Source organism: Trifolium pratense, linkage group LG3 (genome assembly GCF_020283565.1).
Source record: "Trifolium pratense cultivar HEN17-A07 linkage group LG3, ARS_RC_1.1, whole genome shotgun sequence".
Classification (NCBI taxonomy): domain Eukaryota; kingdom Viridiplantae; phylum Streptophyta; class Magnoliopsida; order Fabales; family Fabaceae; genus Trifolium; species Trifolium pratense.
This window is the reverse complement of record NC_060061.1, coordinates 41854298-41926386: the sequence shown is the minus strand read 5'-3', so window position 1 is coordinate 41926386 and position 72089 is coordinate 41854298. Positions and strand designations below refer to the sequence as shown.

At 28.6% G+C, this 72089-nt stretch overlaps 3 protein-coding genes and 1 long non-coding RNA gene across 7 annotated transcripts; 2 read left to right on the top strand and 2 right to left on the bottom strand.

The window, feature by feature from the left end:
* The first annotated feature begins 20616 nt into the window (after positions 1-20616).
* Positions 20617-25212, top strand: LOC123916441 (GDP-mannose transporter GONST2-like). 3 transcript variants are annotated; one of them, XM_045967903.1, is made up of 10 exons: positions 20617-20855; positions 21952-22160; positions 22438-22609; positions 22995-23134; positions 23307-23436; positions 23590-23688; positions 23846-24000; positions 24084-24200; positions 24598-24695; positions 24794-25212. In XM_045967903.1, the coding sequence occupies exons 2-10, from the start codon at positions 21961-21963 to the stop codon at positions 24835-24837; spliced, it is 1155 nt and encodes a 384-aa protein (XP_045823859.1). In that variant the 5' UTR covers positions 20617-20855; positions 21952-21960; the 3' UTR covers positions 24838-25212. The 3 variants fall into 3 exon arrangements, with proteins under 3 accessions (XP_045823859.1, XP_045823858.1, XP_045823857.1); XM_045967902.1 differs by having other exon boundaries at positions 22396-22609; positions 24794-25211; XM_045967901.1 differs by having other exon boundaries at positions 20617-20987; positions 22396-22609; positions 24794-25210.
* Positions 25213-35191: 9979 nt separating this feature from the next.
* On the bottom strand, positions 35192-37515 carry LOC123915127 (transcription factor MYB64-like). The gene is made up of 3 exons (XM_045966276.1): positions 37097-37515; positions 36663-36789; positions 35192-35920 (listed from the first exon to the last, which is right to left on the bottom strand). The coding sequence occupies exons 1-3, from the start codon at positions 37513-37515 to the stop codon at positions 35192-35194; spliced, it is 1275 nt and encodes a 424-aa protein (XP_045822232.1).
* An 8005-nt stretch (positions 37516-45520) lies between these two features.
* Positions 45521-46522, top strand: LOC123916705. Of its 2 annotated transcripts, XR_006812240.1 has the most exons (3): positions 45527-45681; positions 45782-45930; positions 46006-46522. It is a non-coding gene; the product is annotated as an uncharacterized LOC123916705 (long non-coding RNA). The 2 variants fall into 2 exon arrangements; XR_006812239.1 differs by having other exon boundaries at positions 45521-45681; positions 45782-46522.
* A 6768-nt stretch (positions 46523-53290) lies between these two features.
* On the bottom strand, positions 53291-56779 carry LOC123913559. The gene is made up of 3 exons (XM_045964340.1): positions 56570-56779; positions 54830-56358; positions 53291-53794 (listed from the first exon to the last, which is right to left on the bottom strand). The coding sequence occupies exons 2-3, from the start codon at positions 56197-56199 to the stop codon at positions 53548-53550; spliced, it is 1617 nt and encodes a 538-aa protein (XP_045820296.1). The 5' UTR covers positions 56200-56358; positions 56570-56779; the 3' UTR covers positions 53291-53547.
* Positions 56780-72089: the final 15310 nt, after the last annotated feature.

Below are 72089 nucleotides of genomic sequence, written 5' to 3'. Positions count from 1 at the left end.
TGCATACAACTCGGTGACGATTAGGGATTGGAATAGGTTAGGCCGAGCTTGATTTTATTAACTAATTTAAACACTCCTGCGAAATTCGCACGGGTCCATTGACTTTTATTCGATATTTAAGTTTGTCATTATTATAATGTTGAAATTTTATTTATAATAAAATATTTAAAAAATTGTGATATAATATTGTTAAAATATAAGTGAAACCATTTTGTTTTTTTTTGTAAAACTTATTAAATGAATAAATTTGATTATATTTATCAATGACAAATATTTATCCAATTTTTATGTATAAGTTACAAATAATAATAATCCCGTGTATATTTCTTAATAAAAAAAATTAGAAATTTGATTAAGAACATTTAATAGTAATTACCTTTATTAAAGTAAAACAAAACTTTATTATTATTATTATTATTTTTTTATTATTATTAGTAAATTTGTAACAATATTGTTTATGCTATTTTTATGAAAAATATTGTTTATGATTCTATTTTTATATTACTATTTTTATGTGTATTTATCTTATTTTTTCTATAAATTTTTGTAATAAACTTTATAAAAAAATATTAGTATTAATGTAGTATATAATTTTATAAAATATTTGTTTATTTTATATGACAAATCCGTTAAATATTTGCACCTCTATCAACATGATATAATAAAATTTAAAATCTCACGAGGTTTTAAAAATAGCAACATTAAATATTAATGTAGGATTTGTAAAAATTATTATTTTTATTTTTATATGGAAAAATATGTTAAATATTTGCACCGCATTACTCTCATCTAAAAACATGTGGGAATAAGTTAACAGCCTATTCCCACTATATATTGATTGTATCATGACTATCCATACTAGTTGTGAAATAATGAAGCAACACAAAGTAAGAAATAAGGAAATTAAGATATGTTTTCCGTAAAAAAAAAAAAAAGGAAAAGAAAATTAAGATATTTTTAAAATAAATTTTGTTGTGTTCACATGGATATATAGTTTTAAATTATAACCATATATTTTACTCAATATAAATTTGTGAGTTACCTCACACTCTATTGCACTACTCTATATATTTTATTTGTCGAAACAAACTAGTCTTTACCTTTTAGTAACTTTTGTTTAAGAATCATCCATGGATTTTTACGCTTGCTTCGAATGTCCTCGTACCTTCGAAACTTTACGTGGTTTGCAAGTCCATCAAGGTAGTCAGCATAAAACAAAATGTGACAAATGTGGAAAAATATTCTCATCCCCTCAAGTTTGTGATCGTCATAAAAGGGTTGATCATCATCCACCACCACATCCACCATCTGTTGCAGACAATAACGTGGCTAATCGTAACTGATTTTGAGGGATTGTCTTTGAAGATATATTGAAGAACGGTCCAAGCAAGCTTTAGTTATATTTTGAAATAATTATTTAATCATTTTTATTTATTAGTTTAGGGTTTTAACTTATTTTTAGGATATTTATATTATTTATAAGATTTAGTTTGTCCACTATATGTTATTCTTAGCCAATATTAGACTAATATTAATGGTGGATGTATGAATAAATCAAATAAATTATTCATAAATTTTGTTTTACGTCCTAGTAATTTAAATTTTTATGCTTTGTTATTTTGAATGACTTGAGAGCTAAAGTGGTTGATTAAAAAGTTTCATAAACTTCAATTTAGAGTTTCTCTGTTTGCACACGTGATAAAAATAGTAACAAGAAACAAACTATTGCTTCTCAAAAAATTGAGAATGGCAGCAACATATAATCAACCAATCAACCAACCAAATTAACGAACAAAACACACAAGTTAAAGACACTAGCTAAAACATAAAGCTTTACAAATTAAACATCTATATAAATATTTCTAATTTTATTTGATGATCCACACCGGTAATAAGAATAATATAAAACATCAAAGACAACGACTAGTAGAAGAAATATTCATGCATACAACTCGGTGACGATTAGGGATTGGAATAGGTTAGGCCGAGCTTGATTTTATTAACTAATTTAAACACTCCTGCGAAATTCGCACGGGTCCATTGACTTTTATTCGATATTTAAGTTTGTCATTATTATAATGTTGAAATTTTATTTATAATAAAATATTTAAAAATTTGTGATATAATATTGTTAAAATATAAGTGAAACCATTATGTTTTTTTTTGTAAAACTTATTAAATGAATAAATTTGATTATATTTATCAATGACAAATATTTATCCAATTTTTATGTATAAGTTACAAATAATAATAATCCCGTGTATATTTCTTAATAAAAAAAATTAGAAATTTGATTAAGAACATTTAATAGTAATTACCTTTTATTAAAGTAAAACAAAACTTTATTATTATTATTATTATTATTATTTTTTTTTTTTTATTATTATTAGTAAATTTGGTAACAATATTGTTTATGCTATTTTTATGAAAAATATTGTTTATGATTCTATTTTTATATTACTATTTTTATGTGTATTTATCTTATTTTTTCTATAAATTTTTGTAATAAACTTTATAAAAAAATATTAGTATTAATGTAGTATATAATTTTATAAAATATTTGTTTATTTTATATGACAAATCCGTTAAATATTTGCACCTCTATCAACATGATATAATAAAATTTAAAATCTCACGAGGTTTTAAAAATAGCAACATTAAATATTAATGTAGGATTTGTAAAAATTATTATTTTTATTTTTATATGGAAAAATATGTTAAATATTTGCACCGCATTACTCTCATCTAAAAACATGTGGGAATAAGTTAACAGCCTATTCCCACTATATATTGATTGTATCATGACTATCCATACTAGTTGTGAAATAATGAAGCAACACAAAGTAAGAAATAAGGAAATTAAGATATGTTTTCCGTAAAAAAAAAAAAAGGAAAAGAAAATTAAGATATTTTTAAAATAAATTTTGTTGTGTTCACATGGATATATAGTTTTAAATTATAACCATATATTTTACTCAATATAAATTTGTGAGTTACCTCACACTCTATTGCACTACTCTATATATTTTATTTGTCGAAACAAACTAGTCTTTACCTTTTAGTAACTTTTGTTTAAGAATCATCCATGGATTTTTACGCTTGCTTCGAATGTCCTCGTACCTTCGAAACTTTACGTGGTTTGCAAGTCCATCAAGGTAGTCAGCATAAAACAAAATGTGACAAATGTGGAAAAATATTCTCATCCCCTCAAGTTTGTGATCGTCATAAAAGGGTTGATCATCATCCACCACCACATCCACCATCTGTTGCAGACAATAACGTGGCTAATCGTAACTGATTTTGAGGGATTGTCTTTGAAGATATATTGAAGAACGGTCCAAGCAAGCTTTAGTTATATTTTGAAATAATTATTTAATCATTTTTATTTATTAGTTTAGGGTTTTAACTTATTTTTAGGATATTTATATTATTTATAAGATTTAGTTTGTCCACTATATGTTATTCTTAGCCAATATTAGACTAATATTAATGGTGGATGTATGAATAAATCAAATAAATTATTCATAAATTTTGTTTTACGTCCTAGTAATTTAAATTTTTATGCTTTGTTATTTTGAATGACTTGAGAGCTAAAGTGGTTGATTAAAAAGTTTCATAAACTTCAATTTAGAGTTTCTCTGTTTGCACACGTGATAAAAATAGTAACAAGAAACAAACTATTGCTTCTCAAAAAATTGAGAATGGCAGCAACATATAATCAACCAATCAACCAACCAAATTAACGAACAAAACACACAAGTTAAAGACACTAGCTAAAACATAAAGCTTTACAAATTAAACATCTATATAAATATTTCTAATTTTATTTGATGATCCACACCGGTAATAAGAATAATATAAAACATCAAAGACAACGACTAGTAGAAGAAATATTCATGCATACAACTCGGTGACGATTAGGGATTGGAATAGGTTAGGCCGAGCTTGATTTTATTAACTAATTTAAACACTCCTGCGAAATTCGCACGGGTCCATTGACTTTTATTCGATATTTAAGTTTGTCATTATTATAATGTTGAAATTTTATTTATAATAAAATATTTAAAAATTTGTGATATAATATTGTTAAAATATAAGTGAAACCATTATGTTTTTTTTTGTAAAACTTATTAAATGAATAAATTTGATTATATTTATCAATGACAAATATTTATCCAATTTTTATGTATAAGTTACAAATAATAATAATCCCGTGTATATTTCTTAATAAAAAAAATTAGAAATTTGATTAAGAACATTTAATAGTAATTACCTTTTATTAAAGTAAAACAAAACTTTATTATTATTATTATTATTATTATTATTATTTTTTTATTATTATTAGTAAATTTGGTAACAATATTGTTTATGCTATTTTTATGAAAAATATTGTTTATGATTCTATTTTTATATTACTATTTTTATGTGTATTTATCTTATTTTTTCTATAAATTTTTGTAATAAACTTTATAAAAAAATATTAGTATTAATGTAGTATATAATTTTATAAAATATTTGTTTATTTTATATGACAAATCCGTTAAATATTTGCACCTCTATCAACATGATATAATAAAATTTAAAATCTCACGAGGTTTTAAAAATAGCAACATTAAATATTAATGTAGGATTTGTAAAAATTATTATTTTTATTTTTATATGGAAAAATATGTTAAATATTTGCACCGCATTACTCTCATCTAAAAACATGTGGGAATAAGTTAACAGCCTATTCCCACTATATATTGATTGTATCATGACTATCCATACTAGTTGTGAAATAATGAAGCAACACAAAGTAAGAAATAAGGAAATTAAGATATGTTTTCCGTAAAAAAAAAAAGGAAAAGAAAATTAAGATATTTTTAAAATAAATTTTGTTGTGTTCACATGGATATATAGTTTTAAATTATAACCATATATTTTACTCAATATAAATTTGTGAGTTACCTCACACTCTATTGCACTACTCTATATATTTTATTTGTCGAAACAAACTAGTCTTTACCTTTTAGTAACTTTTGTTTAAGAATCATCCATGGATTTTTACGCTTGCTTCGAATGTCCTCGTACCTTCGAAACTTTACGCGGTTTGCAAGTCCATCAAGGTAGTCAACATAAAACAAAATGTGACAAATGTGGAAAAATATTCTCATCCCCTCAAGTTTGTGATCGTCATAAAAGGGTTGATCATCATCCACCACCACATCCACCATCTGTTGCAGACAATAACGTGGCTAATCGTAACTGATTTTGAGGGATTGTCTTTGAAGATATATTGAAGAACGGTCCAAGCAAGCTTTAGTTATATTTTGAAATAATTATTTAATCATTTTTATTTATTAGTTTAGGGTTTTAACTTATTTTTAGGATATTTATATTATTTATAAGATTTAGTTTGTCCACTATATGTTATTCTTAGCCAATATTAGACTAATATTAATGGTGGATGTATGAATAAATCAAATAAATTATTCATAAATTTTGTTTTACGTCCTAGTAATTTAAATTTTTATGCTTTGTTATTTTGAATGACTTGAGAGCTAAAGTGGTTGATTAAAAAGTTTCATAAACTTCAATTTAGAGTTTCTCTGTTTGCACACGTGATAAAAATAGTAACAAGAAACAAACTATTGCTTCTCAAAAAATTGAGAATGGCAGCAACATATAATCAACCAATCAACCAACCAAATTAACGAACAAAACACACAAGTTAAAGACACTAGCTAAAACATAAAGCTTTACAAATTAAACATCTATATAAATATTTCTAATTTTATTTGATGATCCACACCGGTAATAAGAATAATATAAAACATCAAAGACAACGACTAGTAGAAGAAATATTCATGCATACAACTCGGTGACGATTAGGGATTGGAATAGGTTAGGCCGAGCTTGATTTTATTAACTAATTTAAACACTCCTGCGAAATTCGCACGGGTCCATTGACTTTTATTCGATATTTAAGTTTGTCATTATTATAATGTTGAAATTTTAATTATAATAAAATATTTAAAAATTTGTGATATGATATTGTTAAAATATAAGTGAAACCATTATGTTTTTTTTTGTAAAACTTATTAAATGAATAAATTTGATTATATTTATCAATGACAAATATTTATCCAATTTTTATGTATAAGTTACAAATAATAATAATCCCGTGTATATTTCTTAATAAAAAAAATTAGAAATTTGATTAAGAACATTTAATAGTAATTACCTTTTATTAAAGTAAAACAAAACTTTATTATTATTATTATTATTATTATTATTATTATTTTTTTTTATTATTATTAGTAAATTTGGTAACAATATTGTTTATGCTATTTTTATGAAAAATATTGTTTATGATTCTATTTTTATATTACTATTTTTATGTGTATTTATCTTATTTTTTTCTATAAATTTTTGTAATAAACTTTATAAAAAAATATTAGTATTAATGTAGTATATAATTTTATAAAATATTTGTTTATTTTATATGACAAATCCGTTAAATATTTGCACCTCTATCAACATGATATAATAAAATTTAAAATCTCACGAGGTTTTAAAAATAGCAACATTAAATATTAATGTAGGATTTGTAAAAATTATTATTTTTATTTTTATATGGAAAAATATGTTAAATATTTGCACCGCATTACTCTCATCTAAAAACATGTGGGAATAAGTTAACAGCCTATTCCCACTATATATTGATTGTATCATGACTATCCATACTAGTTGTGAAATAATGAAGCAACACAAAGTAAGAAATAAGGAAATTAAGATATGTTTTCCGTAAAAAAAAAAAAAGGAAAAGAAAATTAAGATATTTTTAAAATAAATTTTGTTGTGTTCACATGGATATATAGTTTTAAATTATAACCATATATTTTACTCAATATAAATTTGTGAGTTACCTCACACTCTATTGCACTACTCTATATATTTTATTTGTCGAAACAAACTAGTCTTTACCTTTTAGTAACTTTTGTTTAAGAATCATCCATGGATTTTTACGCTTGCTTCGAATGTCCTCGTACCTTCGAAACTTTACGCGGTTTGCAAGTCCATCAAGGTAGTCAACATAAAACAAAATGTGACAAATGTGGAAAAATATTCTCATCCCCTCAAGTTTGTGATCGTCATAAAAGGGTTGATCATCATCCACCACCACATCCACCATCTGTTGCAGACAATAACGTGGCTAATCGTAACTGATTTTGAGGGATTGTCTTTGAAGATATATTGAAGAACGGTCCAAGCAAGCTTTAGTTATATTTTGAAATAATTATTTAATCATTTTTATTTATTAGTTTAGGGTTTTAACTTATTTTTAGGATATTTATATTATTTATAAGATTTAGTTTGTCCACTATATGTTATTCTTAGCCAATATTAGACTAATATTAATGGTGGATGTATGAATAAATCAAATAAATTATTCATAAATTTTGTTTTACGTCCTAGTAATTTAAATTTTTATGCTTTGTTATTTTGAATGACTTGAGAGCTAAAGTGGTTGATTAAAAAGTTTCATAAACTTCAATTTAGAGTTTCTCTGTTTGCACACGTGATAAAAATAGTAACAAGAAACAAACTATTGCTTCTCAAAAAATTGAGAATGGCAGCAACATATAATCAACCAATCAACCAACCAAATTAACGAACAAAACACACAAGTTAAAGACACTAGCTAAAACATAAAGCTTTACAAATTAAACATCTATATAAATATTTCTAATTTTATTTGATGATCCACACCGGTAATAAGAATAATATAAAACATCAAAGACAACGACTAGTAGAAGAAATATTCATGCATACAACTCGGTGACGATTAGGGATTGGAATAGGTTAGGCCGAGCTTGATTTTATTAACTAATTTAAACACTCCTGCGAAATTCGCACGGGTCCATTGGCTTTTATTCGATATTTAAGTTTGTCATTATTATAATGTTGAAATTTTATTTATAATAAAATATTTAAAAATTTGTGATATAATATTGTTAAAATATAAGTGAAACCATTATGTTTTTTTTTGTAAAACTTATTAAATGAATAAATTTGATTATATTTATCAATGACAAATATTTATCCAATTTTTATGTATAAGTTACAAATAATAATAATCCCGTGTATATTTCTTAATAAAAAAAATTAGAAATTTGATTAAGAACATTTAATAGTAATTACCTTTTATTAAAGTAAAACAAAACTTTATTATTATTATTATTATTATTATTATTTTTTTTTTTATTATTATTAGTAAATTTGGTAACAATATTGTTTATGCTATTTTTATGAAAAATATTGTTTATGATTCTATTTTTATATTACTATTTTTATGTGTATTTATCTTATTTTTTTCTATAAATTTTTGTAATAAACTTTATAAAAAAATATTAGTATTAATGTAGTATATAATTTTATAAAATATTTGTTTATTTTATATGACAAATCCGTTAAATATTTGCACCTCTATCAACATGATATAATAAAATTTAAAATCTCACGAGGTTTTAAAAATAGCAACATTAAATATTAATGTAGGATTTGTAAAAATTATTATTTTTATTTTTATATGGAAAAATATGTTAAATATTTGCACCGCATTACTCTCATCTAAAAACATGTGGGAATAAGTTAACAGCCTATTCCCACTATATATTGATTGTATCATGACTATCCATACTAGTTGTGAAATAATGAAGCAACACAAAGTAAGAAATAAGGAAATTAAGATATGTTTTCCGTAAAAAAAAAAAAGGAAAAGAAAATTAAGATATTTTTAAAATAAATTTTGTTGTGTTCACATGGATATATAGTTTTAAATTATAACCATATATTTTACTCAATATAAATTTGTGAGTTACCTCACACTCTATTGCACTACTCTATATATTTTATTTGTCGAAACAAACTAGTCTTTACCTTTTAGTAACTTTTGTTTAAGAATCATCCATGGATTTTTACGCTTGCTTCGAATGTCCTCGTACCTTCGAAACTTTACGCGGTTTGCAAGTCCATCAAGGTAGTCAACATAAAACAAAATGTGACAAATGTGGAAAAATATTCTCATCCCCTCAAGTTTGTGATCGTCATAAAAGGGTTGATCATCATCCACCACCACATCCACCATCTGTTGCAGACAATAACGTGGCTAATCGTAACTGATTTTGAGGGATTGTCTTTGAAGATATATTGAAGAACGGTCCAAGCAAGCTTTAGTTATATTTTGAAATAATTATTTAATCATTTTTATTTATTAGTTTAGGGTTTTAACTTATTTTTAGGATATTTATATTATTTATAAGATTTAGTTTGTCCACTATATGTTATTCTTAGCCAATATTAGACTAATATTAATGGTGGATGTATGAATAAATCAAATAAATTATTCATAAATTTTGTTTTACGTCCTAGTAATTTAAATTTTTATGCTTTGTTATTTTGAATGACTTGAGAGCTAAAGTGGTTGATTAAAAAGTTTCATAAACTTCAATTTAGAGTTTCTCTGTTTGCACACGTGATAAAAATAGTAACAAGAAACAAACTATTGCTTCTCAAAAAATTGAGAATGGCAGCAACATATAATCAACCAATCAACCAACCAAATTAACGAACAAAACACACAAGTTAAAGACACTAGCTAAAACATAAAGCTTTACAAATTAAACATCTATATAAATATTTCTAATTTTATTTGATGATCCACACCGGTAATAAGAATAATATAAAACATCAAAGACAACGACTAGTAGAAGAAATATTCATGCATACAACTCGGTGACGATTAGGGATTGGAATAGGTTAGGCCGAGCTTGATTTTATTAACTAATTTAAACACTCCTGCGAAATTCGCACGGGTCCATTGACTTTTATTCGATATTTAAGTTTGTCATTATTATAATGTTGAAATTTTATTTATAATAAAATATTTAAAAATTTGTGATATAATATTGTTAAAATATAAGTGAAACCATTATGTTTTTTTTTGTAAAACTTATTAAATGAATAAATTTGATTATATTTATCAATGACAAATATTTATCCAATTTTTATGTATAAGTTACAAATAATAATAATCCCGTGTATATTTCTTAATAAAAAAAATTAGAAATTTGATTAAGAACATTTAATAGTAATTACCTTTTATTAAAGTAAAACAAAACTTTATTATTATTATTATTATTATTATTATTATTTTTTATTATTATTATTAGTAAATTTGGTAACAATATTGTTTATGCTATTTTTATGAAAAATATTGTTTATGATTCTATTTTTATATTACTATTTTTATGTGTATTTATCTTATTTTTTTCTATAAATTTTTGTAATAAACTTTATAAAAAAATATTAGTATTAATGTAGTATATAATTTTATAAAATATTTGTTTATTTTATATGACAAATCCGTTAAATATTTGCACCTCTATCAACATGATATAATAAAATTTAAAATCTCACGAGGTTTTAAAAATAGCAACATTAAATATTAATGTAGGATTTGTAAAAATTATTATTTTTATTTTTATATGGAAAAATATGTTAAATATTTGCACCGCATTACTCTCATCTAAAAACATGTGGGAATAAGTTAACAGCCTATTCCCACTATATATTGATTGTATCATGACTATCCATACTAGTTGTGAAATAATGAAGCAACACAAAGTAAGAAATAAGGAAATTAAGATATGCTTTCCGTAAAAAAAAAAAAGGAAAAGAAAATTAAGATATTTTTAAAATAAATTTTGTTGTGTTCACATGGATATATAGTTTTAAATTATAACCATATATTTTACTCAATATAAATTTGTGAGTTACCTCACACTCTATTGCACTACTCTATATATTTTATTTGTCGAAACAAACTAGTCTTTACCTTTTAGTAACTTTTGTTTAAGAATCATCCATGGATTTTTACGCTTGCTTCGAATGTCCTCGTACCTTCGAAACTTTACGCGGTTTGCAAGTCCATCAAGGTAGTCAACATAAAACAAAATGTGACAAATGTGGAAAAATATTCTCATCCCCTCAAGTTTGTGATCGTCATAAAAGGGTTGATCATCATCCACCACCACATCCACCATCTGTTGCAGACAATAACGTGGCTAATCGTAACTGATTTTGAGGGATTGTCTTTGAAGATATATTGAAGAACGGTCCAAGCAAGCTTTAGTTATATTTTGAAATAATTATATAATCATTTTTATTTATTAGTTTAGGGTTTTAACTTATTTTTAGGATATTTATATTATTTATAAGATTTAGTTTGTCCACTATATGTTATTCTTAGCCAATATTAGACTAATATTAATGGTGGATGTATGAATAAATCAAATAAATTATTCATAAATTTTGTTTTACGTCCTAGTAATTTAAATTTTTATGCTTTGTTATTTTGAATGACTTGAGAGCTAAAGTGGTTGATTAAAAAGTTTCATAAACTTCAATTTAGAGTTTCTCTGTTTGCACACGTGATAAAAATAGTAAAAAGAAACAAACTATTGCTTCTCAAAAAATTGAGAATGGCAGCAACATATAATCAACCAATCAACCAACCAAATTAACGAACAAAACACACAAGTTAAAGACACTAGCTAAAACATAAAGCTTTACAAATTAAACATCTATATAAATATTTCTAATTTTATTTGATGATCCACACCGGTAATAAGAATAATATAAAACATCAAAGACAACGACTAGTAGAAGAAATATTCATGCATACAACTCGGTGACGATTAGGGATTGGAATAGGTTAGGCCGAGCTTGATTTTATTAACTAATTTAAACACTCCTGCGAAATTCGCACGGGTCCATTGACTTTTATTCGATATTTAAGTTTGTCATTATTATAATGTTGAAATTTTAATTATAATAAAATATTTAAAAATTTGTGATATAATATTGTTAAAATATAAGTGAAACCATTATGTTTTTTTTTGTAAAACTTATTAAATGAATAAATTTGATTATATTTATCAATGACAAATATTTATCCAATTTTTATGTATAAGTTACAAATAATAATAATCCCGTGTATATTTCTTAATAAAAAAAATTAGAAATTTGATTAAGAACATTTAATAGTAATTACCTTTTATTAAAGTAAAACAAAACTTTATTATTATTATTATTATTATTATTATTATTATTTTTTTATTATTATTAGTAAATTTGGTAACAATATTGTTTATGCTATTTTTATGAAAAATATTGTTTATGATTCTATTTTTATATTACTATTTTTATGTGTATTAATCTTATTTTTTTCTATAAATTTTTGTAAGAAACTTTATAAAAAAATATTAGTATTAATGTAGTATATAATTTTATAAAATATTTGTTTATTTTATATGACAAATCCGTTAAATATTTGCACCTCTATCAACATGATATAATAAAATTTAAAATCTCACGAGGTTTTAAAAATAGCAACATTAAATATTAATGTAGGATTTGTAAAAATTATTATTTTTATTTTTATATGGAAAAATATGTTAAATATTTGCACCGCATTACTCTCATCTAAAAACATGTGGGAATAAGTTAACAGCCTATTCCCACTATATATTGATTGTATCATGACTATCCATACTAGTTGTGAAATAATGAAGCAACACAAAGTAAGAAATAAGGAAATTAAGATATGTTTTCCGTAAAAAAAAAAAAGGAAAAGAAAATTAAGATATTTTTAAAATAAATTTTGTTGTGTTCACATGGATATATAGTTTTAAATTATAACCATATATTTTACTCAATATAAATTTGTGAGTTACCTCACACTCTATTGCACTACTCTATATATTTTATTTGTCGAAACAAACTAGTCTTTACCTTTTAGTAACTTTTGTTTAAGAATCATCCATGGATTTTTACGCTTGCTTCGAATGTCCTCGTACCTTCGAAACTTTACGCGGTTTGCAAGTCCATCAAGGTAGTCAACATAAAACAAAATGTGACAAATGTGGAAAAATATTCTCATCCCCTCAAGTTTGTGATCGTCATAAAAGGGTTGATCATCATCCACCACCACATCCACCATCTGTTGCAGACAATAACGTGGCTAATCGTAACTAATTTTGAGGGATTGTCTTTGAAGATATATTGAAGAACGGTCCAACCAAGCTTTAGTTATATTTTGAAATAATTATTTAATCATTTTTATTTATTAGTTTAGGGTTTTAACTTATTTTTAAGATATTTACATTATTTATAAGATTTAGTTTGTCCACTATATGTTATTCTTAGCCAATATTAGACTAATATTAATGGTGGATGTATGAATAAATCAAATAAATTATTCATAAATTTTGTTTTACGTCCTAGTAATTTAAATTTTTATGCTTTGTTATTTTGAATGACTTGAGAGCTAAAGTGGTTGATTAAAAAGTTTCATAAACTTCAATTTAGAGTTTCTCTGTTTGCACACGTGATAAAAATAGTAACAAGAAACAAACTATTGCTTCTCAAAAAATTGAGAATGGCAGCAACATATAATCAAACAATCAACCAACCAAATTAACGAACAAAACACACAAGTTAAAGACACTAGCTAAAACATATAGCTTTACAAATTAAACATCTATATAAATATTTCTAATTTTATTTGATGATCCACACCGGTAACAAGAATAATATAAAACGTCAAAGACAACGACTAGTAGAAGAAATATTCATGCAGACAACTCGGTGACGGTTAGGGATTGGAATAGGTTAGGCCGAACTAGATTTTATTAACTAGTTTAAAGACTCCTGCGAAATTCGCACGGGTCCATTGACTTTTATTCAATATTTAAGTTTGTCATTATTATAATGTTTAAATTTAATTTATATTAAAATATTTAAAAATTTGTGATATAATATTGGTAAAATATAAGTGAAACCATTATGTTTTTTTTGTAAAACTTATTAAATGAATAAATTTGATTATATTTATCAATGACAAATATTTATCCAATTTTTATGTATAAGTTACAAATAATAATAATTCCGTGTACATTTCTTAATAAAAAAATTAAAAATTTGATTAAGAACATTTAATAGTAATTACCTTTATTAAAGTAAAACAAAACTTTATTATTATTATTATTATTTTATTATTATTACTAGTAAATTTGGTAACAATATTGTTTATGCTATTTTTATGAAAAATATTGTTTATGATTCTATTTTTATATTACTATTTTTATGTGTATTTATCTTATTTTTTCTATAAATTTTTGTAATAAACTTTATATAAAAATATTAGTATTAATGTAGTATATAATTTTATAAAATATTTGTTTATTTTATATGACAAATCCGTTAAATATTTTCACCTCTATCAACATGATATAATAAAATTTAAAATCTCACGAGGTTTTAAAAATAGCAACATTAAATATTAATGTATGATTTGTAAAAATTATTATTTTTATTTTATATGGAAAAATATGTTAAATATTTGCACCGCATTACTCTCATCTAAAAACATGTGGGAATAAGTTAACAACCTATTCTCACTATATATTGATTGTATCATGACTATCCATACTAGTTGTGAAATAATGAAGCAACACAAAGTAAGAAATAAGGAAATTAAGATATGTTATACGTAAAAAAAAAAAAAAAGGAAAAGAAAATTAAGATATTTTTAAAATAAATTTTGTTGTGTTCACATGGATATATAGTTTTAAATTATAACCATATATTTTACTGAATATAAATTTGTGAGTTACCTCACACTCTATTGCACTACTCTGTATATTTTATTTGTCGAATAAACTAGTCTTTATCTTTTAGTAACTTTTCTTTACGCTTGCTTTGATTGTGGTGAAACCTTCAAAACTTTACTTCGTTTGTGTAACAGCCCCCGTGCCCCATCATGGCGATCCCGGTGCTTTACCTCACGATCTTCTCTATCCCCCTCACTAGTAGAGTTTTTGCCTTCCGTGGGAATCGAACCACGTACCCTGGGGTTCAAATACGTGTTCAATCCATTCCCACTACCAATTGGGCTACGTAGCTCAATTGGTAGTGAGAATGGATTGAACATGTACTTGAACCCCAGGGTACATGGTTCGATTCCCACGGAAGGCAAAAACTCCACTAGAGAGGGGGGTGGAGAAGATCGTGAGGTAAAGCACCGGGATCGCCAAGATTGGGCCCAGGGGCTGTTACAGTTTGCAGATCCATGAATGTTGTCGGCATAAAATACGATATGATGAATGTGGAGAAATATTCTCATCTCCTGAAGTTTATGGCCCTAAATAAATGGTCTTTTTCTGTAGTGTCTACCGCAGACAACAACGTGGCTAATCGTCACTGATTTTGAGGAATTATCTATGAAGATATATTGGAGAACTGCCCAAGCAAACATTAGTTATACTAATTTTGAAATAATTATTTAATCATTTTTATTTATTAGTTTAGGGTTTAACTTAATTTTAGAGATTTATATTATTTCTAAGATTTAGTTTCTCCACTATATGTTACTCTTAGCCAACATTAAACTAATATTAATGCTTTATTATTTTGAATGACTTGAAAGCTAAAGTGATTGATTAAATAAGTTTCATAAATTAATTTGTTATAATATATATATATATATATATATATATATATATATATATAGTCAGGATTCGTTGACACCAACTAGTTTGACACCAAATGTTACACCTCTCAATAACATTTTAACCGATATAAATTTTATAAAATCCACCTTTGGATTGAAAGTTTACATCATATAGATCATTTGTGTAAAATTTCAGACAAATCCAAAATCATTTGATATGCTATTGAGACACATAAAGATTAACGGCATTTAAAAAAATACAAAAACCGTTAATTTTGATGTATCTCAATAACATATCAAATGATTTTGGATTTATTTGAAATTTTACACAAATGATCTATATGATGTAAACTTTCAATCCAACGGTGGATTTTATAAAATTTATATCGGTTAAAACATTATTGAGAGGTGTAACATTTGGTGTCAAACTAGTTGGTGTCAACGGATCCTGACTCATATATATATATATATATATATATATAAGTCTGGCCAGTTAACCAACTTAAAAATATGGAGCAAGTTAGCAAGCCAATTTCTACTTACTTTTCACCAAAATAGCAATTATACTTGTTTTAGCTTTTTTGTTCATTCATTTTAATTTGATTGTTTATTTGTTTATTCCACGCACTAAAGGATTTATTGGTATTGTTTTTTCGGATTCACAACAATAATTTAAATTAGTTTTGAATAAAGTATAATTTCATTTATTTCATTTATTTTGTTAGAACAAAAACATGACAAACCATTTTATTATTTTCTTCATCTTTTTCAACTTTTTCCCTCCGGATTTCCCGGGATAAAATCCGGTGAAAAATATATACATGTTTTTTTTATATTAAATATAGTTTCATGCAATATTTTAAAGTTTCATGCCGATTTGTTAGTAAGAAAATTCATAAGAAACGGTATATATTTTGTATTAAAATTAGTAAAAGACCCGGACATTTGTATGGATCGTGTAAAATAATGATAACTGTTGAAATTTAGGGAATTTATGTGAAAGAATAGGAGAAAATAATAAGGAACAATAAAATATTATTGATGATGATGACAATAACCCTAATTACAATATTTACATTGATAAAATAGTATGATTACCTTGATATTTATAATCAAGTGAATAAACTTAAATCTAAACTAAATCCTTTATTATAGGGCTAAGAATAAACAAACTAAATCGAGATATTTTCTCAACAAATAATATTATAATATTTTTTATTCTAACAATAACGTTAAATTTCAAACCAAAATTAAAGAAATGGATTTGAATGACATCAAGAACAAAAATTAAATCTCATGTGAAATGGAACACTACGCACATTACTTTTTATTGATTCTTAAAACAATTTCAAATTGGTACCATGAATCTACTATATAAGAAAAGAAAGTACCTATGAAATTCCTAATTTACCCCTTTTTCATTTTTTGACACATAATCAATTCAGGGTTATTTTGTGTCTTTATTAAAAAACGTTAGTAGAAAAATGCTAAAAAATTTCTTAGTAGGAATCGAACCCTTAACCTTTTACTTACAATTCTTATTAGATTTACCACTAAGCCATATGAATTAATTTGTTATATTTTTGGAACCAACATATAATCAACATGAGTTAAGTTAAAAGAAGAAAGGGGAAGTGTTTAATAAAAATTGCCAGTTACCTCAAGAGGATTATTCTCTACAGTTGCGCGTGAATGATACATTTAGTTTTTTAAAAAAAAAACAGTAAAAATTAAATACAAAGTTGAAAATAGTTGAAAAATAAATGACATTTTTTAGAAGTTTTTTTTTTTAAAGATTTTTTGTTTTTGATATAAGGACTAATATTTTTTTTAACAAACCAAAATGAGATATATTAACATAGAAAACCTCCCCAACACAAGACGTACCGAGGTAGACTACAAAAGTTTACAAAGAGTCAGAGAAACAAAACCATAAACAAATCACACAAGAAAGATATGACTTTCATTCTTATGAGATTTTTCTATGCGGAAGAAAATTATTGGAGAAAAAAAAGGACTAAAATATTATGTTGCCTATTTTTTTTAAATAATTTTACGGGTTATATTCAAATTAATATGGGAACCTAATTTTTTTGGATATATCTACGGGTCTTATATTTTTACTCATATATTAGTAAAGTTGTTTATTTTTTTTTTATAATTTTACAAGTTATAGTCATATATTAATATGGGGACATAATCTTTCGTATGAATTCTACGGGACCTATATTTTTCTTTTTTTTTTAGACTAACAACAAACAATATTCATTTATTCAAGTAAGTAGAGTACGTGTGAATCTGCACTGAATCTGAATCGGAGCAAATTTGCAATCTGAACAAAACAAACATTGTACTACAACGGAATTAAACTGGACACCGTACCAAGACGCGAACTGAAGACTAAAAAACTCTGCACTAAGACGGGATTAAAACAACATCAGACAGGAACAACAAAAGAAAACTCAAATGAAACATAAGAATGTGTGAAAAATCACTGATTTAAATAAAAAAAAATATAAAACAATCAAAAAGGGGTGATTTTAGATCAAAATTGATCCAAAATCACCCTCATTGAAAGATGAACAAGAATAAAAAGCAAAAAGTAGGGTTTCTATGTTGTTGTTGTGGGGCGGCTATGAAAAAGCAAAAAGTTGCATATGTTTTTCCTCTTATTAATAAGATTTCATGTTCTTTAATAATTTATGTAGGACTATATATATTTATACTCATCAATTAATAAGATAACCTTTTTTTTTAATTTGTACGAGACTTATAATTTTAATCATATATTAATAAAGTTGTTTATTTTTTTATAATTTTACGGGTTATACTAGATCAAATATTAATACAAGGACCTAATTATTTTGTTCATTTTTACGAGCCATGTTTTTTTTTTATTAATATATTAATAAGGTTGCTCATTCTTGACATATATTTATACTCATGCATTAACAGAAGGATATAATCTTTTGTGTGATTTCTGCGGTGCCTGTGTTTTTTTTTTTGAACAAACTAAAATGAATTTTATTATTAATAATGAGTCCTGATTGACACAAGGTGTGCCAAACAAAAAACAACAGTTTATATCATACACGTACGCAGGGCCTATGTTTTTACTCTTATTAATAAAATTTACAGTTTTTAACTATTTTTTGTGAACTTAAATTTATACTCATATATTAATATACGATAACCTGATCTTCTATGTGGTTTATGCGGGACCTATGTTTTTTACTCATATTAATACGATTAATACGTTTGTCTGTTCTTTTATAACATATACGGAACCTATGAAATACTCATATATTAATATGGAAACTTTTTTTTGTGATTTATACGGGGCTTATACTTTTATTTATATATTAATTAAGTTGCCTATTTTGTTTTACAATTTTACGGGTTATACTCATATTTAATACGGTGACCTAATTATTTTGATGATTTTTGTGAGACCTATATTTTCACTAACATATTAACAAGGTTACCTATTTTTAATAATTTTAAAAGGATATATTTATACTCATATATTTAATACAGAGACCTAATTTTTTGGTGATTTTTACAAGGCCTGTGTTTTTACTAATATATTAATAAGGTAACCTATTTTTCCATAATTTCTACATTATCATTTATATTCAAATATTAATACGGAGACATAAGGTTTTTTTGTGATAGTTTTACCATTGTTCTTTTTATATTTTTTTACCAAATATTATATCTATCTATTTTTTTTAATCTTTTAATTTACTTCCCAATAAATTACTATTTTATGTTATCAAGTGAAGTTTTCAATTTTTTACTATTTTTTTTAGACCTATATTTATAATTATATATTAATACGAGATCCTAATCTTTTGTGTGATTTCTGGGGACCTATGTGTTTTTTTTTTTGGTACATGGGGACCTATGTGTTTTACTCATATTAATAAGTTTGCCCATTCTTTTATAATATCTGCGGGACCTATATTTAAACTCATATATTAATATGGAAACTTTTTTGTTTGTGTGGTTTCTACGGGACTTATACTTTTAATTATATATTAATTAAGTTGTTTGAAACAAAAATAAAATAAAAATTAAGTTGGCTATTTTTTTTACAATTTTTCTGGTTATACTCATATTTAATACGATGACCTAATTATTTTGATGACTGTGGCGAGACCTATCCTATATTTTCACTAACATTTTAATATGATTGCCTATTTTTTAATAATTTTTAGGGACTATATTTATACTCATATATTAATACACGGACATAAGTTTTTTTTGTGATTTTTCAACACCTATGTTTTTACTAATATATTAATAAGATAGCCTATTTTTTTTCTTCATAATTTCTACATTATCTATATTTATATTTCTAAATTAATACGGAGACCTAAAGTTTTTTTGTGATGGTTTTACCATTGTTCTTTTTCTATTTTTTTTACCAAATATTATATCCTTTCATCTTACCAAGTGAGGAGCGGCAACGCCGCGACTCCCGTGCGGACGCACGGGTGTCCTGCTAGTGTTATATGAAGATAAAAAAAAAATTGGACAAAATTACACATAACAATTTTACCAAAATACATCATAAACATCAAATATAAAATCGTGCATATGCGCGTGTCTTTTATGATCATTCGTATGGATTAGTTTAAAATCCATTTGATCAATAGAGCTTTGAGCAAATGTACAAGACTACAAGTCACTTTAACTTCACACTTTTACATATATATCATATATCGTAAGGTATTAAATTTATGGGTCATCTAGCTTATAAACTGTTCAAACTTAACTCTTCTAATTAAAACGAGATTTTAACTTACACTTGATAGATCTATTTTTAGAAGAATACGTAACAATATTTTAATCACTCAATTGCCACATCACTAGGCTTTCTTAATATGACGAGGGAAATTGATGTTTTTTTTTATTGGACAATCGTATAAAACCTAAAATTATATTTTATAGCATCACTTATCCATCTCAGCAAATGTACCTGTACATATACAGAAGTGTGTAATGAAGAATTCACCTAAACTCTTCATTCTTACATTCATACGCAAAATCCACCTTTCTTTTGCATCTTTAACTTAACTCCCTTGTTCTTCAAGTTACCATACGCCATCCATGGCTGCTTCAATCTCGTTGACTTTACACCCCTCCCTCGAAAACCGTTCCATCCCCATTATTCTATTCCTTCTGCTCTCCTCACCCACCTGGATTCTCGCCTTTTCCCTTTGCGTGTTCTTCAAAAAGGTTCAACTTCTCATCACGTTCATACCATGAATCACCCTTTACTACAACTGGGGTAGGTACTGTTCTTTCATTTCTTAGAGACATTTTTTGAGCTTTTCTCAATTTATCTTCATTTGGGTAGTTTTCATTTTGTTCAAGTTTGGTTCTTTGCACATGTTCACGCTTTGGATTCTGTGCACAAGCAGTAAGAATTCTGTTTTTTTTTTTTGTTGTTGTTGGATTTGAGATGCTATTCTAGTGTTCTGTTTTATTAATCATGATGTTTTTTGTTCTAGTGACTAAATTTAGGTGTAGTTCTTAACTTCTTATGATGCTTTTTTTGTTTTGTTGAGAAATTACTTAAATTGGCCTATGAATTTGTACAGTTGTGTCAACTCAGTCTCCTCGATTATCAATATTTCAAAATGATCTCTGAAATCGCAAAATGTTAATGAAGTTTATCCGCCTACCTGGATATGTTATCAAAAGCATTCTTGACATCATTCACTTAGTTTCGAATTCATCCTATTAGTATTATCAATTTAGGGCCCGTTTGGATTGACGTATTTTTGAGCTTATGCGAAACAACTTATGCAAATAAATAAGCTTTTATGTATTATTATAAATTTTTCAGGTAGTTTATGAGAAAACAGCTTATAAAAATACAATTTTTGTTAGTGAAAACATATGAATTAACATAAAAGTTTATTTATTTGCATAAACTATTTTCATAAGCTAAAAAATAAGTCAAATCCAAACGGGCCCTTAATGTCATTCTAGAGCCTACAAATACTAACAGATGGACAATTTGATTAATATTTCGCAGTTTTAGGAATCACTTTGAAATACCGATAATGTGAGGAACTAAATTGATACAATGCTACAATTTGAATGATAAATTTGAGTATTTGTTGGAAAATGATCCTCCAAACCTATTAGGATCACCATGCACTCACTTGTTAGAATTTGATTAAGCTTCATACAACTTTCAAATTTTTCATGCCCTTGTAATGTGGCATTGGTAGTTTTTTTCTGTTTAAAGAATCAAAGTAGTTTTAGTGTGTATGTATGTTTTCATGGAATTTGATATCTTTTACTCTTCTAACATTTGTAAGAAGAATCTGTTCTATCTTTCTAATTTGTTTTAGTCTTAATTTTCCTAATTCTAGGTTTACGATATGTCGTCTGATTTTAAGTTAGACATTACTACTCAGAATGACTCTGAAGAGCCGCTGTTAAGCAACACTATAGCTTCAAACCTATCATTAGATGGAAAGAGTAAATCAGTGCTCACAACTTTCAATGGAATTCATGAGCATGGAAAGTTGTCGCCGACCAACTACGCAACAAATGCAGAGCGAAGAGCTTTGTATGATAGGTACAAAACAATCTTACCCTTGGCTTATTTCTATGTACTTGTGTTTTCCCCTTTGGCTTGTTTTTATTTCTATTGTGCTACTAGGAATTTGGCACAAATTTTGCCACTTTGAAATACTTTCCTCACTTTGCAATTTAATCTTCAAATTATACTCACATTGGATCATATATGTCAACGCTATCTTGCGATCGTGCTTATCTTGTTATTTCTTTGGACATTAACCTTTTACAAACAGATTTCTGAAAGGAAATAAAGCTACAACTGGTGATAATGGCAGTTTTCATGTTGATGAGGAGGAAAGGCATCGATTGCACGGATCAACTAAGAAGAAGTCTGCACTTATCTCCGGAACAGCTTATTGTATTTCATCTTGCAGCATGATAATGCTGAACAAAATTGTTTTATCAAGTTATGATTTCAATGCAGGCATATCATTGATGTTTTATCAAGTAAGTTAGTTTATGTTGTTATATTTGTCTTCTGAGAGTGCTAACTGATGACAAAAGGTTTTAATATGTGTTTGGCTTCATGTTAGGTAGAGTCAAAACTCAAAAGTGATTCCAGAATTGATTCTAACTCTAAGCTAAAATTTGTAGTTTTTGACTACAAACACAACTTTTACCGTCAAATTTAATGTTCAACTCAGTTTTATTCGAATGTACCCAAACATATACCACTTCACATTCAATTCACTTCATTGAAAAAATAAATTTTCAACACTGGAGAATCAAGCACGCACTAAGTGAACGTTCTGGATTGACTTTCTTTCTTGGAGCTTATTATGTAACCAAAATTAATCATTATGTGATCTTTGTTCTTGCATTTACTTTGCAGAACTTTATCAGTACTCTGGTTGTTGTTCTATTGGCTCTATGTGGCAGAATTTCCGTTGAAAAGCTCAATTGGAAGCTTGTTAGGGTCTGGTTGCCGGTAAATGTGATATTTATCGCCATGCTTGTCTCAGGCATGTATAGGTATAGAATAAACTTTACTTTTTATATATTTTCTATTAAGACCTGTGTAGATGTTGAACCTAATACCCTATTTTGATTTTTGAGATGTTCTACTTTAGAATTGTCATGCTGATACATCGTGCGGTTCTCCTATTTACACTTAATGTCTTCTTGTGCATTTTTTTTTTTTCAGTTTGAAATACATAAACATTGCAATGGTGACAATTCTCAAGAATGTGACTAATATCTTAACAGCAGTTGGAGAATTATATTTATTCCGTAAACGTCAGAGTTCCAAAGTGTGGACCGCAATGTTTGTGATGGTAAGTGACATTCTTGTATTTGCTTTTAATTTCTGACAAACTTGAGTTCATTTCATTGCTTATGATTATTGGCATTACTCCTTTTTTCGTGAAGTATTATTAGTCTACATGTGTTTTGAATTTTTGTTCCACTCTTTTATGTACTTTATACAGATTATCTCTGCTGTCAGTGGGGGTTTTACAGATCTCTCCTTTGATGCAGTCGGTTATGCTTGGCAGATTATGAATTGTGTTCTTACTGCAAGTTATTCGGTATGCATATTCAGTCCTTGTTTTCTTTCCATATTGTGTAAGAGGCTTCTCAGTTTGTTAATGAGATCGATAATTGTAAAATTGGAACCATTTTTGGGAGAAAATATCAATTATGTCCGATTTAATCTTTGATTGAATGACTTCTTTTCCACGGCAGCTTACCCTCAGGTGGGTTATGGACGAAGCGAAAAAGTCAACAAAATCTGGTTCACTTAATGAAGTGTCAATGGTGTTGCTCAACAATTTATTATCTTTACCTTTTGCCATCATCATGATATTCCTATTTGGCGAGTGGGATTATGTAATACATGCGTGAGTGAGAATATGTTTCTTTCGTTTTGAAATTCAACGAAACCTTCTTCATTCTCACCGTCTTTTTTTGTTTTGGTATCCAGCGACGTAGTTAAACTGCCGGCATTCTGGGTTGTTGCAACCGCTAGTGGACTGATCGGACTTTCCATCAGCTTTACCTCAATGTGGTTCTTACATCAAACTAGTCCTACAACATACAGGTAGTTTTTTCAAGTTCAATACAAAGATTCTTTGTGAGCCAAGCTTTACCAAATTTCTAATATTAACTTATATTATGACCGTTTAGAAAACAAATTGAACCGAAAGTATGGCTGTTAAAAAACCAAAATCTGAACTAAGCAATTAAACTGAACTGAACCGCGCCGAAAAGAACTGAACTGTGATGGATAGTTCACGAACTAATCCTTGAACTAACCATCACAGTTCATTTTGGTTCGGTTTAACGATTCGGTTCTAATTTTGGTATTTTTTTAACAGTCCTAGAAACTGCTAAAGAAATGCATTGCATTTAACTAAGTTTTAACCGTGTCAGTTATTTATTTATGTTTTCAGTTCTTTTCCTGGCTTCCAATGTCTCAATTTGTGTCTATATTACAGTCTTGTAGGTTCCTTAAACAAGATTCCAATCTCTATTGCTGGCATTTTAGTTTTCAAAGTTCCTCTGAGTGTATCAAATTTATTCAGCATTTTATTTGGTAATTCATCAGAACCACTCAACACTTTTTCTTCCTATTTTTTTTGTTTGATGGTATCTTTATTTATCTTAATATTTCATACTGCATACTATTTTCAGGTCTCTTTGCTGGTATATTATTTGCAAGAGCCAAGATGTCTTAAACCAGAAGCAATCACAGTAATAATAACCAATGAAGATGTGAGAATTAGTAATACATAAATGATAATTATATAGGCTTTTGTTTGAGCAATGCAAAATCATCTCTTATTTTAACTCATGATCCTAAAATGTGGAATAAGTATAGGATACACCTTCAAGGGAAGTATCAATTATGGAGATTTACTTTCATACATATGGTGAGGAATATCCACATATTTAATTTGTTATTAAAAGAAAAGAATATTTTATTTGTGGTTATAATTAGCAAGTGTAACTTCCAAAAATATAGGTAACGTTACGACTCGTGCGATAGCAACCGTATCTATGTTATTCTTAGCCAATATTAGACTAATATTAATGGTGGATGTATGAATAAATCAAATAAATTATTCATAAATTTTGTTTTACGCCCCTAGTAATTTAAATTTTTATGCTTTGTAATTTTGATTTGTTGGTGGTATTCTAGAGGTGGTAATTGACACTAATTTACTCAATGATAAGGGTAGTATATGTATATGATAAACTATATTGCTGAGTAGGATAATATTATTTATTTTTTATAAAAAGTAGGATAATATTTTTGGAGCTGAATATTCATGTATTTTTCTTATGTCAAAAAACATCTTATACACATGAATATATATAGCATGAGTAGTGATGGTTACAACTATCAAAGAGTTACCACTACTAGGTGTTTAATCCATAATTAAACACTCCACTAAGCACTAAGTACTTCCACTAATAACATTGACAATTTACTAATGTAATTATGTAACTCTTCACTTACACTAGATAATTTCCATTACTTTATCATATTCCACTGGAATAAAATCAGCACATTAACTAACATGAATGACTTGAGAGATAAAGTGGTTGATTAAAAAGTTTCATAAATTTCTATTTAGAGCTTCTCTGTTTTTCTTTGCACACCTGATAAAAGTACTAACTAGAGACAAACTACTGCTTCTCAAAATATTGAGAACGGTAGCAACATATAATCAACCAACCAACCAAATAACGAGCAAAACACAGAAGTTAAAGACACTAGCTAGCACAATATATATAGCCTTACAAATTAAACATCTATATAAGTATTCTAATTCTATTTGATGATCCACACTGGTAACAAGAATAAATATAAAACATCGAAGACAACGCTAGTAGAAGACATGTTCATGCTCATGCATACAACTCGATGACTGTTAGGGTTGGGAAATAGATTAGGTCGCGCTAGATTTTATTTCATTAATTAGTTTAAAGACCCGTACATTTACATGGGTCCATTGAATTTTATTCGATACTTAAGTTTGTCATTAATATAATGTTGAAATTTTATTTATAATAAAATATTTAAAAATTTGTTATATAATATTGTTAAAATATAAGTGAAATTATTATGTTATTTTTTGTAAAACTTATTAAATGAATAAATTTGATTATAATTGTCAATGACAAATATTTATCCAATTTTTACGTATAAGTTACAAATAATAGTCCGTGTATATTTTTTAATAAAAAAATTAGAAATTTCTTGTTAAAAAAAATAAGAAATTTCATTAAGAACATTATTATTATTAATAGTTAGAAGTAAATTTGGTAACAATATTGTTTATGTTTTTTTAATGAAAAATATTATTTATGATTCTATTTTTATATTCCCTATATATATTTATAAAATATTTGTTTATTTTTTATGACAAATCCGTTAAATATTTGCACCGCTATCGTCATGATATAATAAAATATAAAATCTCAGTTTTTTTTTGTGTATATTGGGTATCCTCTGCGTGCAACTGCAGAGACTAATCTCTCGAACCTTGTGACTCAATATACCAACATTAATGTAGGATTTCTAAAAAATATTTTTTTTATTTTATATGGTAAAATATGCACCGCATAACTCCCATCTAAAAACATGTGGGAATAAGTTAAAAAAAATTTGTGTAAAAAAAAGAAAAATAAAATAAAGATATTTTTATATTTTGTTGTGTACACATGGATATATTGTTTTAAATTATAACCATATATTTTACTGAATATAAATTTGTGAGTTACCTCACACTCTATTGCACTACTCTATATATTTTACTTGTCGAATTAACAAACTAGTCTTTGTCTTTTAGTAACTTTTGTTTAAGAATCGTACATGGATTTTTACGCTTGCTTTGAATGTCATGAAACCTTTGAAACTTTACTTCGTTTGAAGATCCATGAATATTATCGGCATAAAATATGATGTGATGAATGTGGAAAAATATTCTCATCTCTTGAAGTTTGTGATCGTCATAAGAGGGTTGATCATCATCCACCACCACATCCACCATCTGCTCTAGTAGAACCTGACAACAACATGCCTAATCGTCACTGATTTTGAGGAATTGTCTATGAAGATATATTGGAGAATGGTTCAAACAAGCTTTAGTTATATTTTGAAATAATTATTTAATCATTTTTATTTATCAGTTTAGGGTTTTAATTTATCTTTAGGAGATTTATATTATTTATAAGATTTAGTTTGTCCGCTATATGTTATTCTTAGGCAATATTAGACTAATATTAATGGTGGATGTATGAATAAATCAAATAAATTATTCATAAATTTTGTTTTACGTCCTAGGAATTTATATTTTTATATGCTTTGTTATTTTGAATTACTTGAGAGCTAAAGTGGTTGATTAAAAAGTTTCATAAATTTCTATTTAGAGCTTCTCTGTTTTTCCTTGCACACCTGATATATAAATACTAACAAGAAACAAACTATTGCTTCTCAAAATATTGAGAATGGTTGAGTCAAAAAAAAAAATTGAGAATGGCAGCAACATATAATCAACCAACCAACCAAATAACTAACAAAACACAGAAGTTAAAGACACTTAGCACATAGCTTTACAAATTAAGCATCTAATTAAGTATTCTAATTTTATTTGATGATCTATGCCGGTAACAAAATAATATAAAACATCGAAGACAACAATTAGAAGAAAACATGTTCATGCATGTACAATTTGGTGGCTGTTAGGGTTGGAAATTCGCTAGGCCGAGCTAACTTTTGTTTTAATAATTATTTTCCACTATATAATTTTTTTTTTGTAGTAAAAGAGGGCTAACGCCCAATCCACTATATAATTTTTCTTTTCGTATCAAACAAGACTAATTTTTACATCTCTTTTTCACCTTAATTTCATGATTTCATCCCACTTTCCCAATTTAACTAACAAGGTAAAATTCCCCTGATATGAATTGTTACATCAAGAATAATTAATGTCAACTTTGACCTAAATATTATAAAGTCAGTGTATTCATATGATTTAAAGCATTAAGTTGAGAAGGCGTTGAGCAAGCAGAAAATATGTAACGGAAGAAAAATGATTAAAGCACATTAAATAACCACAATGGAGTAGTGACTTAGCCGTAATAGCATAAAAAACAATAGCGTTAAATATGTTTTTAGTCCCTACATTTTGCCTTATAGTTAAGAATAGTCCCTACATTTTTTTTATGGTGAAAAAAAATCCTACATTTTTTTTCCGTTATCAAAATTTGTCTCTGCTGTTAATTTTTTTTTTAACATAATGCTTATGAGACGTAGCTACCCAATAATGTGATGACACGTGTCTTCTTCCACCATAATTATTGTTAATTTTTTTAACAGAATGCTTATGTGGTGTACCATAGAAGGAAAAATGAGTTGGTGAAGGAAGAGAGATAGTGAAAGATTTGGTATGAAAAGGTGCACAATAATTATGGTGAAAGAAGATGTGTCATCAAATTATTGGCTAGCTACGCCACATAAGCATTCTGTTAAAAAAAATTAACGGCAAGGACCAATTTCGATAACTGAAAAAAATGTAGGATTTTTTTTCATCATAAAAAAAATGTAGGGACTATTCTTAACTATAGGACAAAATGTAGGAACTAAATACATATTTAACCCAAAACAATAAGACCATGCATAAATCATGATGGTAGAGAATCATACTCAATAATAATAATAATAATAATAATAATAATAAACTCTTGCTTAATTTTAAGAAATAAAAAAGCGTTGCAGTTGATGAAGCAAAAAAGAAAAAGAAGAAGTTGATTTTGTTCAAAGAGGATTTCGGAAAAATTCGATCGAGTGGAATTATTTGTTTTCTGTTATGAGTAAATTAAAAAAGTGTTGTTGTACCAAAAAAAATTAAAAAATGTTGCATAAATTTTTCCTGTGAACTAAACTCAATTGATAAATACATTATTGTTATAAACTATTCCTAGAGAATAACAAGAATAGAGAAGAAGAAGAAGAAGAGAGAAGAGAAAGGAATAGACTTTGTATTATTCTATTCACAAGTGTGTATTACATTGTAACAAAGGGGTCCTATTTATAGGACACAATTAGAGGACATGAAAACCTACACAATAATGGACATTCATTACATATTATTCATAACACTCCCCCTTGAATGTCCATGAAGGATATTCTTTCTCTAAAAAAAAACTCTAGTGAAGGAAAAGAGTACATCATCATTTGTGTGTGAACTGCCTCATTAAAAACCTTACCAGGAAAACCCAGTGGGACAAAACCACGGTGAAGGGAAAAAGAGTGCAGAACATATTTATATCTCCCCCTCATAAAGACAATTATTATACATGAGATGAAAAATCAAATAATCTTCTGTACTAGCTGCTCCAAAGTTTTACTAAAAGTTGACTCTGTAGAAAATTCTGTCATATCTTCTTTATTATACTCTTCTCTAAATTAGCACTGCGTCTGATATTATCTTCATGTTGAGTTGTTGCAGGAACCATCATTTTGTAATAAAACAACGAATTTCTTGTATGTGTTGAATTATAATCCTCAACAAAAACATCTTCTCAGCTTGCTTGATGTAGTGCTAAAATCTTCACATGATTGGATGATATTGTTGTTTCTTTAAAGTATAAATAATTCTATGTTTTGCTTTACTTCAATATTTGGGTTGGATGAATAGGCAAAAATAAAATACTACGAAATTATAGCAAATATATTAGTGAGCTTAATTGAATTAAGATATGGTACTTCAGGACCAATTCAAATTGTTCATCATTTTCTTGAGGCATGACACATCAAATGACATTGCAACCATTTTTAGTATACAACAAATTAGATTTGTCAATGTCAAACTGTTTTAATACTTTTGCTATATAATCTTATTTAAATTATAAATTTAAATGAGAATATCTCATAAGCTCTTCGGGAGTCTAGATGATATTTTATCATTAATATAAGCCTCAGATATAAATAATTTATTGTCAAATATAACTAAATCCTTCAGGGATCATCATTATCAAGTGAGCCAGTAAAATACGTTAAAACACATATTTCACATGAATTGAGTATTTCAGATGCTACTCAACTTAATTAATTTTTTGAATTCACTTCAGGTGAATATCCTTCTTGAAAATCAATGATTGACATTTATCAATATACTTGATAAACAATTCAAACTCTAAACATTTTGTTTTTATTATTTTTCTCTTGAAAACTTATTCATATCGATTTATCTCCATCTGCAGATGAAATGGACTACTGGTCCAAAAACATTTCGCTTTGCAAAGCTAGTTTAATTTTGTATCAATTGCGTCTATCTTATTTAGTCAATCATTTCATTGTCTATAATCCTTAATAGACTTTGATTTATGATCCTCATTGTCATTTATCACATATATAGCGCTTTATTATGTGCAAAAATATTGTCAACGTTGACTTCATCTCGGTTTCATCGTATTCCATTCATGACATAATTTATTGAGATCTCTTTATTTTCATAAATTTTAGGTACCTAATAAGTTCTTCTGGAACTGAAAAATCAATTATGTCAAATGCTCTTTTGAGATTTTCATATCCTCACTTGGGTCATCTTTCTCTTTTTTAGCTCCTTATCTTATTTGAGGAATTTATCCTTGAAACCGATTTGCTTACCATGCTTCAAGCGTGGTTAAGAATCATTTGCAATATTAGATTGTCCAACAGAGACATTCATTTTTATTGGAGCATTAGCAGCTGTTGATTGATTTCATAAACTTTGCAAATGAGTTATCTTTTGAACTTCTGGTTCATATTGATTTCTAAGAGGATCAAAATAACAATTATTAATTTATTTCAAAACATTTCAATTGAACTTCTAGTTCATATTTTTAGCTGCTTATTATCTCCCCCTAATATTGGGAAAACTAATTCACCAATTGATAATCAGCCCATAAAGCTGTAAAAAAATCTCCAATTATTGGCTCACTTTGGAGATTCATATAAAAATTATTTTCCCAATATTCTTTTACTACCCATTTAAATGCATTATATTGGAGCAATTGAAACGTATCCAACACATCCAAAAATGTTTATATGGGAAAATATGTTTATAAACTAAAATTCAAATAAATTAGGGGAGAGCTTATGTATAAAATAATTTGTTGGCATGATGCTATTCAATATCTCAACATACATGTTTGAATGTTCCAAACTATAACTTAGAATGGATCTTCAGGTCCATTATTTTTTTTTTTTTTTGTATGAACATATTTCATAAGATGTTTGGTATAAATTTCAATTAACATATGATATTTATCAAATACTTTCTAGAATAATATATATAAAATGATCTCTTAAAAATAATCTCACAAACTTCTGGTTGTGAGTTTATAACAAACATACATGTGACCATTTGGTTGATGCATCAATTCAAATTTTAGAAATCTAATCGGTCCACATGATCGGTGTATTGATTTACAAATATCACCTTATATATATTCTAAAAAATAAGAGACGCTCGTTTTCTTAATTTATCAATTTTCTTTGCGAGCTAGTAATACACAAAAAATATTAGATTGAATGAACTTCTGGCCATTCAATACATATCCATAGAAACTTTTCGCATCATAATAGATCAGAGATGACCCAACCGATCTTGCCAATTACAAACTTATTATGATTTGTAAACTTCTGGTTTACAAGAACATGTGCTTCAATTGCACAAATATATATAAATATACCCCAAACTAGAGGCAAATGTTGATAATATGTCTCGTAATGTATAGAGATACAAGATCTCATCCATTTCTTGTTTCAATAGGATATTCATTTATGCGAATATCCTTCAAACATAAAAAAAAATCTTTAAGACTTAAAAATATACAATATATTGGCAAAGCGTAACTTTATTTCTCGATATAACAATGCATTGGCTCTTCTGAAACCTTCAATAATTTTTGTACTACTAAATATAAAAGTTAATTCCTTCCAAAAATAATATATAAAATTTAATTTTTCATAAATAGTAATATCAATGAATATTTTCATGCTAACAATTATGTTTATGTGGATTTCAGCAGAATTATAAAACAGTAACAGTTAATTTTTTTTTATCTAATAATTTAAAATCAATAAATTGATTTAAATAAGTAACAGAATAATTAAAAACCAGTTTATATTTACAAACTGTAACCGAATTATAATTATAAGTAATTAAGAAAATAATTGTATTCAAAGCTTAAGAAAACATTGTCACCATAAAATAAATTCAAAGTTTAATGTATAAAAAGCTAAATCTAACTTTTTGCTTAGCATATATTTCATAGGGAATAATAATCGTCTACCTCATAGTAAAATATAAAATAGATAGATAGAGATCTTACTAAGTTGTGCATCGAGAAATAAAGTCGAATTATCATGTAAAAACTTTCACATTTCAATTGATAATTATTGAAATTGTACCAATCTAAAATATGATTAACCAAATATTTTTGAAATTATTTTCATAAGTTTGCTACTTCAGGAGCATATTCAAGAGACATACATAATCGTTCTTTTAATTTTGGTCCAATTTATACTAAGATCAAATAGATCATGTGGACTTTAATCATGTTGTAAAAAAAAATTAGTTCTTCAGGAACTCAACAACAAATCTCTATTCATAATGGTTAGAGAAATTCACAATTTTACAATCTTTCATGAATGGTTAAATTATTTGTTCTTCAAAAATTATACCAATAATATTCATAATATTGGTTAAGAAAATGCACATTCTTTGAGCAATCCATCAAAGATGCGCTAATATTAAAACTTTAGCTTTTCAAGAACTATATCACAAGTGATCTTCATATAATGATCACAATAATCTTCATAATTTCTTCAAGAAAATTTTATTCTTTGAGCAATCATTCAAAGATGCTTCAATATTAAGGTTTTCCCTTTTTCTTTTCTTGTTCTTCGGGAACTAGCTAATGTCACATATATTTTCAATAGTTTTGCTTATTTTCCCACTTTTTTCCGGGGCCATGACTATTACCACGACCATAACCACAATTTTGTCCATGATAATCGTGTGTTGCTACATTCACTTATGTGAATGGAATAACATCAGTGGGTCGGACTTCATTCATTTCTGGGAATGATTTTTCATTCATTTCTCATTGATACTATCATCAAATAAAATTAAGCAAATAATTAGATAAACATAATAAACACAGTCAAAAAAAAAATTCCAATTATCTTTATTAATATTAATATAATGTAACATAAAATTTTATAATGCAAATTAAATAGTAACATAATGAAATTAATAATAATTATAATGTAACCTATAATAATAATTATAATGTAACGTATATTAATTAGTAAGTTATTGAAAAAAAAAATTGGCATATGCATAGAATAGGTAAAGTATGAAAAATAATTTGTTTATACTTTTCAATATGATACATGCAAAATTTGCGTATGATATGCATTTTTTTTTTAATTTTTTTATGTTTTGTACAATATAACAATAAATAAATAAATCCAATGAAATTTGTAGATTGCAAAATTTTTATAAAAACCGATAAAGCTATCCCATGGATATGTATATTGAATTCTTCTCGAATTCTTAGGAAATAATTTGATTTTTCTTTTAAGTTCTTCAGGAACTATATAATATTGTTATAATGTAAGAATAATCCTTTATGCAATCCTCATAAGAATAATCCATATTCTTCGTTATATTATAATATATTTAATTGTACAATCCTTCAAAGATGTATCCGTAATGAATTCTTCAGGAATTCGTGGGTAATACAAATTGATTTTAAAATTGTTTAAGAACTGTATAACGGATCAAATATATATTCAATCAGTTATTTATCCAATCCTTCAGGGATTGATGTTCATTTTACTTATATCTATGAATCTTCAGGATTCATATTTTAAAATTTCATCATACTATGAATCTTCAGGATTCATATTTTAAAATTTATCACACCATGAATCTTCAGGATTCATATTTTAAAATTTCATCATAATATGAATCTTCAGGATTCATATTTTAAAATTTTATCACACTATGAATCTTCAGGATTCATATTTCAAAAATTTCACCACGATACTTCTGGATCGAAGGTTTGTGAATCAATATAAAAAAACAAGAAGACAAAAAATTATCTGAAAGAATAGAATAAAAAAATCATACATAAAATAAAATTGTCACTTCCCTTTGTTGCTATACCTTTCTTGAAAGGGGAGAGACTATCGTGCTGATAACGTGTTATAAACTATTCCTAGAGAATAACAAGAATAGAGAAGAAGAAGAAGAAGAGAGAAGAGAAAGGAATAGACTTTGTATTATTCTATTCACAAGTGTGTATTACATTGTAACAAAGGGGTCCTATTTATAGGACACAATTAGAGGACATGAAAACCTACACAATAATGGACATTCATTACATATTATTCATAACAATTATATTATATATGCAGTTTTTTTTTTTTTTTGAAGCATTATATATGCAGTTCTGACCACTTTTGACAAAAAAAATGTTGCATAATTTCACAAAAAAAAGGTTTATTATCATCTAGAGTTCAACTACAAGAAAAATTGACACAAATATAACATGTTTTTCTTTTATAATAATAAACTTAATTCATTTCAATAATCAAATATTATTCAATACAACGAGAAATCGTTTCAAAGATATGACGACTAGCAATAGAATAAGCTGCTCTTGCTAAATGATAAGCAACGTTATTCACTTATCGCTTGGTAAACTTGACCTCAAATATAACATGGTTTTAAATTGCACAAACGGTAGAAAATATAGATCCATAAATTCCAAACCATAGGACAAACAAACCATAGTTAATCCAAAGTGGAAAATACACACTAAAATGAAACAAAGCCAAAGATTAAACCATCCAAATTAATGTCAAATAAACAATGCAAATTAATGTCAAATGCATACTACTATGCTATAGTGGAAGCATAGTTTATTCAACGTGGAAGAAACATAAAATTAAAAAAAAAAAAAAAAAACACACTAAAAAAACATTCAAATGAAAGATTCATCATTTTGGAAATAACTACAACATTAAAAAAACTGAGCAGAAGAAACCAACTCCAACAAATCCATCTCTCTCTTTCCATCTGAATAATTCACATTACTTTGGTTGTGATGAATTCCATTCAGCATTGGTGAAAAGTAGTGATCAGAATTAAGGTTATTCATCATAGGGTAATTGGAATTGGAATTGTAATTGGAATGAACAAAACCATGATCATTAACATCAGAGAGAATCTGATTATTGTTATTAGTTTGAGGAGAATAATCCAATGAATAAGAATTTGAAGAGGGTTTCTTGTAGAAGGGGTTAACTGGCTCAGCATTATTATTTGCTTTGAAAAGTTGTTGCATGAAGAGAAGTTCATCATCATAAGATTCATCTATAAGTGGTGACGACGAATTTTCATGAGAAAGGCCGGAAAAAACAAGGTTGGATTGGTTTGAAGAAGGGTCCTCAGATATTCCTGACGTGGAGCTAGACGCAGCAGTAGTAGTAGTGGTAGTAGTAGTGGACGGTTTTTGAGTCAAAGTTTTGATATAGTCTTGGAGAATAGAAGATTGTGGTTTACCATTTGTGGTTTGAGGCCTTTTGTTCTTTCTCCTCGAATTTTGTCTCCTTTTTGTTGCATTCCAATGATTCTTGATTGCATTCTCAGTTCTTCCGGGAATTTTCTTTGCTATCTCAGCCCAACGGTTTCCAATCGTGCCATGGCTTTCTACTAGTATTCTTTCTTCTTCTTCGCTCCAACTATCTTTCTGCAACATGTTAATATAAAGTTCAAATTTAACCATCCACCAACATCTAACAAGTTAGTGTTTAGATACTCTAGAATTGTAGTATGATGCTGCATTTTTAAGTTAATAGTTTTTATGGCTGCAACATTATAGGATATCCAAGTTCAACAATTTAATGATGTTTTACTTTCCAAAAAAAATACCTTTTTATTATTTTTATTGAAGAATCAAGAAATTCTATAATAAGAACTAAGATACCCTAATTATTAGGAAAATGGAGGGAAACCTTGTCAAGGTAATTTCGGTTTTGGAGGGAAACCCTAATTATAGCAAGATTTTTGTTTTAATAATTTGTCAATTAATCCAAACGTGGGTTTAGGAAGAATGTAAGAAACGTTATTGGAGGAAACTAAGTTCTGAATAAATATATAGTGAAATCTAAACATGCATGTGAATGATTAATTTGGAAAGTGTCAGTGTTATGCCATGTATGTATTAATCTTAGACTTAGGAAATTTTCTTGCCCGCCCGCAAGTTCATAAGAAAAATTGATCAAACTCCGCAAATGCCAATGATAGATCTTAGAAAAATCAAATCAAATCTTAATCTAAATGCTCAATAATAATCAAATCATAGATAAATTGTCAAAGCTAAAACACACACTCCTACATCAAATCTAAATCATTGGTATATATAAACATTAGATCTATAGAGAACAAATAAAATATATTAAAAAATACTAAGGATTAAAGAAGTAACTTACTTTAATATCAGGCCTAAGATGATTATGCCATCTCTCTCGACACTGCTTTCCAGCTCTTCCTTCCAACTTCTCAGCTATTTGAGACCATTTTCTTACACCATGTTGCTTCACCAATTTCACCAATTTCCTTTGTTTTACATAGCAAAAAAAAACAAAACATTTTATTACTCAAAAAAAAAAACAGATCTTAAAATTTAGTCCATATATATATATATATATATATATATATATATATATATATATATATATATATATATATATATATATATATATATATATATATTATTAACAAAAAAAAAACACTTAACACATACAATCACATACACAAAACAAACAAACAATTTAGTTCATAATACAAAGAGGTACCAGAAGACGAATAATTTAGTTTAATTTAATTTAACTAATTTTTTGAGAAAAATAAAAAGCTACTAAACTTGTCTTCTTCTTCGGTCCATTGTCCTTTGATCAAAGAAAAAGAAGGCACTTTCTTAGGTTTTCTTCCAACTTTTGCACCCTTTCCTAAACCATTGACCACATCTTCTTTCTCCACACACAATGAAGGAATTTGGTCTGACCAATTCATCACCTCTTCATTTGCCAATAGATGATCAACAAAGCTAGCTTCTTGAGTCATAATCATGTTATTATTAGGCCACATAAAACTATAGGGTAAAGCATTAGAATAATCAAAGCTACACATATTTTGATCATCAACACTTTGTTGAAATTTCTTTTGAGGGATATGGTTTTGTTGACCCCATAAGAATCTATCAATTGCACTCAAATGAGGACCAATTGAAGAGTGGTTGGTGATCTTTATATGATCACCACCACCTACACGTACTTCTTTCATGAAATTTTGTTATGGAGAATGAAATCACAAAAAGGGAAAGAACTTTGTGTGAGGAGAACAAAAAACAATATAACATGCTTATTACAAGCCTTTGTAATTAGACATATGTATTAGTAGCCATTGATTATGCACTATATCCAATGGATAGGAATAAAACATATATATTGTAACCGATGATATTCCTTTTAGACAAAATTTAGAGAGCTAGGAGGAATCAGTGGACTAATATTAATCCCTATGTTATTTCATTAAAAGTATATTTTAATTTTTAATTTATTTTGAATTTTTGTTAAATTTTTTTATTATGTCCTTATTATAATAATGGGCCAATTAATGGGAATATTGACATAAATATGATTAATTTTTCATTGTGAGTCATTATTATATATTTAAAATCATTAAAGAGTATGAAAAATTTTCAACTATTTTTTGTTTGTTTTTAGGCACACACGTATATGATTGAAGTTTAATAATTTAAATAAGATGAGCAAGGTTTTCTCATTTCCATCCTTCATTTTTAACCTAAAATCACCCCTCTAAATTAATTTTTCTTTCATTTAAAATATTGATTTTCACATATATTTAATTTTTTCTTTGTGATTTCGTCTTCTTAGTTCGACGTTGTGTTGGTCGTCGTCTGGTTGTGACGTTATTTTGTTTTTCCGTCTTGGTTCGATGATTGTTCAGCTCAGATTGATAGATCAGATTCGACCCAATGTATATTCCACCAATGACTTTGGTATCGTCAACATTGCAGACTCGGAGACATGGGTATTTTGAGCATTTCAATTTCGTTATATTTATATAAGCTTTGAGTGTTTATTAAAAATAGTAAAGTTGACTTCCGTATCAGATTCATATTAGACATCCTTTTTTTATATACAAAGATTTTTTTTGACAAATATAAAAAGATAATTATTAGATAAAATAAAGATAAAATAAATATAGCGGAAGGATTAGACTAGCTAGTCACAACAAGGTGAACTAATTTTCAATATTTGACTAAAATAATATATTTCTTTTTAGTGTCTAATATACTTCGAAAACAATTACATTTTGGAAATATGTAACATAGAAAAAAACACTATGGTTAGTTCTGCTTGGACAAGTGAAAATGCTAACATAATTTCTATCGCGGCACTCGTAAGGACAAACCCGAGAGTGATAAAGAGCAGTGGCGGAACTGGGAAAAAAAGTTGGGGTAGGCCGAGAAAAAATTTATAATGTATAAATTAAAGAAAAAATAAAATTTGCATCGATAATATAAAATATTTTACATTAATAGTACCCGTTTATTCTGCCAAATCATCCCATTAGTCCCCATTATACTCTAAGCACAAATTTATATTTCATACAAAAAATTAAGTCATAATAAGCAAAAATTTGGTCATTAAAAAATTTAATCGTGTAACTCTGAATAATATATATTTTGAGAAAAAGATAGAAATTGTGCTGCTTTTATATTGATGATATATCTATATATTTTTTGGAAAAAAAATATAAATTATTCTTCTTTTGTGTTGATATATGCATATGGATATTCATGCTTTAAAGGATTCGAACTCACGACCTGAGTATGTCATGGCATGCTACAAGCCACTAGGCTAAAGCTTACATTTTGTATTTGGACTCGTAACTAAATATATATATCTAGTATAATTATTTATTTTATAATAAAATCAAGGGTATATTAGTAATTTCCTATTTTTTCGGGGGTGGCTGCGACCCACCCCAGCCTCACCCTAGTTCCGAAAGTGATAAAGAGACAATTAACACTAGAGCTCATACAAGGCAAACCTACTCAATATTTTTGGTGAAGATGTTCATGATAATCTCAAAACATGCATCATGAAAGAAACAATGAGGAAGATGAATGCAAAGACAGTCAAGGAATATGTGGATAATGGCCATGTACGTTATCCCTCTTGAGGATAAAGAATGGGATCAATGGGCTCAACCATGAAAAAAGACATTGATTGTTAATACTTTAACTTTAAGGACGAATATCCACTACAAGGTCTTGGAAAATTATATGTTGCAAAATTGGTCGTGAGCTTTTAAGTTTAGTGGCTCAAAAAAAATTATTCACTTTTTTTTTTTTGGTTAAGTAAAAAAAATTATTATTCACTTTTATTGTTAATACATAAGGACTACTCTTATAAACGGCAATATTATGAAGAGTAAAAATTACCATTGAAATTTAATAGGAACAAAACTTGAAAGAACGACTAATTCGAAGAAAAAAATATATATTTAACTCTAATACTTTCTCCTTACAAAATCATATGTCACTTTGAGAAGAAAAAAAAATTGTATCAAATTATATGTTACTTTACATTACTAACGGAGCATTTAATATTATTTTTACTATTATACCCTTAACTATTTATTACTCTCTCTTATTTCAATTCTTCAATTATTTTTTCCTAATCATAAATGAAGGACAATTTTATAAATCAACTCATAATTTCTCTTTTCTATACAACATTAATTACATTTCTTAATATGTTTAAAAGTGTTAAAGTGACATATATTGTGGTACGGAGGGAGTACTATCTAGACTCTTGATTTTGATATTTTTTTATTGGACTTTAGGCTCTTAATGAGTCTAATTTGTAACTTTGATGCATTATAGGCTCTTGAACTTTGTTATTTGTGAGCCCTAGTTAATTTAGGCTCTTATGCTTTGGTTATTTTGTTTTGATGCTTGCAAAGTATACTTGAAACTTTGGTCATTTTGAATCTTTAATGCTTGCAATGTTTTTTTTTATTAGATGAAGTGGTAATCCACTGAAATTAAACTCAGATATAATTGTGAGATCCCGGGTTCGAACCCGGGTCACGATGTCGACCTAACAATTTTGGCATTTTTGGCAGTTGAGCTAGGACTTATGGGATTAATGCTTGCGATGTTAGTTGTAAGTATTTTATGATGAATTTTATTATTTTAAAAGGGAAGACTCAATTTGGATCTTGACAATTTTTTCGAGGCACAATTTAGTCATCAACAAAAAATAATACCAAAATAGTCCCTGCCATTTATATATCGGGGACAAATTAGTCTTTATGTTGTAATGAGCAATAGATCGCAAGTGCACGGTTCTATCGTCGTAATAAAAATATCGATCCCTGCACAAGAAACATATTGTATCATAAGAATGAACATATATATTAAAACCATGTTGATTCATTACAGGAATAAATAACCAAATTCCAAATCTTTAATTTCTTTTTCCTATGGAAAAATCCTTTTTAAAATCATATCTAAAGGTGAGGTATGTTGGAACAAGCGCATGAGGGTGTCCTAAATCAATAAGGTCTGATCTATATATTGTCATGATGATTTACCATTACTAAAATCCCAATTACCTTATATTACCTCAAACCCCTTTGGACTATTCTTATGTTTCAAGGGTTCTTATTCAATCTTATAGTTCTGACATCTCACTTCAACTCTCGATTCTTGGATCGATGTATTAGATACATCATGTTCTTATAGTTTATTGTGCTTATATCAAACCACTATAATTCCATTTTAGACTTATAATCACCTTATTCTATTTGCCACTATCAACTTCACCTCTTGGATCCTTCGTTGATACTTAAAATTGACTAATTATAAACTTGTGATAACATAAAAAACTGCTCAATATGTTCATGGTGAGCATAACCAGAAAATAAAATAAAATAAAAGACAAGAAATAGAAAAACTTAACTTAGATAAAATGAGAGCACAAAACCATTGAGTTTCACATAGCATATAATGATCCATCATTTACAAAATTACCAACAAAAAAAATTAGAAACAAATGTGGGTAACCAGTACCGAGTACCCAATCCAATCTGAAAATTGGCGATTTGACCCAAACTGGCCAAATACTACAATAGATGATTTTTATAGCAAATCCAAATCAAGATTCTCTCTATGATCCAATTTCCTATTTTGAAAAAAATCCTTAGTCATAAGGGTTTCATCAGAATGGATATCTTCAATAATTCTTAATGTTGATCAAGTTTGCTTTGTTCCGGGTAATACATGTTCTTGCTTCCTCTATCAAATTTTTGTAATGTGCATGGACTGTCAACGAAAATTATGTGAAGTTATGATTGGTATGGTGTGTGGAGAAATAAATCATTGGATTCCGTTGTTGGTTGTATTCTCTTGAAACAAAAGTAATGAAAAGGGAATATGTAAATTTAGGGTTTCGAAGAGTGGAGTAATTTTTAAATTATAAGAGAAAAAACAATAATTATACTATTTATTAAGAAAAATAAAATATTTCGTCACGAAAAAGAAAAACATCATAGAGTATTTCTTTTGTTTTATTCTTAAAATAAGTTTTCTAGAAAAGATGTAAAAACAATTTTTATTGATTATAGTTTATTGAGAAAAGATGAGAGAGTAAATTAAAATATTAAGTGCAATTGCTTATAAAAAAAAAAACCTATTAAGTGTAATTAGTAGGCATGTCAAAAAATATATATTTGTTTAGGAAAAAAAAATTTAAGCAAACGGGACGCATAATAAAACTGTGACACCTTAAGTTAATTGAAATTAAAAAGAAAATGATTAAAAAAAAAAAAAACAAACATTTTAAAAGGTAAACGAACCATAAATCCTAAGATAGAGTAAATCAATCAGACACCACTTGCAGAAACCAGCGAATTTGTGAACGAGTCTAAAACTGAATGGCAAAAAAATGAGGTTTATCTTAGAAATGAGTATTGGGCCTAACTCATCCTTACAAAACTGGCTTGTAAGGTGAGGATTGCCTCTAGTATATAAACACTTAGTCAGGCCATCTCTCAACCGATGTGGAACTCTTAACACACCCCCTCACGCCCAGCACTATTGGGCTTGGTGGGTGGATATAAACGGTAGGTGGCCCGATAGCGGAAACCTGATAACAGGTGGCCCAACGGATCGTGGAGAGGCTCTGATACCATCTTAGAAATGAGTATTGGGCCTAACTCATCCTTACAAAACCGGCTTGTAAGGTGAGGATTGCCTCTAGTATATAAACACTTAGTCAGGTCATATCTCAACCGATGTGGGACTCTTAACACACCCCCTCACGCCCAGCACTATTGGGCTTGGTGCGTGGATATAAACGGTAGGTGGCCCGATAGCGGAAACCTGATAACAGGTGGCCCAACGGATCGGGGAGAGGTTCTGATACCATCTTAGAAATGAGTATTGGGCCTAACTCATCCTTACAAAACCGACTTGTAAGGTGAAGATTGCCTCTAGTATATAAACACTTAGTCAGGCCATATCTCAACCGATGTGGGACTCTTAACAGTTTATTAGTTGACAACCACCAACGTTGGATATTTGATCATGGAAATCTAATCCGACCGCCACCACGGTATTGACTCAAAACACCAACAAATTGGTGTAACATCAACAGCAAAAGATGGGACAAAAGAAAATCCAAGCGACGATCTCCATGAGTCCAAATGAATCTAGATCCAAGATGATAGTCTGAAAACGCTTCAAAAATAGAACAGTTGATGACGGACAATTATGTGATGTTTTTAGTAGTAATTTAGGGTAATTTTAATAGCAGTTGAAGCCCAAAAGCAAGCAAATACCTGGAAAAGTGAAGTTACTTGGCCCAGAAGCAAAAAAAGTAGAAAAAGCAGCAACAAAGGCCAAAAACATAATAAATAGTGCAGCCACGTACCTACAATGAGATCCCAACGTGGCGCGATGAGAATGCGGTTTAAATTGAAGAAAATCTGCAACAAATCTTTATCATAGTACCACGATGACTTGTCATCGTGGCACGATGAAAGGCGGTTGAAGAAAACATAAAATCTGGAGAAGATCTTCCATCGTACCACGATATGATCCATCGTAGCCATGATGAGGCAAAATTACATGCCATCGTGGCCACGATGGGTGCGATGGACGCGCAGAAAAAGCTCAAACCCAGCTGAAAAACTATAAATAGAGCTTTCCTCCTCCACTATTATTCATTCAGAAATATTCAGAGACATTGAATATTCACTCTAGAGTTAGGAGAACTCTAAGGAGGAGGCAAGGAGGTCAAGGAACTCCAAGGCCAATAAGGTTCTTTTCTTTCTGTCTTTGTAATTTATTTTTCCTAGGTTAGGTGGAGTCGAGGAACTCCCTTACGAATGCTTGGTTTTGTATAATTTTGGTATAAATTCAATTGTTTCTATTTTCAAACTCTTTTATCGTCTGGTTTTATATTTATTTTAATACTAATCACATTAGAATAAAATCTAAGGAGCTAGTGGATATCAGATAGGAAACGAAGCTAGTAAACCCGAACTAAGGACGGTGTATTATGGCCAAGATGAGACCATTAAATTCAGTATCTGAGGTCTTAGTATAGGATTAGAATGAACGATAATTTCTACCTGAGGCGGAGTTAGGACTAGTTAGAGGCACACGTGAGAGCTTGTGACACATCGAGCCTTAAAGATAATGATACCAACGTTTGTAACAAAAAAGTGGAACCGGCTGGGGCAAGGATATTTAAGGAGAGTAAAGGTAACCTTAACTAGGCTTTGAACATTTTGTAATAGAAATAGGGAATGAGTGCTTCTGAACCTATTTTCAATAGTCTAATTCTGATAGAGGGAAACAAGGGAATAACCACCAAGCAGGAGTAACGGAGGGATTCGACCACACTTAACCACCCCGCGTGGACACACACGCACTTTTATTTTCCTGTTATTTATTTATTCAGTAATTTAAATTCCTGCACTTTATTTTATCAGCACAGCACAACTATCTCCAAACACCAAAGCGAATGAAAACGATCTAAATTCCTAAGCGAAACTAGTAATTTTGGCAAAATCCTTGTGGAGAATGATAACTTATCACTTTATTACTTGGTTGCGATTTTGTGCACTTACAGAACCACCATCAGCAGTCCACCGCCAAAATGGGGACAACTGCTTAGTCTGACCCTTAAGGGGTTAAAGGGTGTCACCAACGACATAAAAGCCCAGTGTGACCTTAAATGTTGGTGCGAAAGAGCTCATTGCATCACCACCGGTCTAGATCTACACTGTGAAGTTGGGGTTTGGATTTATGGGTGGAGGCAGTGCGACTAGTTAGAGAAACAAAATGATTTATGCAGAAAGGGAAGAGAGTGAGTTTCAGTTTTCGTTTTATTCCAAATAACCTCTGTTTAAGAGATTCTAAGTTAAGAGAGATAAAAATATAATTTGATATAGGCGGGGTGGGTAAGAAAACGGGTTCGAGGTAGGTATTAGTGTCCAAATTATCTGCCCTATCTTTTGGAATCAACGAAAACCCAAACTCAAACTCAGTGAATCTTCAGATTTTCCTCATCAAACTTGAGGCAGGTTTTCACAGGTACGAATTTTGTTGTCATTCCTAGCAATTAACATTTAATTCATGAGAATAAGTGAAAAAAATTCTTGAAAAAGATAAATTAACAATTCTTCAAAAAAAAAAATTGAAAAAGATAAATGTTGATTTTTTTTCTTTGATAATTTGAGACAAAGAAAATGATTTTTTTTTCCTCTTATAATTTAAGACATGGGAATAAAAATTTTACTTTACACTCACATTTATGCCTATTCCCCAAATCACATGATATTACAAAACTACTCTTAATTTGAACATACTAAAATAACTTTCTTCTTCCAAAAATCACACACCCCCCTTCTAGATAAAAGATCCAGACAAAAAGTAAGTGGGCTAAACTTTTCAGATGTTTTGAAAGATTCGATTTAAATACAAGATGTTTTGAAATTCAAATGATACTGTATGAATATTCTAATTAGACCTTTTGAAAATAAAACATCTAATTAACTATTTCCTCTCCCTTGAAATCATGAAAGGATATAAAATAATAATTCTTATCATTTGGAAAGTTTTCTATGTGTTCTCTATACAATGTGTGCTAAAGGATCACAACTTATTGATATGCTTAAGAGACATTCGTTAATTATTTTAATTTTATTTATGTTCTTTACAACTTCATATATAAGCATTAAAAACTATTTAATTGATGTAACGGGAGAATGAACATTATAAATTATAAAGTGATAGAGCTATTTTGTTACATGCAAAGCGGGGAAATATGGTTAAAATTATCGAGTTTGTTTATGTTATGATTATGATTCTCACCCTATTTCTTATTGCAACAAACATTGAAGGTACGCCATTTTTTATTCTTTCCAAATTTTCTTCTTTACTTCGTACACAATATTTCATCTCATTTTAATTACATTATTTTATTCTCTTGTTTCATTTCAGCAATATCAAGATTTGCTTATAAACAATGTGTAAGTGATGCAGATTGTCCCAAAAAAATGTGTCGTTATCCTGAGAACGCAAAGTGTGTGTACCAATCCATATGTAAATGTGTTGGACCGAAGTTCATCGAAAAATTATTCATATAACATGTAAATATGCATGATTTTTTTTTTGTACTGTTTTAATTAAATAAAATGATCTTTTTATTTCTTTTTAATTATTAGGAATAAATCATTAGAATATGAAGAAAAGAGTAGTTTTGATGCATATAATGGTGCCTTGAAGTCGGATCTCTCTGGACCTGAGATTTGCATGGTAAGGGATTTTCAGGTCATTGAATCCAGAACGTTAGTTTGGACCTGAGAAGGTCTTTCAGTGCTCATTAGGAAGGCAGAAGGCAAGGGTGATATTTATGGGAAGAAAATTTGCATGTGGCCTCCTATCATTTCACGTCTTATATTTGCTAATGATTGTTTTCTCTTCTTTAGAGCATCAGATAATGAAGTTATGATCATGAAAAATATTTTAGTGACTTTCGAAGCAGCGTCTGATAAATATCATGGATTGCCATCTATGGTTGGTCGGAGCAGAAAACAATTTGATTCATTAAGGATAGAATTTGGAAGAAAATGTATTCTTGGAGTAGCAGGTGTTTATCACAAGCAGGCGGAGAAATTTTGATTAAATCAGTTCTTCAATTGATTTCATCCTATATAATGAGTATTTTCTTAATTCCATCAACTTTATGTTCTAAAATTGAACAAATTTTTCTGGGATCAATTAGCTATGCACAAAAATGCATGTGGCCTGCGAAAAAATATAAAAATGCATTTGTGAAAAAATTTAAAATGCATTCGAAAAATAGAATCTGAAGTATGTATTTGTGGGATTCGGATTCGGTGTTTCAAAATAATTGAAAATGAAATTAATTTGGAAACTAAAATCCGAAACATTGGAAGATACATAACAAAAAAAAATTATATCCCATTAAAATATACACTCAATAAAAATCTTAACATGTTTTATTAAAACCAACAACTTCAAACGATACATATTCATATTGGTATAGAATAAAAATTGACATAAAAACATATGTTTAGATGAAAAAATATAAATAAAACACAAACTAAAATCATATTAAATAAAATCCGGATTCTATAATCCAATTTTTTTAAAAAAAATTAACTTCAAAAAATAAATTCCAAATTAATTTATAGGGCAAACAGGAATTTTGAGGGGCTAAGGGAGAAAAATATAGGAGGAAAAAGAGAAATTTTCAAATATAGAGTGCTTCTTGTCAATTCTAATGGGCCTCTTCCCTTTAATCCAGTTTGCCCATTATTCCCATATGATTCTTCATGCTGAGAATTTGAGTTTGGTATGAGAATAGTATGATGTTTTCTCTGACCACCTCCCGTGAATTTTTTATATCCCTCAATATTCCAATTTTGTCCTTGCAAAAAAATTCGGTTCGCAGAAACCGAATTTTTACTAGTGCAAATTCAAAGTAAATTTCGGTTTTTAGAAACCGAAATTTGTTTTCAAGACAAAAAAAACTTCGGTTTCTACGAACCGAAGTTTTTTCAAGGGCAAAATTGGAAATTCATGGAGATAAAAGATTCACGGGGGGTGGGAAGAGAAAACATCGAATAGTATTGCACGACCTTTTAAACAAAGTGTGGAAAAATTAAGGGATTAGACAGCATAATTCTAAATCTTGATTTTAAAATGTTTTTGGAATTGAACAAATTAAGAGATAGGACAAAAATTGAAAAATATCTCTCATTAAACTACATTACAACTTGGGAACTACCATGAGCAAGAGCACCTTCATCCCGGCCCAATAGCACGTGCAATATGTGCGACAGTATCGGGCCTCCAAATTTTTGTAGAATTTTATGCTACAAAATTTTGAAGTCTTTTATTAATAGTTATATACAATCAATTTTCATTAAATAATATGTTTGCATCAATGGACTAGTGGTAAGTTGTGATGTTTGTGTGTGTAAGGCTGTGAAGCCCCGATACTTCAAAAATGGTGAAGTATCGTGTCCGATACGTACTCGATACCGATATTCGTCTGATAATTTTCGATACCCGTATCAGAGAAGTATCGATAATTAATATTATTTTTTTAAAAAATATAACCGATACGTGTCGGATACTTCTCCGATACGCGTATCGGAAAAGTATCGGCCAATTAATGCACTTTGATGATGGAAACGTAGGATACTATTCTGCAAGGTCCTTGGTTCAAATCCTCCCAACAATGTTTTTTTGCATAATTATTTTATGTTATTTACAATAATTATGTTGTGTCTAATGTTATTTATAATTTAAATAGAGCATGAGTTTTAATTTTTTTTTAAATAAAACATGATTCTTATTAAAAAAATGTGTTTTTTTTTTACTATTATGGGCCAAATTTTAATATTCAAGACGGACCTCCAAATACTCGGGGCCATCCCTGAGCAATTGGGAACTACCAATATACCGAAATGCATGTAGTCTTGACTCTTGATGAAGAGCAGGAATGGAGCTAGAGTGGATCAAAAGAGACCGTTCCTTTATCATTTCTATATTATTGGGTTTTTTTTTTTGTTACTATGATATAGATACACATTTTTACTGTCATTAGCAATGACGATCTCCATCGACCATCGAAACAAATACCTAATTCTTTTCATATATAAGAAACATGAATCAAATTTCTGACCAGCACCAGAGTCCATGACCCTAATTGATCAGCACATAAACATAATAATGTTTTGTAGTAATTTTTTTCAAAGAAATAAAATTAATAAGATATGGACAAATTAATAAAGTGGTGTGATCAAGTAGGTGGAATATTCATAAGAAGAAGCATAATATTGACGGTGGCAAATTAGCAGAGTATGGGATGGTGGATGGTCCAGGATGGAGACATTACTGATAATGATAATAACCCATATATATATATATATATATATATATATATATATATATATATATATATATATATATATATATATATATTTCACGTGAAATTGGTCATTTTCTGCTTGGATTCACTTCAATTAAATACTACACTACATCCATTAATAGTAGAACAAACACCCATTCCTAACTAACTAATTCAATGTATTATGGTTTTGATGAAAATAGCCCATCAATTATTCATTATGTTCACCTGGATCCTATACCTAAATGTTTTGTTTGATTCTCTTATTTTTTGCTTATACTTTTGGAAATATAAGTCTTGAAACAATGAGAAGAAAACAATTAACTACAATGATACAAGAATATAATACAGATATTTAAAAGGTGATGATGTTTGAGATGTGACATTTTAATTATTGGTTGATAAGTTTTTTTTTTACATAATTAGTGGTTAATGAGTTAAAAATAATCTCTCAATTTGCCCCCTATATTTGAAGCTATCAAAATATACTATGGAAAGGATAGTTTCAGTAATGTATTTCAGTTAAAACAAACTGCTAAGAATAATTTTCGGTAACTAATGAGGAGGGATTAAGAAATTATCAAATTATATAAGAGATTTTCTTCTATTTATATTTTAATCGATCGGAAGAAGCATTATGGGCCGTGATATGGGCCGTTGCTGTAATGTTGTTTCCCACAGTTATGACACAATTTTAATTTAGAGTCGTCCGGTCTAAAATATCTAACTGGGATCATTTTAACGGATTTTATAATTTTATTAATATGAACTGTTCGATTAATAATTAATGTTCGAGATTAAAAATAATGTGAAATTTTATGTTTAATTCAAAGCATGTTGAGGAGGATTAGAGCATACTGAGGGATCTAAAGAGAATTTTTCAAATAAAAACTTAAAAGTTTCTCAGCTTCCTTTGCCACAATCACCAATTTTTACTGTTATTACTTTGGGGTTTAGTCTAGCCCCAAAGTTTCATTTGTATCCTTATATTATTTTATTTAATATATTTTATTAGAGTACTTTTTAGGTAGCCTATTTGATATGTCAACATAATTGAGATGTCTTAGTTGTCACTTTGATATCTTTTTGCCTTTATTTTTTTAAAAAAATGAGCTTTCTAAAATGCTCCAAATTCCAAGCACCCAAAAATCACCCCTACTAAGGGACCATTTGAAATAGTTATTTTTGAACTTATGCAAAATAGATTATGCAAATAAATAAGTTTTTATGTTGATTTATAAGTTTCCACTAATAAAAACTGTATTATTTTAAGTTATTTTTTCACAAACTACCTCGACAAACTTGTAATAATACATATAAAATTATTTATTTGCAAAAATTGTTTGGATAAGTTAAATATTAAGTTGTTTCAAACGGACCCCAAGCTGTTTAATTATAGAATCTCTATTGAAAAAAATAATAATAATAATTGGCCTCTTTTCCACCATGTCATTAATTTTTTGTGCGTAAAGAGGATTTTAAGCCTCCATTTTTTTTCACTGCTCTAAATTCATCTTCATCATATCTTAAATATTTGCAATAACAGTTGCGTAACAATAAAACGTGTTAAAGTCCTTCAAAATGATGTCGATAACAGTTTGAGAATCTGAATAGCACAAAATTCTCTCATATCCCATGTCTTTATCATGCCTCAATTCATGATAAATCGCCATAAATTCAGGGAAAGTATTATCCGTCTCCTCATCGGAATAGGCCACCACACACAGTTATACCTTATACACCCAAACAACTCTCATCCAAATTCAAAATATATAGTCAACCTAACATGTAGGATGCCAAGTTATCCATCTAATAGGATTATTGCCAAGGATCTTTTTAATAGCAAAATCGGCCCTTCTCGATGATTTTACCTACAAATTTGAAGATGAAACTTCTTATTTTTGGTTTTCTCATTGGTTATTTAATGAATTGTTGTGCAAAAAAGTGGATTTTGTGGCTATCCAAGACAGTCAACTTCGAATCAAGAGTGTTTTTCTTTTTAAGAGTATGATTTGAAACAATATGACTAGCACATATAATAGGTATAACCATTGCAACTAATCAACATGAAAAGTGTATTTTCTCTCTTTTTTTTTTTGTATAAATTTTGATCTTTCTAAACCTAAGATTCATTGTTGTTGATCAACAGCTCCCAAAAGTGGGGTGGTGTGTACTTGCAAACACTTCAACAATTAAATACACGTAAAATCATGGTTTGAGGTTTTAGGGTTAGAGAGAGTGTGTGTGTGCGCGCGCGCACCTAGACCATGAGTTAGGTATTATAGTTAGTAAATTAAGCTTTTATGTCCTAGAACCTTATCATGGACAACTATCTCAATGGACAGTTGTACGGAGAATTAAGGGCAAGGAGGCAGACATTTGTGTGGTAGAAGGATTTGTGCATGCGTTTGAGTGTAAGATTGTTGTTTGAGTTGTGAAGAGTTTAACAGTGAGGAGTTTGAATAATATGAGACTATGCGAATTATAGTTTTGTCATTTTTTTTGTTCTTTTTTGTCATTATTATGATGTGCAATAATAATAATATATCCTAACAGACTTTGTTTAACATGAAAGAGTAGTTTAAGTAGTGCATGATACATCCCGTGAGTTTAACTCAGTTGGTAGGGACATCGCACTATATGTGCAGGAGTTCAGGTTCGAACTCTGGACACTCGACTTAGCCACTAGGCTACTTGACCATAAAAAAGTAGTGCATGATGCACATGTCATAAATTATATAAATTATGGATGATCTACACAATATAAACTTTCAATTCAACACTGAATTTTCTAAAATTTATATTAATTATAATGTTATTCATAACTTATAGAACATGTATCACTTGAACTACTCTTTCAAATTAAAACATTGCCATCATTTTAAATTTATTTTTTACAATGTTACTACTGAAAATCCAACCTAGAATTACCCCTAAACTCCTGGATTATATTTTTCAATTCATACTACTAATCGTCCCCACCTTGAAATTCAAAATATGCTTATTATGCATAAGAAACAAATAAAAGTATAAACAGAGAAAAAAATCCCATACTTCAATTTTCAGCCAGTCATTCATCCACCATTGGCTTTTTTGTCTTCATAATTGATTCTTTTGAAGATTGAATGGAAAGAAATAATCACAGATCGCATCCAAGCACTGTTCAACAGTGCTGCTTGCTTACATAAGCCAGATGAAATCATCTTATTATAATCAAATTAATATTACTATTTAATGTCAATATCCCACGGGAATCACGTTCCTCTCATCGCCAGTACATAATCATTTTTTATTTGATAACTATATAAAGCAAAAACGGCGTCGTATTAACGCTAAAATATTTAATTACATCTCACATGTTTTTTTTATAATCGATCTTAGTGGTTAGTCTTTATCAGGACTTGAACCTTGGATCTTCTATTCCTTAACTCTTAACTCAACCAACTTAACTGATGAATCTCCTATTCTTTAACTCTTAGATCAACTAACTTAACCGATTGAGCTACCCATCTCACTTCAATTACATCTCTCTATGCTAGAAGGAGAAAAAAAAAATAAGGAACATGATAATATGTGCAAAAGCAAATCCTACGGAGCTTGCCATGCCATCCACTACTTTTTAAAGTCATTGGTCCATTAATTATTATTCACATTAGAGAGGATTTGGTTTGTGTGTGGTCACATTAGATAAGAAACATATTAATCGTCTGATTAAGATTATACGATCTTTTAAAATTTTAGAAAATTAAAATTTGTATACAACAGAAATCATATGTACTTCCTTCCTCCTCTAACTCAAAAATTTATTCATCATCTTCATCCACTAAAGAGGAGTGGAAGATCATGAGCAAGTAGATTTATTGGGGAATTCAATAGTAAAATGGAGAGAATTTCTTAACAAAGTGCTAAACTTACCTAAATAGTCAATTTAAAATAATAATATGACACTTGAAACAATATTTTTTACTGAATAGTTAACTGTAATTGAATTAGCTTATCAAAATAAACTACAGTATAAGTTTCTAACAAAAAAAGACATATGGAAGGTATAAGTCATAAGTCATATGCCCAAAAGATAATATTGTTAAAATGAGTCTTTTGGTTAACTTTTACTTGTGATTAAAGTTAAACGAAATACAAGTCGCCACAATTGATCTAATAGTGAGGAGGTTGAATAGTAAATATATATATATATATATATATATATATATATATATATATATATATATATATATATATATATATATATATATATTAATATTAATTTTATTAATATTAATATTAATATTTTCTTCACCATGACTTAAACGAAATACATGTCGTAGGTTTACAAATCAAACAAACAAAATTAATAATTAATTTTATTAATATTTTCTTCACCGTGACTTAAACCTTATTCTTTTGCATCTTAACTCCTTTGACCTTAACTCAATTCACTTGAACTACCCCACTCTTTATATTTTCAGTTTTTTTTTTTCTTCTTTCAATTAGTGTTAAATAAATAAGACACGCTCATTGTAGGACAAAGAGTTACCTATAATTCTACATAACATAAATCAACCCTTCACTTAATCAAAGATTAACATGTACCATTAAAAAAACAAAAAGATCCATTGTAAGAGTTTATGTACAGTTATATAATTACAATTGTACAAATATGCATTAATTATTCCATCTCTTTCTCTGATCTTCACCCAACCCAAAAATTTTAAAAAAGATATACCTACAAAATTTTCTTTTCTTTTTCTTTTTCCTTTTTCTCATCTATATATTCATTCCTCCAAATTTTTTTATTTTTATTTTTTTCAGTTTTTCTACATTTAACTTAAACATCTTGAGAATTATCATCAGATAGAGGAAAACATGTATCTTCACCACCAGTATTCCATAGAAAATGAGCATAATTTGCAGCATAATAAGTGTTACTAGGTTCAGCTGAAATAGCCTCCAAATATGTTTCTTCTGCAGCCCACAAATCATTTTTCACTTTCCATAAGAAGTTTGCATATTTGTTAAACGCCTCAGCATCTGGTGGCTCCACTTCTATAGCTCTTTTGAAGTATTCCTCTGCCCTATTTTTTGTTCAAAAGCAAATACCAAATTGTCAATAATACAACTACTTTTCACATGTTAATTGTTTGTAGTTACAACCTATAATCAATTCAATTACTTTATTATTATATTTTATCTAGAATATAGTTTTTTTCTTAGGAAAATAAAATAGTCAATGAGATTACGTGTGAGATATTTTTTGCTATGAATACACGAGGGCATCACGTGGATGAGAAGAAAATAAAACTGGCTCATGAATCAGTGGTACAATGTAACAGAGAAACTAGACCGCAAATTTCTCTTTCAATATTCAATTCGACAAAACAACCATTTTGTTTTTTTCCTTCTTCCATTTTTGGTTAGATTTTCCGAATAAAATTATTCTATAATAGGTAACTTATAATACATAAAATAAAATAAAAAATTCAAACACAATACAAATTTTTAAATACATCTAGTAACATGTATAATTTTTTAGTTTACAATCGAGCTGAAATTGAACTCAGAACTCTATCATACGACTCAAACACCTCGGGACTAGAAATAGTCCTTGTAATAATCCTTGTATATTATACATATTTTTCCTCCTAAGTAAAATAATCCTTGGAAATTTCTAAGAATATTAAAAATTTATTCAACTCTATACAACTAATTTATTCATAAAGCCTATGAAATTAACATGAATACTACAAAATATATGACATACTCATTTTTGTCAACATTTTTAAAACAAAAGTAAATCAGTTAAAAACATACTATTTTTAGTCCTTATTACTATTTCTCAACTCAAAACCTAAATTTCAATACTATTCTCTAACCAAAAATAACCATATTGAAGAAAAAAAATCATCTCAAGATCAAATTGAACATGAAAGAATCAAGTAAAGACATATAAAGAAATTGGTTTCTAAGTTAGTCTTAAAATTGAAATATAAAACCAATGGAGCTACCATAACTAGGAAGTAAACAAAAAAATCAAGTAACAAGAGTAAAACTATGAATTTAGAAAAGAGTAAAAAAACAAAAATAAAAAAAGATTCCAGGAATATACGCACCTGTCAAATTCACGTGTAACGATGTAAAGAAACTGAGCATAATTTGCAAGCAAAAGAACATTGTTTGGTTCTTGAGACAAAGCTGTTTGATAAACAAGTTCTGTTCTCAAATACTCAGCATAATCATCAGATTCAATTTTAGCAGAAACCGGTGAAACAAATTTTTCCATTGCTTCATGATCCAAACCCACTTCATTTCTAGAAGCTTCTTCCACCATAGCTTCCCATAGCTTAGTTTCTTCTTCTTCATTGTTTTCTTGAACTGACTCTGTTTCATTTTCCCCTGTTTTATAAACACCACCATTTGATAAACCGGTTCCGGTCTGATCAAACCGGCCATCCCCATCAAACCCACTTGCCACCGGTTTATATTTCCCTCCTCCGCCGGTACCACCATCGACGGAGGCCGTGTTATTTCCATTCGTGATTGAGAATGTTTTAATTGCAGACGAGTCGAATTTATGAAAGCCGTGGTCACCACGGCTTTCATTATCGCGAAACTCGACTATCGAAGAAGTTTCCGGTGGCGGAGTAACAACGGCGGCGATGGCGTTGTTACTTGACATTGAATGAACAGTGAAATTTGCTAATAAAATCATAACATAAACCATTAAGGTTGGTGTATGTGAAAAAACTTGTTGAAATAGCCACACAAATGAAGCGTGCATTTCCTTTTGTACCCTTTCGAGAATTCCTTGTAAATCTTCGTAAAATAGAACCTCTCTCATTTGAAGAGTGAAACATTGAAGCTCTCTGATGATAAAAACCATTGAAGAAAAAGCTTTCTTCACTGAACATCTTGCTGATTCACCAACTTCTCTGAACTCTTCTTTGAGTTTGAGCTTTTCTTTTATGATTCTTAATGAAAACGGTAGCTCCACGCTATTGGCTTTTCTTTCGATTATGGCCGGAATAATTTCCTCGCCACGGCCTCCATGGAGGCCGTGGCCATTCCACGGCGGCTCGAACTCTGCTGCAAAATTAACCACTGAAGAAGAAGTTAGACTTTGTTTTAAGCTTTCTTCAAAGCTTTCTAAATCCATAATTGCATTGTTTTCACTTGAAATTTGGAATCTGAGAGCTAAATCTTCGATTTTCTTAGCGAATTCTTCGTCTGAGAATGAATCTAAGCTTGCACTGAAAGCTCTTCTTAATGTTCTTCTCTTTCGTGTGATGGAAAGTGGGTATTGTTGCAAAGATCGAGACCTTTGAAGAACAAAATTAGTGGATCCAAACAAGGTTGTTGAATTTGGTAAGAATTTGTTTCGGGGTTTTGATGAAGAAGATGAAGAAGGAGATGAAATTGCTGAAGCTAGTGTTTGAGATGAAGATGGAACATTATGAGCCAGTTGCAAAACCTTAAGTCCCATAATGTTTCAATTAAGCAAAAAACACAACAAAAAAACAAAGAAGAACAAGGAATCAGAATCTGAGGTTGTTTTTTCTTTCCCAAAATATGAAACTTCTAAAAACTTTGAGAGAAAAAAATGGAAAATTTAGAACAACCCACGAAAAGTCTTCCTTTTAACCTGCAAGAAATAAAATTAACATTAACATTAAAATATTAAGAAAAAAAAAATGAAACAGATTCATTGGAAAAAAAGAGCATGGAGAAAATCAAAAGAGTGTGAAAATTATTACAAGAGCCAAAAAAATCGGATCGAGTTACGGGAATTAAGGAAAAACGAGATCCAAGAGAATTAAAGTAAGTTTTTTACTTTTTGGTTAACAAAAACTTACTCAAAGGGTGGTGGGAGTGTTTAGTGGTGTGGTTTCACGGCGGAGAATTTGCTCCGATGAGTGTTGTTGCGGCGGAGGAGAAGTGCAAAGTGTTGCAGCTTCAGTCATACCGAAAAAATGTAATGAAAATGGGTGTGATGTATATATAGGCAAAGAAGAAAAATAGAGGGGAAAAAATATCATGTTATGACCGGCTGCGGCGGTAGTAGTAGTCTGTCTTTTTTTCAATGGACCGCCATAGTGTTTTACAGCTGCCTTAGGTTACCGGTCTTTTCTTTGGGCCCACCTTCTGCAATTTGCAGTTTATGATTGCTAAATTCTAATGCTCTCCACTATGTTTGATTTATTTTCTTTTAAAATGATAAGACAATGTTAACATGTGCACCAAAAGCACATGTTAAGGAAGTAAAAATAGAAAGTATTAAATGATGAAGCATTAAATTTTAACTTTTTAAGCATTAAATTTTTGTATCATTAAAAGTTAAATTTCTATATTAAGATACCTTAACATGTGTCCTATATGCACATGTTAACAACACCCAAATGATAAAATGTGTCCGAGGGCTGGGCACCTAATAGACAACTTAATATTTTCTTTGTTCCATAACGAGTGAGTTGGTTGACTGCGTCACGTATGTTACTGCATAATTTTAACGATTAATATTTTTAATTATATAATAGTAAAAAATTATAAAAATATGATATTTTGAAAATACTCATCGAGATGAATCTAATAACGTCTTATATGTTAATATTTGTTTTTAGGGTAAATGATCATTTACCCCCCTGCAAAATAAGGAAATTTTCGTTTACCCCCTGCACAGATTTTTTTTCTGTTTACCCCCTTGCAAAAAATAGATTCTCTCATTTCGCCCCCTGGGTGTACAGCAGGACAAGTGACTGTGCAAATTTGCCGACGTGGCTTGTACACATGGAAAAAAATCATTTATATTTATTTTTAAATTCCACGTCAGATAATATTTTTTTCAAAAACAAAATTAAAAAAAAAATTCCTACAAAATTTTAAAAACGAATTTTTTTTTTTCTTTCAAAATTTTAAAAAAAAATTCCCAGAAATAATTTTTTTTTCGTACAAAATTATTGAGTATTTTTTTCCTAAAATAAAAAACGAATTTTCTTATTTTACTCCAAAAATAAAGATTTATTTTCAAATCTTTTTTAATTAAAAAAAACAGAATCTTCGCCGTAATCGTTTGCTTCCACCGTCATGATTGTATTTGTCGTCGTCTTCTTCAATCGCCGAAATCATCTTCTACATCATTATATTGTCTTCTGCTTCTTTATAATTTTCTAGTTTTAGGGCAAATGGTTTTGATAGAAGAGGAAAACACCAATAAAACTTGTTTTTCTATTTTATATTTTTTTTGAAAATCTTTTTCTATTTTTTTTAATTCAAAGAGAATAACAAAAAATAAAGTTTTGTTTTTAAAAAATAAAGATTATGTTTTTATTAATTCAAAAAGTTTGAAAATAAATCTTTAAAATTTTTATTTCGGAAATAAACTTTATTTCGGAGTAAATCTTTATTTTGGGAGAAAAATAAGAAAATTCATTTTTTTTTTAATTTTGGGAGGAAATTTTTTTTTGTTGGAAAGTTTTTTAAAATCATTTGTATGAAAAAAAAATAATTTTTTTTGTAGGAATTTTTTAAAAAAATTTTGGGGAAAAAAAACAGATTTTATTTTTTATTTTGTAGGAAAAAAATTATTATTTTTTTAAAAAAAAATATTATCTGACGTGGAATTTAAAAAATAAATATAAATAATTTTTTCCACATGTACAAGCCACGTCAACAGGTTTGCATAGTCATTTGTCCTGCTGTACACCTAGGGGGCGAAATGAGGGAATCTATTTTTTGCAAGGGGGGTAAACAGAAAAAAAATCTGTGCAGGGGGGGTAAATGAAAATTTGCTTATTTTGCAGGGGGTAAATGATCATTTACCCTTGTTTTTATACATTAGTAAAAAAATAGAATCAAAACAAGACACGTAAATAGTGCACATAATAAAACACAGGTTCGCAAGCGACAAACCTGTTAGATAAGGCTCTGGAATCCACCAGATTTCCGGAATCCACCAGAAAGAGTAACTAATCTAGAATCCACTAGACTTCCGGAATCCACCAGAAGGAGTAATTTGGAATCCACCAAATTTGAGAAAAATCTCTGTATTTTTATTAAATCAAAAGGTTGCCTTCAAGGCTACAATAATTTAGTCTAAATAGGAGTGAAAAATAAAATTAACAAATCTCCTAAAAGATTGTAAAAATAAAAACAACAAACCTAACTAAATAAAAGATTGTAAAAATAAAAACAACAAACCTAGCTAAATAAAAATTACAAATCTACCTAAAATATAAAAATAACTAACCTAGGTGAAATACAAAAATAAGAAATCAACCTAAAATATAATAAAACTAAATCTAACTAAAATAATAATATACAAAAGAAATCCTCCTACATCACATAAGATCTAAACACCAAAAGGAGTAAGGTGCTTAGGGCACACTTTTTTTTTTTTTGTTATATGAGATTGAAATTTTTTAAATATACAATTACAATATTTTTTGGGTTACCACAATATTGATACGGCGGGTTCGAGTTTCACTATTATTTTGGAGGATAGTATCTTTGTAAGTGTTCTTTGAGTCATAAGATTCTATCTGCCTAGTATCTTTGTAAGTGTTCTTTGAGTCATAAGATTCTATCTGCCTTGGACTTGGGCACCATCCTCTCACGATGATTAATCTTTGCAAGAGAATATGTGAGACACATAAACTAGGTTCTCCCCTCCCAACGAATTTTCTCCATATAAGTCACGAATCGAACTTCTGACGATATGCTTAAGGGGACTATGATTTTTACTACTTTGACCAATTTATTGTTGATAATTACATTAATAGGTGTGATGAACATCCAAACATATTTTAGACAATAATTAGTAGAAAGTATCAATGTATCAAAGCAATGTAGTATATAGTATCAAAGTTCCATAAAATGTTCCTTATGACTTTTTTTTTAACGACAGATATATTATTAATAAAAGTTAGATCTCACCATAAAAAAAAATCTTTGCACAAGACGAATAAAGATTGGGAAAAGAGAGCTACAAAATAAATGTGCCATATATAAGCGGAACACCAATAAAAATACCAAAACAGACAAAACCTAATAGAGGTTTGCTTATAATTCCATTCTTATAAAGACACTTCACAGCTTCCAGACTACATAAGAGAACATCGACCCGACCCATAAAGACGCCACTAAACACTAACTACCGATCTCAAATCAAAAGTGATCTGCCCATAAGAATTCAAAGAGCATCTCTGTGAGCCAAAAGTTGATGGGACAACGGTAGAATGAGAACCTAGACAGATAAATCTCAGCTTGTATACCACCTCCAAAGAGTCAACACATACGCAGTAGAGGTTAACCAGATACATAAGAAACCTGCAAATCTCAATAGATTTGGACACCGACATAGTCTCAAAAAGAATCCTGCAAACCTCAATAGATTTGAAAAACGGCCAGATAATCAAGTATTATAGAAAAATACTCATACATGACATCAACCACACACTGACGGCGTCAGATTCAAACACTACCACATCAACACCTCACCACCACCGCACATATTAGCTTTCTCCTAAAATATTTAGTAGAAAGTATCAAAGCAATGTATATAGTTCGTTGAGAAAGATATATGCTAAATAGAAAGAAGAAAATAATATGTTTGATAAAAAAATTAAATATTTGTTGAGATATCAGATGCTAAATTAAATAATCATTTAAAGATAAAAAGAAATAAATATTTGTTCAAATATTTATGTCAGAAAAAGATGTGATTATTTAAGGGTCCGTTTGATCGGTAAAATATAAAAGTAGTGGATAGAACGACACATCAGAACAGTACATGACAGTACAACACAAAACATCACAAGACAAAGTTTAAGGTGTTGATCAAATTTTACTTTTAAGATGTTTTGTGGACAAAATATTATTTTGATATTTTGGACAGCTTGTGTAGAGGACAAAAATTGTCTCATGGTTTAGTTGGGTAAAAAATTTCAATTATTGTTCAGTCCCTTGGCCTCCGGTTGATCCAGTCTTGGGATCAATTTTGAAATCAAACACACTAGTCTACAATTGAAATTGTGCTGTCAACACACGATATAGTTAGTTAATTAATACTCCTTCCGTCACATTTTATAAGACCTTCTTTGACTAAATGTATTATTCATTTGTTTTGTTTTGACCATATTTTTTTAAAAATATATAAATATAAATATTATCATATAAGTTCTTATTTGATTTGTTTATATGTCTATTTAAAAATATCAAATTTTCATAATTTTTACTAATTGATAATTAAAAATATTCGTAATCAAAAGTACTATGTATTATCATACTTGCAGTGATCAAATAGTTCTCGTACTTTGGGACGGAATGAATAAATTTTAATATTGAGGTTTTCTTATTTTTTAGTTAGGATTTTAAAATTGAGGTTACGACGACTTAAGAAAGACTTTTTGATTTAAAAAATGTGAACAATTCCGGTGACAGTTTTTTCAGAAAAAGATCTGGTTATTTTTTGTTTTAAAAAGTTATAATTATGGCTTTCCGACTTTGGAACCATTTTATTTAATAAAGTATTGTTGTTAACCAATTAAAAGTTTTAAATAGTGAGGTTTTATTCTTCCTAACGTGTTGTATATTTTAAAAGATAACGTACTGAATGATAATTAACTAGGAAAATTAGTTTCTTTTACAATTTACATAAATTTACAGGGAAACTTTCAATAAATTATGTGTAGAAAGTAAAATATGAACCGAGTCAAGATGTAGGGAAGGTTCACGTTCGTGCCATACATATTTATTCCGTCTTAGTTACCGTACATTTTCTTTTCCTTTTTTTATAATATTTTATTTTTGCTTTCACCACTAGTTTAATCTGATTCGAAGGTCGATTTTGACATCAAGTGTTTTCAGCCTCATTCCCGATCACAGTTGCGGATCTCGAATCGTGTCACTCTCTACTAAATTCAGCGTCAATCATCATTAAACCAACTAACGATTGAGTTACCGTACATATTTATAGCACATACAATGGGGCTTCTTAACAAAAATAATAATAATATTAAAGGTCTGTTTGGCAAGCTAAAAAAACTAGCTTTTAGCTTTTGTCTTATGACTTATAAGCTAAAAGACCTGTATGGTAACAGTCTTTTTTCAGAAAGAGCTTTTAGCTTATTTTATTGACTTATAGCTTCTTTTTCAGAAGTTCTTTCAAGTAGCTTATGAGCTTATAACTTCTAGCCTTTCATTTTTTCTTTCTCTTTTACCCTTATTATTTTTAACTAAAATTCATATTTACCCTTTATAATTTATTATCACTAGCGGGCCAGGCAAGCGCGTTCCGCGCCTGCCTGTATCTAACTTATGTAAATAAATAAAAAAAAAATATCTTTATGTTATTGTGAGTTTGTTAATAAAAAAAATTTGTTGCTACTAAAAAAATCAAGGGTATAGTTGGTATTATTGTTAAGTGTTATTTCAAATATTATAGTGAATGCATGTTTTAACGTTGCTTCTTTTAAAATCACATGAATATAATATGTTTTAACGTTGCCTTATTATCTATTTTCAAATATGAAGGCTAAAAACATAATATTTTTTTATCAATTCATAGGTACGTACCTTACTATAATTTTTTTTGAAACAACGGACCTTACTATAATTAACAATTATACAATATTTGTGAATATATTTTGTTGTTATTTTTTCATAAAGTATATCAACTGAAAGGAAAATAATATTTTTAAAAAAAATTCAACAGATAAAAATTAGTTTAATAATAAAATATTTGAAAGATATATTTATTGAATTAATAAACTTAAAATATTGTAAAAAAAAACTTAAAATATTAAATTCTAAGTATCTTAAATAGTATTAATTTGATAAAAAAAATTATTGAATTAAAGATGTCCTTTTATGTCATTTTACATTTATCAGTCAGTTGAACTACTAATTTTACCAAACACTTCAATCAGCTTATCAGCTAGAAGCCATCAGTCATAAGCTATCAGCTAGCTTATCAGTCATAAGCTATTTTTGCCAAACATAAATGGATTATATTATGGTTTGTTATGTACCCTTGGTTCTAAGAGAAAATGAGGTCTAGTAATCTAGAGTTCGGTTGTGAGGTAAGCAAAATCTGATTAAAAATTGTTTACACTAAAAATTGAACTCGGGTTCTCAAAACATTAGTTTATTTAGAGGATAAATTAGTTTATATTCATTTAGAATAAATTAATCTAAGTGGTAAGAGATTTGGTTTCCTTAAATTTGTGGTAAGTAGTTCGATTTATGACTCATGCATATAGAGAAAATTCGGTTAGGAAAAGAGAACACACTGTGTTTCTCACATGTTTCCCAACAAAAATTAGTCATCGTTAACGTCGATGAACACTTTATATCAATATCACGTTAACCCAAAAAGTGATATTAGTTTTTTCTCAGGGTATAGAAATTGCAGGAACTAGTTTAATTTTTTTTTTGTCATGGACTAAATTTGGCAGAGAGAAAAAAGAGATCAAATTGACATTCACTCTATTATTTTTTTAGAATAAAATATGTCTAAGTCTGGCCAAAATTCCTACCTCAACTATTAACTAGTAGAAATGCAGAAATTAATAGTGTTGGATGTCATGATTGGGGTTTGAATCCCGATCAATTCACTTTGTGTGTGCGAATTTTTAATGACTTTATTATTTTGTCTATCAACCAAAAAAGATGTCTTTTAAGTCTAAATATGAGAAACTTAACAACAATTAGTATAAATAGCACTTGAAGTAACAAAGCTTTTTACAAGATAAAAAGAAGATTATTTATTTCGTGATTGAACTCTGAATTACTTAATTCATTCTCTTGGAATGAAAATGATAGGTTAATAAAAAAATATTGTTTTTTGACTAAAACTATGGTGCATTTGATTTGCTAAAAAACAGGGGACTGAACAAGACAACTTTTATTGTACCCTGTTTGATTTGAAATTGATTATGGAACTGGACAAATTAAGTAGCAAGGGACAGGACAAAAATAAGATTTTTTGTCCTTCACTGAACAACGAGACAACTTTTTGTCCACAGTACAACTATAAAAAGTACGAAAATACTCATTTTATTTTCGAATATAAAAATATTATCATCTTATATCTCTCCGGTATAGTTTTGTCATGTCCTGTATAATCTTGTTCTTTACTGTATTATTATGTCCAGTCATTGCTATTTAGCCTTTGGTTGGGTCCGACGCGGCTTCATTCACGGAACAAGTGGTTCCAATCTGGCCGTTAACATATTGCCACGTGTTGAATGAAATCATTTATTACAATTATGGAGAAAAATATTGGTAACCAAAAGGTCGTCGTAAAGATGAAGGTACCACCGTGATTCATAACCGACCCTTCAAGTGCAATTGTTGTAAACTTGTAATTAAGGACACGTATCCTACCCTCTACCACATTTACACATTTTTCTTCCTTTGTCTTCTCCTTCATTATAGGAGCTGTTCAATCGTTGCACAAAAAATAGTAGTACCTTCTTCACTTACTTCTTTTTGACGAAATAGTACAACCTCACTTTCAAGATATTTATTCATGCTTTAAAATAGATAGCAAACCAAAAATTGTGTACGCTACATGACCTCATTTTAGTAGATATTTTTATCAATAGACCTCCTTTTAGTATTTTTTTAAGCTACATGACCTCCTTTAGTATATCTTTCAAAAAACTTTATTTTAAATAAATAATTCATTAATATTGTAACCAAGTTTAACTCATCTTCAAGTTAGTTTTACATTGGAGACTACAATGATTCAAGTCATCATGAAAAGATATATAGGATTTTTTTTTTTATAACTTAGATGAAATAAAAACGCCATTATAAACTTACACAGATGAAGGAGTCGGGATTCAAACTCCAATCATAATGTTCAGCTTAACAATTTCAACATTTTTTATCGGTTGAAAGACTTGTGGACCGAGCAAGAAATTTTATTCCATGTGTAAACCAGAAGTGATAAATATTGAAAATTAATTTGTTCAAATAATAACACAAAAAATATGGATCTTTCATGTATAAATAAATATAAATTATAAGATATACATGTTGGCTCATCACGAGGAGCAGTCAGGGGATCATTCATATTGAGCTCAAGAACAACTGCACAAGTGAGTTGAACACCACATTTTAACCCAAAACCTTAAGGTGTTAGGTTTATGGGTCTTCTCACTTATAAAGTGTTCAACCTCACTTTTCTAAGTAATGTGGGAGTTAACTCACACTTGCGATAATAATATTTACAGTCGTCCCGTAAGTGTAGCTCAAATGATAGCTACCAGAGATATTATTGAAGTGGCCGGTGTTCGAACCCCGGATTCCACACTTCTCAACATTTAAATGTGTGAGAGTCTGACCACAAGGCTACTTAAAAAAAAATTTACAGTCAACTGTAAGATGCATTATGCATTGTCCTTCACCATGTATGATGTATACTCCACGGACAAGTAGTTATTGACTATGAAAATAAGGTGAAACAGTCTGGAAGTTCCTGGAATCAAAATGAAGAAGTGGATATGTTATAATAATGAAGCATATATATGCAAAACATTTGGGCACGTTGGAAAATTTCAATACACTTTTTTAGTCAATTGGTATTATAATTAACTTTTATTTTGATCATAAACCACTAATGACGGCTAATGCCAAAACAAAAACACTAATGACGGTAGTGCAACAATAGAGTATTCTATTCATCCATCTTGTTTTATTCGAAATTATTTTATCATATCATATCATTTATTTATTTATATATGGCCACCAAAAACAAAAAAATAAAAAGAAAAAAATAATAGTAATATAATATATATCTAAAGTTTATGTTAGGCAAAATCAATTGGTCCAGTGGAGATTAACACTGAGTTTAATAGAGATAACCACGGTTCGATCCTCGCAACTACGATCGAAAGGTTGTTAGAACCACTTGATGCCAAAACTGACATCTGAATCAGATTAGACGGTCCAATGAATCAGATACCAATAAAAACAAAACAAAAAAAAAAGTTTAGGCTAGGTAAAGAAAGAGAGGATGAGAAACCAACGGTGCAGAATGAAACTCAAAAGAAAAATAATAGGGAAAAAACAGAAATGAAAATAAGGCCAAATTGCTTGATCAAAGTGGCTCCACCACGAGGGAGACAATGGAATCAAATCAACGGCTAAATTTTACACTAAGATTATCTTCACGGTCAAGATAGATTCCCTAGCGTGATTTCATTTTCTGTTTTCTTGTGTTGATAATATTTTCAATGGTTTCAAGAGGGAGAGATTCTTTAGTACTTTGTCGTACTTGTGCGAAATATGATGAATTATTATTTATTTGAATAAGATGTGTGTTGATAATATATTTAAATACTGCATGTCTATTCTTTCATTTCTTTTGTTTGATATGGGATGCTAAAAAATAGTATTGTTTGTGAATCATTAGTATGTTGTTGCTAAATATTAATATTGATCAACTTACCAATAAAATAAGCGCATGTGTTTTTTTAACCTAGCTTTCTCTTTTTGACAACTTCTCCGTGTGTTTGAGCAAATTCTTTGTGGGATCTATGATTTAGAACTTGTATCGATCGAGTATCGGTATGGGTTTGCTTGCATTTACTTGTTGTATGGATGTTTATGTAGCTCATTATTTAGAAATGAGTTTTTAGTTACCGAATAAGCAATAATAAAAAATGAATTCATTGCAACACAAATTGTACTTCAAGTCTTCAACTAGTAGAAATGTTGAAATTGTTAGATCGGACGTCCGTGATCGAGGTTCGAATCTCGATCCCTCCACTTTGTATGTGTGAGTTTCCAATGATTTATCATTTCATCTATGTAAAAAAAAATGAATTTGTTTCTTGCCTTACGGGTTGGACCATCGCTATTATAAAAAAGGGTGACCGTCCGTTGAACTACCAAAGAACAAAGGGTAAACCAATGTGATCATGACATTGTAGGTGCTTGCCATGGGGCGGATGCAACTTCCCTCAGTTGGTTTGGGTGGTATAGCCCGTTGCAGAAGTCCCCCATTTTTTTGATCCATTTCTGTCTTTAGTCTTTAGGGAACCAAATCTTGACTTTACTAAGAAAATAAGGCTCGTTAAAAAATTATGATAAAACTATGCTAATTGAGAAAAGAAGGAATATGAGTGTAGTAATGGAAAGAAAGTAGAGAGAAGATATAGAAAATGAGTATAGAAAGAAAGTAGACGTGGAAAATAAGAGGAAGAAAAGAGAAATATACAATATTATATTTTTTAAAAGTTTTTTGTTAAAAACATTCACAACATTTTGCGTAAATTTTTTCTTTGGATGGAAATTGTCGTACATAAATATTCAATATTTGATTTAGTAAATTGTATAGAACATTAAATAATATTTTCATAAGCTAAAATGTCAACAATTCTAGATAATTTTTGTCCTAAATATATGAAAATAAGTGGTTTTCTTGTAGTGCAAGATATTCTCATCAACTGAATCATTTCACTCTAAAGCATACTTTCCACGAAGCTAAGTGCTTTTATGTTATTTAAGATTTTACTTCCTTTCCTCTATTGTTAATATGTTAGTTTTTTTTTTTGTTAGAGAATTATGGACCTCCAACTCTTTAACTCTTTTTTTTGAACAACCAACTCTTTAACTCTTATGTTCAACAAGCTCAAACAAACGAGTATGAAACAACATTTCACCAATCAAGTATAAATAGTTAACAAATACTTTTTCTTTAGCAATGTGCATTGTGACATTATCCATGTTCTATGTCGAGGATTAGCAAAGAACACCAAGAAAGTAGGACGAGTAAGATAATATGATTAAACAAGACAAACAAAGCTTCCAATAATAAAATGCCAATGTAAAGCCATTCAATAATTTTCATTAACCAAATAATGCATCTTTTATGCCATAAAAAACAAAGCATATAAATTAGCAATACAGGTAGCAACGATAAAAGGGATATTTTTCAAGGTCACACGTAATTTAGAGGCCTACAAATTTGATGAAGTATATGGAAGAATCGTGAGAAAGAACATTTTGTAGCATTTAAGAGCAAAGTGTTGCAAAAAGTTGAGATAGCATCACGTGGTTGTTGCCAAAAATTACCATGTTTTTCTCTTTTGCTTATTTGTCCTTGCGAGCTAATAAACAACACTTGTCAAATGATGCTATGTTCTTGGATCGGTTGTCACCGTCCTTTAAGGAAATTTTCCAGAATCACAACTCTCCTTTGTTGTTTTTCAATTATTTTGCTAAAGCAGAACACAGTTGTATATAATACAGTCCTTTTTTGACAGTATATGAAAGTTTTTTTTTTTTTCCCGTAAATCAAGTATTCTTTACGTACAATTGTAAAGAGTTTATTTCTCAAATTTTGTGGAACTTAAATGACCGAGAAACTATTTTTAAAAATTCATATATTTTAGTTGTCGTGAAAAAATGTGAAATTCAATTAATCAACTTACACTTAAGAAAATTTAGAATATATTGTTCTTTTTATCGGAGATCAGAAAAGAATATGTCCATAGTAAAAATAAACACCAAAGTAGTACTCTGACAATTTTTGTAACTAAAAACAAATTTATTCGTAAAACCTAGATCAACCGACAATGTTGATATTGTTATGTTGAAGTACACTTTAATTCAACTTCGATCGCATGATAATGCATTTATTTGGGTGAGTTCCGGTGGTATATTTATAACTTCGTTAGTTTGTAGACAAAAAAACTAAAAACATAAGTTGTAGACATTTTTTGTGAAATTAATTAAAATTAGTCCCTTAATTATAAAAAGAAAATTTAGTCCCTTAGACCATGGGAACCTATTAGGTACTTATATAGATATTTATTAGGTACTACCATTGGAGTAATACCCATTGAGTACCTAATAGGTAGTGCTTCTTAAATAGGTATCATCTCTCTCCTCATATTATAATATATTTTTATGGGACCCACTTATAAAGATGTAGAATTATTGATGAGATATAGAGTTATTAATGAGACCTGTTTATAACTTTTTAAGAGGTGTTGGGTTGGAGATTAATGGGTCGTTTGACCCAGCTTTTTTTAGAGCTTATGCAAATAACTTATGTAATTTTTATATATTATTATAAGTTTGTCAAGGTAGTTTATGATAAAATAGTTTATAAAATTACAATTTTACTAGTGTGAACTTATAAAATAACATAAAACCTAATTTATATTACATAAGTTGTTTGCATAAGCTCTAAAAAAAGTTAGGTCAAACGAGCCCTAAGTACTTATTAGGTACTATTATTAAAAATAATATATGAGTGATGTGTACACGTGAGACCAAATTAAGTACTCAAAGTTGGGAAGCTCCATTGTGGATGCTCTTAAACCACCCACAACGGAGCACTCAAAGTTTGAGTACTTAACTAGGTCCCACATTGACACATCACTTCTTAAAAAGTTCTAAAATGGGTCTCATCAATAACTCCACACCATTACAATAAACTTATTATTTAAGGGTCATGCTAAACAGTGCCCCTGGGGCAGGGGCACTAGTTAAGCATACTAAAAAAGAAAACAAATGATAAAGTTAATGATGAGAGAGAATAACTTTCTACTTCATTAAAACATTGAATGCACAATTTACGAGATAAAACTTCTATATTTGTATCCTTAACTAGTGCCCCGGGGGCACTGTTTAGCATTTTCCATTATTTAATTACCTATTTTATTATATAAATTGATAAATTGATTGAATGATAAAATTAAAAAATTAGTATGTACTAATTTTTTTTATAATTCGAAATTTAATTTAAAATAATATTGCCAAATTTTAAGAATTACATAATTAAAAAATAATGTGTTTATGGTTGGCATTAAATTTTTTACAGGCATGCCAATTCAAAAATTGTGTTTTTCTGTAAATATCCATTAATTCGAATTGAATATACTAGTATAAAATAAAATGAGTCCCATGAAAAGAATATTTTAATGAAAAATAAGGTGGGTCCAATAGGAAAAAGAGAGTTCTTATTTGAGAAGTGGTACTTAATAGGTACTCCCTCCGGACATAAATATAAGCAAAAATGCATTTTTTATATTCATTGAATAACATATGTATCTAGTCTGTATTATAGTTCAGATACATTTGTTATTCAATGAATCTAAAAAGTACACTTTTGCTTATATTTATGTCCGAAGGGAATACTCAAAATTGGTGGTGCTATCAGAATTTCCAATTCATAACACATTAGTCTAACAAGAATTTAATTTTGTTTCCATAGGTTCTCTAAAGATATTTTTTTTTTTTTTGAAAACTTGGTATCCGGTCTTAGGACCGACTAATCCAAGGGGACCAATTTCACCGCTCACTTGCGGGGACCCCATTTAAAGCCAGAGTTTTTTACTCTAAATATAATTACCGCCAAACACTAAAATACAGACACCTCTTTCAATCGAGATTCAAGCATTTGATCTATTATATATACATTGTAAAAATCTTACCTCTGCTATTAAATACAACCCCGTTGGTAATTCAAGTAATCTTCTAAGAGAGATCGATGTGTTGTGATTTTATAATTCAAACAAAATTATTATTATTTATTTTTTTGAATAAAAACTAATATATTGAGAAAATTATTATTAGGCATATTTCAAAGACTATATTAATGAATTGGTGCAATTTTTTCATTAGTCATATTCCATATTTTTTTTTTCGGCTTTTCACCACCAGTTGAATCTGGTTCGGGGGTCAGTTCTGGCATCAAGTGGTTTCAGCCCCCTCCCGATCGCAGTTGTGGGGGATCGAACCGCGGTCCTCCCTACCAAGTTCAGCACCAATCACCACTAAACCAACTAACGATTGGTAGTCATATTCCATATTTGGCGGAATTGAGATGGTTACTGCATTTAATTTAATGTGGGCAAAGCTATGAGCTTAATTAATAACCATTGTCCCTGTCTCGCGGAGTACCATAAAACAGTGGGGTAACCCCATAAGCTGTTTGAGAGACATTGAGATTGAACTATATATGCAAACTTATTATGACTAGAACTTATTATCAATACCACAAAAAAACGAAAATGTGTCTCACAAAGGCACCATTGGTTAGAAAAAGTTCCTAATTGACGGTTCATTGATAATTTGGTATCAATTCATCATCAATAATTATTCTAGTTGAGACTTTAAGGGAGATATTGATCGATGAAGGGGTAGTATATGTCTATCTTGTCCCATGAATATTCCTTTGAGATTGAGTGACACTTTGATCTATGTTTAATTAGATGTCACAACTTACATTTTCTTTAGGAAAATATGCGGTCCCAAAATAATTGCACCTAGTACTGTTAAATAATTGGAGTTGTTGCATTTTCATTTGATGTCACAATCTATAATGGACACTAGTCTATTGACTATAATTTTGTGATTGAAATTTTCTGTAGGCCTTTAAATTTAGGGTAAATGATCATTTACCCCCCTGCAAAATAAGGAAATTTTCATTTACCCCCTTGCACAGATTTTTTTTCTGTTTACCCCCCTGCAAAAAATAGATTCTCTCATTTCGCCCCCTGGGTGTACAGTAGGACAAGTGACTGTGCAAATTGGCTGACGTGGCTGGTACACATGGAAAAAAATCATTTATATTTATTTTTAAAATTCACGTCAGATAATTTTTTTTTCAAAAAAAAAAAAAAAAAAATTTCATACAAAATTTAAAAAACGAATTTTGTTTTTTTTTTCTTTCAAAATTTTTTAAAAAATTTCCTAGAAATAACTTCTTTTTTTTTTCGTACAAAATTATTGAGTTTTTTTTTTCCTAAAATAAAATAAAAAACGAATTTTCTTATTTTACTCCAAAAATAAAGATTTATTTTCAAATCTTTTTGAATTAAAAAAAAAAAACAGAATCTTCGCCGTAATCGTTTGCTTCCACCGTCATGATTGTATTTGTCGTCGTCTTCTTCAATCGCCGAAATCATCTTCTACTTCATTATTGTCTTCTGCTTCTTTATATTTTTCTAGTTTTAAGGCAAATGGTTTTGATAGAAGGGGAAAACACCAATAAAACTTGTTTTTCTATTTTATATTTTTTTTTAAAATCTTTTTCTATTTTTTTTAATTCAAAAAGAATAACAAAAAATAAAGTTTTGTTTTTAAAAAATAAAGATTATGTTTTTTTTAATTCAAAAAGTTTGAAAATAAATCTTTAAAATTTTTATTTCGGAGTAAATCTTTATTTTGGGAGAAAAATAAGAAAATTCATTTTTTTTTTATTTTGGGAGGAAATTTTTTTTTTGTTGGAAATTTTTTTAAAATCATTTATATGAAAAAAAAAATTAATTTTTTTTGTAGGAATTTTTTTAAAAAATTTTGGGAAAAAAAAACAGAATTTTTTTTATTTTGTAGGAAATTTTTTTTTTTTTTTTA

Excerpts from the sequence above, each read along its gene's own strand:
- LOC123916441 (XM_045967902.1), top strand. The coding sequence starts at position 21,961 with ATGTCGTCTGATTTTAAGTTAGACATTACTACTCAGAATGACTCTGAA. Across the intron at positions 22,161-22,395 it reads CGAAGAGCTTTGTATGATAG|ATTTCTGAAAGGAAATAAAG; the intron begins GTACAAAACAAT and ends TTTTACAAACAG. Across the intron at positions 23,135-23,306 it reads CTTGTCTCAGGCATGTATAG|TTTGAAATACATAAACATTG; the intron begins GTATAGAATAAA and ends TTTTTTTTTCAG.
- LOC123915127 (XM_045966276.1), bottom strand. The coding sequence starts at position 37,515 with ATGAAAGAAGTACGTGTAGGTGGTGGTGATCATATAAAGATCACCAAC. Across the intron at positions 36,790-37,096 it reads TGGACCGAAGAAGAAGACAA|GAAATTGGTGAAATTGGTGA; the intron begins GTTTAGTAGCTT and ends TGTAAAACAAAG. Across the intron at positions 35,921-36,662 it reads ATCTTAGGCCTGATATTAAA|AAAGATAGTTGGAGCGAAGA; the intron begins GTAAGTTACTTC and ends AACATGTTGCAG.
- LOC123913559 (XM_045964340.1), bottom strand. The coding sequence starts at position 56,199 with ATGGGACTTAAGGTTTTGCAACTGGCTCATAATGTTCCATCTTCATCT. Across the intron at positions 53,795-54,829 it reads GTTACACGTGAATTTGACAG|GGCAGAGGAATACTTCAAAA; the intron begins GTGCGTATATTC and ends AACAAAAAATAG.